This window comes from Miscanthus floridulus, chromosome 14 (assembly GCF_019320115.1).
Source record: "Miscanthus floridulus cultivar M001 chromosome 14, ASM1932011v1, whole genome shotgun sequence".
NCBI lineage: Eukaryota > Viridiplantae > Streptophyta > Magnoliopsida > Poales > Poaceae > Miscanthus > Miscanthus floridulus.
Window position 1 is genome coordinate 38499358 of NC_089593.1, and position 72089 is coordinate 38571446.

The 72089-nt window shown below is 51.5% G+C and overlaps 2 protein-coding genes across 2 annotated transcripts; one reads left to right on the plus strand and one right to left on the minus strand.

Annotated features, from left to right (window-relative positions):
• Positions 1-367: 367 nt before the first annotated feature.
• Positions 368-2271, minus strand: LOC136505208 (B-box zinc finger protein 21-like). Its single transcript, XM_066500350.1, has 2 exons — positions 1919-2271; positions 368-986 (listed from the first exon to the last, which is right to left on the minus strand). The coding sequence occupies exons 1-2, from the start codon at positions 2132-2134 to the stop codon at positions 537-539; spliced, it is 666 nt and encodes a 221-aa protein (XP_066356447.1). The 5' UTR covers positions 2135-2271; the 3' UTR covers positions 368-536.
• A 20404-nt stretch (positions 2272-22675) lies between these two features.
• Positions 22676-47319, plus strand: LOC136505041 (AP-2 complex subunit sigma). The gene is made up of 6 exons (XM_066500114.1): positions 22676-22829; positions 22915-23013; positions 23135-23185; positions 30386-30559; positions 46044-46103; positions 47050-47319. The coding sequence occupies exons 1-6, from the start codon at positions 22827-22829 to the stop codon at positions 47089-47091; spliced, it is 429 nt and encodes a 142-aa protein (XP_066356211.1). The 5' UTR covers positions 22676-22826; the 3' UTR covers positions 47092-47319.
• The last annotated feature ends 24770 nt before the right edge of the window (positions 47320-72089 follow it).

Consider the following 72089-nt stretch of genomic DNA (forward strand, 5'->3'; position numbering starts at 1 on the left):
TTAAGCTTAATTAATCCGTCATTAGCACATGTTTACTGTAGCAATACATTGTCAAATTATGGACTAATTAGGCTTAAAAATTCGCCTCGCAAATTAGTCTCAATCTGTGCATTTAATTTTATAACTAGTCTACATTTAATCCTCCATACATATGTCAAACATTCGATATGATAGGGCTAAACTTTTGTACGAGGGAAACAAACACAGCCACCAAAGGGAAGCCATACTTGCGTTGTTGCCTTGGCACAACGGCTGGCACCGCTAGCTAGTCGTACCTGTTGTCCCCGTGCCATGTAGTGTTGTACTATCCTTTTGACCATTTGTTAATTTTGACCTCAATTATATCCAAACTTGAAAACAACCAAAGTTGTGGAACCGGAGTACAATTTATATTCTTTTAATCCCGAAGAATTTATAACACTTGATGCATAGTTAAGAGAGGCTAAAACTCACCAAACACTTGATACTAGTACATTTGTTCTTTGATCAGCTGATTCCATAAATCATCTCAAATGATCCGATGAGATCTCAACGTGTCAGCATCTAGTAAGGCTGGACGAGCCAGGTTCAGATAGCTCAGCCTGGCAGCACTGCTCCATGGCAACGCCAACGCCAACGTCGTCGGCCAAGAACTCACTCCACAGCCACTGCTGCCCGCCCAACCCCTCTGCCGTCGTCGCTGCCGCCGCGCGGACCGACGACGATGACGGCCGCACATTGTCGGGCATGGTCGTCGTCATCGGGTTGCCGGAGCTGCAGCAGGGAACGCTGCTGCTCCCATTGCCGCTGCTGTTGCTTGGGCTGGGGCTGGCGCCGTCACTGCCGGGGACGTGGTGGCTCAGGCTCTCGACGTCGCCCACGCGGACGCCGGTGATGAGGAAGCGCCGGTGTGACGAGACGTGGACGCCCGCGGCGTGGACGGCGACGTCGCAGGGCCGGCACAGCAGGGCGCGGTCCTCCAGGCAGAAGAAGTAGCCCGTCTTCTCCTGGCAGCACCAACATCGGGCAGAAGAATTCGTGACGTTTTTTTTTACCGCGCGCAAATTTATCTACGGTGACTCGGTGTTTAATTATTCAGAATCATAATAATACTAGTAACATTGGTTGCGGGACCGCTAATATTGCGTATTTATAACATGTCAGTGGTAATAGGCCGTTGTGCATCACCAATTAAACGATCGTATCAAGTAGCGTGACAAGATCATGTGCAAAGATATCCCATCAGATACGGAGTACGTACGGGTTGTGATATCATCGCTGTATGTACTTCTCATGCGCTGCAGCTTTCAGGACACTGGAGCACATTGGATGAGAGAGGCAACAACAAACAACCAGGCAAACCTTTCTTTCATGTAACTAACAAGAAATTTTTATGAAGAAATGGGTATCCTCATCAGCTGAAAATCGGTTCGACTAACAAAAGAAAACTCCATACTTGTACTCTTTCTGTTCCAAAATAATGTTGGGTATGATGTTTTTTTTTAGTTTTATATCATACGTCAATCATCTTTAATTTTGAACAAATTCATAGAAGTGTTCATCAACACATCTACACCATTAAATTAGTTTAAGAAAATCTAGAATAAAATATATTTTGATGGTAAATTATGTGGCATTATAATTATATATGTTAACATAGTTTGTATAGTTTAATTAAATTAGGAAAAGTTTGACTAATTAGGACAAAACTTAAAAACCTTAATTTTTTAAGTAAAAATTACATTTTTTTTCTTTGATGAAGCAAATTTTACATGGGACTGCTCCATGCATGCTGCTATACAAGGCCACTGCAACCTGGCCTTTTGCTGCCGCTAATTGATCGCCTGAAACCTCATTCGGCCGAGCGCCTATACAAGCTACAACGCCGGCCGACGGCAGTTAGCTGGAATTAGGATACTACGTAACACGACGTATATACCTGGCAGATGTCACAGGCGGGGTGACCGCCGTCGACGATGGGACTGGGCGAGGGATGAGCGGTGGACGACGGGAGCAGCGCGATGCGGTGGTGCCTGCCGGCGAGCTTGTTGGCGGAGTGGACGGCGGCGTCGCAGCTGCGGCAGAGCGCGGCCTCGTCGGCGCAGCACAGCACCGCCGCCTCCGCGCGCTCACACGCGTCGCACCCGATCTTCATGCGAGAGACAGAGACAGAGAGAGATGGAGGAGGAAGTTGCTGGAGAAACAAAGGAGGGTACTGCTCGATCGCTTTGTGGTGGAAGTAATAAAAGCCCGTCTTAAAATATCTCGATGTGTGCCCGGCACTCTCTGGTACTCTCGCCGCTGCTCCCGTTTCTACGCGCGTGCATGTATGTAGGTCCACTTCTTAATTTTCGTGTTCACCACGGCACGAGTTGTCTCAAAACCATTTGTGTTTTTATCAATTTGATCTGATGATGCATAACTTCGATGATAAATTTTGATCTTGCTACATTGTAAAGGCTGAATACCTACTAGAGTCCTTCAAAGCACACATCATTAACACCCCCCCCCCCCCCCCCCCCCCCCCCCCCCCTCAAACCTCTCTTGTGATCCGTTCTTAACAATGAATCATCGAAAGAAGAAAAAATCATGGTTAACCTTCATAATATTGGACCAAAAGATGAGTCACATGATTTCTACTAAACTTAAATTAAAGATTTAGATGAAAGATATTTTTGCTAGCAATGATTAATTGCCAGAGCATCTCCAAGAACTATACCTTGTGCACTAGTGAGCCGTCCTCACTGTTAAATGCCCTTGTGCACACTCTAGAAACATATGCGGAATATATGATGTGTATTTAGAAATCCAATTAAAGAGGGTGCTGGGTATTTTTTATTAAAATGTATATTCCTATCAATTAAAAAGGATTTAAAAAGGCTCTTGGAGTTGCTCTTAAATGCCATCAGATGTGAGGAGTCTAAAAAGCCATTTACTCAATAAGGCAATGATCATGGTGCAAGATATATCTTTTTCTTATGTTCATCTGCTTGCCGGTACAATATAGACTCAAAATAATCCAGTTTTTTAGGAATCCCTTGGGTATGGAAAAAATAAATCATATACCAATCCATGTGCATATAATATAACTCCCATGTTAATTAATTTTCTGCATAAATCCAGTGTGCAGACCGGCTCTCAATATGAAGGCATGCACATGCATGGTCCTATATCAGATCTTTCTCTTAGATCTTCCCAAAGTGACAAATAAACGACCCGTCTAAAAATGAATAATGGCATTCAACGATCAACAATGGCCAAATATGATGAATAAATCTTCTGGAAATCAAGTACTCCCTCTGTCTTGTAATACGGTGTATTCAAGGAATTTTTAAGACAAATTAAGAGAGAACATAAAAGAGAATATTCTCATTTTATTTCCTAATCAGACACTATCATCAACGTGATTAATAATGATTGATTGATAAATAAAAAGTATTTAATGCAAAACTAGGTTTTGTCCCCTAAAATGCCTTATATTTGAGGATAAATTTTGAATGCTAAAATGCACTATGTTACAGAACGGAGGGTGTATATATAATCCTGACCGAATATATGACAAATAAATTGCCAAAGCTATCTAGATACGGAATTATATGGACCAATCCATGTGAACACCATCCAATCCAACGAACAACTTGCTCGGACAAGTAAACGATCGAGTGGTCACTAAGTTCCCAGCAGGTTCTCGATCACCTAGCTATCCACGAGAGTCCTCCTCCACTAGATATCCATATATATGTGCAGTACTTGTTTGTTGTTTTATTTGCTCTGGATACGTACTTACGCAGTTCTAGTAGTATTCGTGTTCACACGATGGAAAAGAACAAACGGGAATCGACATATATATTGATCCGGTCATATCTCGACTAGAAAATGACATATATCACTGCTACAGCAATTTTTACCAAGGTGGGCAAAAACGATTAATTGAGGCGGGCATCACAACCACCTCGGCACAAAGGTCACGGTAAATGGGGTATTTTTCGAGGCGGTTGGATGCCCGACTTGGTAAATCGATTAAAAAACAAAAAAAAATAAGGAAACCCCGTGGATAAGCCCGTCGAGCCCATCCACGGGCCACCGCAGCTGCTCGCCGGTGGCAGCATCCTCGCCTGACAGCCGGGATCCGGCCGCCCGACGCTGGATCCGGGAGGAGCCGCCACCGTGGAGCCCGCCGCCACCACGTTCCTCGCCGTGGAGCCCACCACCGGAGGGCTCCTAACTGCCAGATCCATGGATCCGCCGCCAGCGGGCTCCAACCCACCGGATCCGCCGTTGGAGGCCACCTCTCCGCTAGATCCGTGTCGTGGTGGCTCCATCCCACCAGATCCATGACGCCACTCACCGGTGGAGCCATGGAGGGAGGAGAGGAGGCCGGATCCGTGCCGCCACCCGCTGCTGCTGCTCCATCGGACAGGATCGGCGCCACCACTCGCCACGCGTTGTTGCTGCTGCTCTGCACCTCCAGGAGGGGCCAAGCCACCCTGCGCCACAGCCGGGAGGGGCCCGCGCCATGGCCGCCCTCACACGCCGCCCCGCGCGGCCGAGAGGGGTCGCGTCGTGGCCACTGAGGGAGAGGGAGAGCTAGAGAGAGAGGGAGAGGGAGAGAGATGTTCGGCGCTCGGGTGCTGAGTGGGGGAGAAGGAGGGTGGTGAAGGACCGCTCGGTGAGGGAGAGCGGCGCTCGATGGGTGATGAGTGAGGGGAAGTGACTGAGTGAAACCCTAGGTCACCGTATATATACTCAAGGGTGATATCGCGCTGGTTTGGGCTTTTTCTGATTGCTAGAGGGCTTGGCCACTATTAAGCGAGAGGGCCTTAGAAGAGGTCCGCCTCCAAAAATGGGGGTATTTTTGGAGGGCCCGCCTCGGTTAATAGATTTTAGGACCACCTCGGTTAATAAAAAATAACCGCCTCGGTTAATTCAAGCATTAATCGAGGCGGTTTAAAAGCCTGCCCGCCTCCAAGACCTATTTACAAGTGCTGCGTAAAAGATTTTGTGTAGTAGTGTATAGCTGAAGTCGTTTCAATAAATCAGTGTTAGGGGAGAAAAATCGTGGGGGGATACTATTTCGTCTCTCATCACTAGCACGAGGTGAATGGTGACTGAACTAGTTTCCTTACGACTATGCAGTTGTCGTTGTTTTTTACCTACAACTAGTAATTTGTGTATCATAGCAGTGGGTCAAACGGATAGCAAACGAGATATAGATTTATACTGGTTCAGGTATGAGGTGTCCTATCTCCATATCATCTTTTATTGCTTGAGCGTTGTGTGTTTGGGGTAAGTTGCAAGTAGGGGATCACAACGGTGTATCTATGGGTGGAGCATGCGCTAGAATGATCTTAAGATCTGAGTTGGGATGACCGATCAGGGTACTATCCCTATCTCCTCCTTACATAGCCTAGGGGTAGGATTATAAATAGAGTCCTAATTAGTTTACATGTTATTTAGTTTCTAATATATCTTGTTTTGCCTTGTCCACCAAGTAGATGAGGTAGCTAAACTAGTTTGGGCCTCTCGAGTAGTCGGATCAGCCAACCCTGTGTCTAGGTTGGTTGTTTTCCCATGTGACAAGGGTACCCAGGGCCCAATATACAGACAACAGTTATATATTAAGAACAAAAGTAGAGTTTAAATATAAGAAATTTCAAGAAACAAAGGAGAGAAAGAAAATAAGCGCCAAACAAAAAGTTACAAGAGATTTTGGATCTATAAGTTAAAAGTTGTTGAAATTGTGACTTGGCCCTAAAGGATAGTAGCGAGATTTCCTTAGTGAAATTCATCTTGTAGTCATGAAGATTCATTTGAACTCCTTTGAAAATTATGTCATTTCTAGTGGTCCAAATTGTCCAACATAGAAGAATGATTCCATTCATAAAGAAATGTGATTGAATCTTATCACTGAAGGAGGTAAAGGTTTTTGGGAAACTGACATGTGTAGGAATGTTAACATTCAAAAGGCTCTAGAAAGATCTTGCAAAATGGTAGCTTAGAAACGGTGCTCTAAGGTTTCCTCTACTACCAGGTGACAAAGGACACATTTATAAGATTCGAAGCATTTGTTTCTGTGGGGGTATTAACCCCTATAGCCTTACAGCTAGGCTTGGGCCGGCCCGGACCAGGGGGTTTGGCCCACTAGAAGACGACGCGTGGCCCAGCCAATCTGTTCGGAATCCCGCGCAAGGAATCAAGAAAGATTTGGAGATCAAGCAAGATCCTGGTCGGTTAGAATAGGATTCCTTATCCGGCCACCTATGGCAATTGTAACTGGTTAGGATTAGTTTTCAGATTTGTAACCCTGCCCCCCAGACTATATAAGGCGGGCAAGGGACCCCTCTAAAAACATCTCTCATTGACATACAGCAATACAATCAGACGCAGGACGTAGGTATTACGCCTTCACGGCGGCCGAACCTGGATAAAACCTCATGTTTGTCTTGCGTCACCATCTTGTTTGTAGCTTGCGCATCTGTTTGCCGATAATCTACTACCTTGGGCATACCCCTAGGTAGACTACCGACCATATTTCATCGACAGTGGCACGCTGCGTACTACTCTCTAGACGAACAAGATTGTCATCATCCCTGGTTCCATGGCTATGCCGAACGGCCTCACGCTCACCATCGGCCAGATCACCTGGACCACTGGCTCTGACGACTACATCGCCAAGACCACGGAGGAGGCGCGGATTCAATCTGCATTGACTACTGCTTCATCTGCATCGGCTACAGTTCCGACCATGGTGGATTTGGCTCCGGCCATGCCAGCATCATCTTCAGCCACGCCGACAACCCATCGTCCGCTTCCTCGCTACAAAGAGAGGCAGATTGACAACACCGACCTGCTTGACTCCATCGATCGGGTCAGCACCAAACTTACCGAAACCCTAGCTCTGGTAAGTTTGATTCAAAGTCAACCTAATGAGCAGGTAACCACTACCCATAACAGATCTACCCGACCAGCTCGGGCCAGTCGTCCTGCATGACTCGATACGGATCTCGTGGTCACATCTACTCCTGAAGGGCGCTCCGTTCGTCGCCAGCCAGCCCTCGCGACGGGTCTCCAGCTCTTCGAGTACGAAGCCTCAATGGAGAACTACCAGGCCTAGCCCTACGGCCTGCACAACTTCGTCAACATGGTCTGGATTGAGGATTGTCAAGAAGGATTGGTCCACACAGTTCAAGAGGGTGGCTCAAGCTCCTCGTCCGGCATCGCATCTAATGGCTCCGTCCACATCGAGCTCCAGCATCATGACAATGAAGGTGTTGAATACGATCTGGATATCCTAGACCACGCCCCGGGGTTCCCACGATTCCCATCCTTCCCACCAAGGCGAGGAGACTTGATCAATGTTGTTAGTAATGACGAACCACCGGCAGTTGGCGAAATAGAACAAGAAAGGCTAGCACGCGAAGTACGCGATATTGACCAGTTTAATCGCCGACAAATCGAAGCTGGGGCAGAAGAGGAGGCACGACGCATGAGGGTCTAGCCGCGCGACCTTAACAATGCCTTTGACAAGGTGGGGGACAAGCAGGTCTTCAGGACCCCAAGCGCCAACGTAGCTATTGCTATGGTGACAATGCAACGACTACCCAATACCCTGGAAACCCAGGCAGTTCGTGATGATATACAAGCTTACCTGATGGCTGCTATGGCTCAGACCGCAGAGATTGTAAATTAAGCCCAGGCTCCATCCATCTTAGTTGAATCAAGCCATAGCCGCTAGTACTCAAGTCGCTCACAGCCACCCAACCAACGTGGCTCGCGCAACAACGACCCATCAGACAACCGTCAAGGCAGAAACGGTGGCCATGATGGTGGTCGGGACGACAACCACCGTGACTACTGGGACGACAACCACCGCGACTACCGAGACAACAACCGCCGAGACAACCGCAATAATCGTCGTGATAACCGCGGTCACAGGGTTAACCAGGGTGGCAACCAGGATCGCCGTGATGGCAATAACGATCTCCACCATTACCTCGGAGAACGCGATCTGTGCGATCGCATTAACCAAAGAGCCAACGATCGGGCATCCCACGAAAGCTATCGCCATATGGAATATGATACTACCCACGGCCCTCTAGGTTTGAAGCAGTTTACTCCACACCTTCGCCAAGTCATATGGCCCAAGAACTTCAAGCTCAAAAAACATTAGAAGTACGATGGCAAGGAGAACCCCAAATTATGGGTCATGCTCTACGAAACCGCGTGCAGATCAGCCATGGCTGACGAGCATGTCATGTCTAATTACTTCCCAGTCACCGTCGGCCATGCAGGCCACCAATGGCTGGTCAGCTTGCTGGCGAACTACTTTGATTCTTGGCAAGAGCTCAAGCAAGCATTCATCGACAACTTCATTGCTACTTGCGAGCAACCCGACAACAAATATGATCTACAGCGGATTCGAGATCGCAAAGATGAGCCACTACGCGAGTACATCCGACACTTCTCGGAGATGCGCATCAAGGTCTCGTCAATCTTCGACAATGAGGCAATCGAGGCTTTCATCACTGGTCTCCGCTTCCACGATGCCCTAAGGGACAAGCTCCTCTGCACGAGACCTGAATCAGTCACAGCGCTCCTGGCCACTGCTAAAAAATATGCGGATGCCAATGATGCTAAAAAGATAATCATCGAAGAAGCAGCAAGGGTTCCACGCTCCAACCACCCCCCACACCACGACGACTACCGCAGCAACCGTGGTCGGAACAACAATTTTGATCGCCGCAACCAGCGCAACGATTCCTGCGACCACCACCACTAGCATAATCAGCGGCGTAATCGCCGTGACGATTATAGGGGCAAGCGTGCTCGGGAAGACGACGGCGAGGTCAACACCATTAAAAAAGGTGGCGAACGTCGCAACTACGAAGAAGACTACGCCAAAGCATTGAAAGGACCCTGCCAGCTCCATCCCAAGTAAAACCATACCATGGAGAATTACCGTATCCTCAAATCTATCTACACACGCCAACAGGCTCTGGATACATCCGACAAGCCTAACGACGCAGGGGAGCAGCGTAACGAAGACAACGACAATGAAGACGTAGATCCCCGTCACAAGTACATCAAGCCAACTGATCACGTCCACACCATCATTGGAGGCAAAGTGTCCATCGAGACCAAACGAGCACGCAAGTTGCTCGCCCGCGCTTGCTTGAACGTGGCCAACGCCGACAACCTCATCACCGATCCGCGGCTCCCTCCTTGGTCTCACCGCGAGATCTCCTTCAGCAAAAAGGACCAATAGGCTGCAATACCTGAGCTAGGACATTTTCCTCTGGTTCTCGATCCTTGTATCAACAAGGTTCAGTTCGACAGAGTACTGATTGACGGCGGCAGTTCCATCGATATACTGTTCAAGAACAGTTTGCCAGCCCTGAAGATAACCCAGGCTAATCTCAAGCCATATGAGGCATAGTTCTAGGGTGTTCTCCCCGGATAGAGCTTCACACCTCTCGGGCAGATCATGCTACCTGTGCAATTTGGTACCCCGGACCACTTCCACACCGACTACGTCAACTTCGTGGTCGCTGACTTCGACGACACCTACCATGCTATCCTTGGTCGACCAGCACTCACCAAATTCATGACCATACCTCACTACAGGTATTTGGTGCTCAAGATGCCTACCGAGAAAGGGGTTCTAACTCTCAGGGGCAACATATACATAGCTTATACCTGCGAGGACAACAGCTTCAAAATAGCAGAGGCTCACAACCTCTCTATTCACATGTCCGAGACTATGCTCGACACCAAGAAGACCCCAGTCGACCACTTGGACATCCCAGAGCTCGAGGCCCCACGCAAGAACATCAAGTCCAAAGAGCACAAAGCGATCCAGCTGGTCGATGGTGATCCTAGCAAAACGGCCCTTATCGGGGCCAACCTGGATCTTAAATAGGAAGACGCGCTCGTCAGGTTCTTGAGGAGCAACGTGAGTGTGTTCGCATGGAAACCTGCTGACATGCCTGGTGTACCTCGGAACTTGATCGAGCACTCCTTAAATGTCAACGGCAAGGCCAAACCTATCAAGCAGAAGCTACGACGGTTCACTCGTGACAAAAAGGAGGCTATCAGGGTAGAAGTTACACGACTTTTGATAGCCGGATTTATCAAAGAAGTGTATCATCCGGAGTGGTTAGCCAACCCAGTTCTTGTACGCAAAAAGAATAATGAATGGAGAATGTGCGTTGATTACACTGATCTCAACAAACACTGCCCTAAAGACCCCTTCGGCTTACCTCGCATAGATGAGGTCATAGATTCAACTGCTGGTTACGAGTTGCTTTCCTTTCTCGATTGCTACTCTGGTTATCACTAGATCGCTCTCAAAAAGGACAACCAGATCAAGACATCCTTCATCACACCCTTCGGCGCTTACTACTACACGACCATGTCGTTCAGGCTCAAGAACGCCGGGGCTACCTACCAACGCGCCATACAGGCCTGCCTCAAAGATGAGATAAAAGACGACCTCGTCGAGGCTTATGTTGATGATGTAGTTGTTAAAACCAAGGAAGCATACACCCTTGTTGACAACCTCGAACGTACCTTTGTAGCTCTTAACACATTCCAATGGAAATTAAACCCAAAGAAGTGTATCTTTGGTGTTCCATCTGGTATATTGCTCGGCAACGCCGTCAGTCATGACGGCATATGCCCTAATCCAGCGAAGGTAAAAGCTGTCTTGGACATGAAGCCGCCCAAAAAGGTGAAGGATGTTTAGAAGCTTACCGGATGCATGGCTGCCCTAAGTCATTTTATATCAAGATTAGGCGAAAAAGGACTACCATTTTTCAAGCTGCTCAAAGCATCCGAGAAGTTTGAGTGGTCGGAGGAAGCGGACGCTGCCTTCACACAGCTAAAACAATTCCTTACATCACCTCCGGTCCTCACTGCTCCCAAAGAAGACAAAACCCTCCTGCTTTACATTGCGGCAACTAATCGAGTGGTCTCCACTGCCATGGTGGTCGAGCACGATGAGCCTAGCCACGTCTACAAGGTACAGTGACTAATATATTTCGTCAGTGAGGTGCTCAATGAATCCAAGACTAGGTACCCACAGATTCAGAAACTGATCTACGCCATACTAATCACATACCGAAAGTTGAAACACTACTTCGACGGATATCGCGTGGTGGTCATGACTGAGTACCCTCTGAGAGACATCATTCGCAACAAGGATGCAAATGGGCGCATCATCAAATGGGCAATGGAGCTATGCCCTTTCTCCTTGGAATTTGCAAGCCATACTACGATCAAGTCTCAGGCACTTATCGATTTCATCGTCGAGTGGACAGATTTAAGCACACCTGCCTCTTAGGGGCCCAACGAGTATTGGAAGATGTACTTCGACGTCTCTCTCAACATCGACGGCGCTGGAGTAGGAGTCCTTTTCGTGTCACCATCCAAGGAGCAGCTCCGATACGTCCTCAGGATTTATTTCCTAGCGTCTAATAACGCTGCCGAGTACGAAGCATGCCTACATGGTCTGCGCATTGTGGTCGAGCTCGGTGTCAAACATCTCTATGTCTACGGAGACTCGGCTCTGGTCATCAACCAACTCAACAAGGACTGGGATACGACTAGCAAAAAGATGGATGCATACTGCAAATTGATCAAAAAGCTGGAAGGCAAGTTCTATGGCATCGAGTACACACATGTGGTCTGGGACAAAAATCAAGCGGCAGATGCGCTGTCAAAGTTAGGATCATCTCAAGCCAAATTCCCATATGGCATATTTGTTCAAGACCTGCTCACGCCTTCCATCGAAGAAGAAGATTCCACGGTCGACAAGCCTCTAGACCAGCCATTGGTGGCTACAGTTCCGGCGTCAAACACCACCGAACCACCTCCGACCACTAAGGAGCCTGACTAGAGAGTACCTTTCATCAAGTACCTGACAGATGGTAGCGGTTACATTGATTGGATAGAAAACGAACGCCTGATGCATCGCAGTAAGCAGTATCTGCTCGTCGATGGCAAATTGTGGCGCAAGAACGCGAAGGAGGAAATCTTGATGAAGTGTATAACCCAGGAGGATGGTGAACATCTCCTGGACCAAATCCACTCAAGCTCCTATGGCAACCACGTGGCCTCAAGAACCCTGGTTGGCAAGGCCTTCCGAGCAGGGTTTTATTGGCCATCAGTCGTAGCCGATGCAGAGAAGCTAGTCCGCCATTATGAAGGTTGCTAGTTCTTCATCAAGAGAATCCACGTACCAGCACATGAGATTCATACAATACCAGCCTCTTGGCCCTTCGCATGCTAGGGACTGGATATGATCGACCCTTTCAACTCGGCCCTTGAGAAATTTACATGCGTCTTTGTGCTGATCGACAAATTTTCCAAGTGGATAGAGTACATGCGCCTGGTCAAGGCATCTTCAGAAAAGGCTGTTGCGTTCATCGACCAGGTCATCCATCGCTTCGGCATACCCAACAACATCATCACTGATCTGGGTACTCAGTTCACCGGAAACGCTTAAAAATGACAGCGCTTCCAGCTAACTTGTTGATGGCGTTCCCTGTACAGGTGGTGTCGCGCCTCCACACAAGTTAATGTCGCCAATTATTTTTTGTTGACAAGTCTAGCTAGGTCATCCGTAGCTCCTCAGCCTTGTCTGGATCTACCTCCTTCGGGTATCTAGCCTCCAGGCGCTTGAGATTGATCAAGGGGTAGTGAGCACGTACCATGCTTAGCACATGTGTGCCTGTGTACTCACCCGCCTCCTTCACGAACTCCTAGAACCATCCACATGCCTTTCGGCATCTCTCGATCAATCCCAGCTGCGGCGTCCTTGGCACATCCTCTGCTAGCGCCGGATCAATGAGGTTAAGGACTGGCAAAATGCCCGTTGCCACCTCCTGGCACCGGTTTTTCCAGGTGTCACGATCCTTGGTGATCTCTTGGCACTGCGCCTTCCAGCCGTCACAGTCTTTTATCATGGCCTCCAGATGCTTCTTCACATTGATTTTTATAACTGCAAACCATACATGCTGTTAAGACGCTATATTACGCCAAACTATGGCAGGCAACAAAAATGGGCAAAGGGGTTTGGAAAACTTACCTTTCAGCTCCTCTGTCATCTTGGTCGTGTGGTCCTGGAGCTGCGACTGGTCTTGCACTAGTTTTCTATTATCCTCTTTCAGGCGATCACACTCCATGACCGCACGACTGTTCTCCTCTCGGAGACGGACCACTTCGGCTTCTAAGCCTGCAAAATAGCTGTTACTACCAACAATGCAATGGCACTTGTCAGTAGTAGTTGTGATAAAGTGGCTACTTACTTGTTTTTTCCCGCTCTTTATTACTAAGTTGGATGACCAGGTTCTGGTTCTAGGACTCTTGCACTATCTTTTCATGGTTGGCGGCTTCAAGTCGCTGGCGCAAGCATTCCACCTCCGCCGTCAGCTCCTTATTGCTTGCAGCGATCTCCTCGATCTGGTCGAAGCATTTCTTGCGGTACCTTGTGGTCTTCATTAAGTCTTGTGTGCAGATAGCTAAGTAAGACAGCTGTGACTAGACAGTGAGAGCAGGGGGTGAAGCGAAGCTTACCTGCACTTCCGTCACCAGCCGTTTCGCCGCCCATTAAACTTTCTTGGTTTCTTCGACCTTCGGGATCTCCTCATAGACAACCCATTGGTCATTTCACCAATGCGACACATACACATGTTTGTCGCTTGTCCTGCGAATGGCCCATGACTTCCTCCACTTTGTCCTCTTCGAGCTCTTCTTCAGGTCTCAGTGCTGGTCCAGCGTCAGCAGTTTCTACGATCACCAAAGCCTTCCCATGGGCTTCAGCATCGGTGAATGTGGGCTATGCTCTCACCTCTGGTTGTTGCTCCTCAGTCTGCTCCATCACCCTCGACGCTGAAGTGTTGCCCTCAGCAGGTCTAGTGCTCGGAGCACTCATGCCTAGCTTAGTTGGTCCCTTGACCACCTGCTCGGGGACTGTTGTTTGACTGCTCCCTTGCTGAGGCCCTGACGGATCTTCTGCTATGGCTTCCTCGGTGGCCGGCTGCTGGGCAGTCTGCTCTGAACTTATTGGTGGAGCCATGAAACTTCTGGCTAGCTAATCCAGACTTTCGGTGGATGCCGAGCTAGTACATCCGAGAAAAGTTCAGAAGGCAACCATATTCAATGCAAATTGCTAACCTATAATAAGGTTACAAATACTTACATGTTAGAAGCGTGGAATGATGTGGCAAATGCGTGTCTCTTCGGTCATACTTGCTCCATGTGCTATGCGGGTGACTCCTGGTCTCCCTCTACATCTAGCACTATCGCTGGGCCTTGGTGCTCCACCCCTCCGCCGCTTGTCCTTTGCGCTACAGTGGCCGGTGGCGTGCTCGGTCGAGTTGTCGCTCCCATCGTCGGTTGCGTTCCTTGCCCAGGTACTCCCGAGGTCGACCTGGCTGTATCCTTCACCGCCGTCGGCAATATGGGTCCCATAGGCACGGAGGAGACACCTTGCTCCATCAACTCTAGTTGTTTCCTCCTCTTTCGGGGGACAAGTCGAAAGGTGTCGGCATCCTCTCCCTCCTCTGCGTCATCGTTCGACTAGGCAAAAATTGTCTGTCGACGCTTGCTGGCCGGTTTCTCCTTCGGGCCCCCCTTAGGCTCATTGATACTTAGCGCCCTCCTGGTGAGTAGGGTGGTCGCTGATCTCTTCTTCGGCTGTTTGGGGGTAGCCGGTCGCTTACCAGCGGCTAGGGCTATTGTCTCCTCTCTAGCTCCGAGCACTACACAGTCAACGTCCTCGTCTTCGATCTCGACGCTGGTTTGGGTGGTGGGACTAGCTCCTTGTGGCCACTCCACTCCAGGGGGTGGCGACACAAACACTGTCGCTCTATCCCGATTATTAACCTAGGTAACAAAAATGGGTGAACACAGTAAGTTTCCACTTATCCTACGACAATATAAAACTACAGGGCAAGACAGTTACCTTTGGGGGAGGTTGGGCAAGCTTGAAAGCGTGCTCGATGTTGTTCAATCTGGCATAATTTGGATCAGCTAAGTTAAATAGCTCTCCAATTCTGGCTTTGACTTCGATTTTTTCAAGCGCCTCCTGCCTCGTCCTTGTCGGGTCCGCGCTACCTTGATATTCATAGCCAGGATGTACTCTCCTCTAGCAGGGCTGGATCTGTTGGCTGATGAAGTTCTCGACCACACTCGGACCATCTAGTTTTTTCCACGGGATTATTCCAAATATTTCTAGAATTTGTTCTAGGTGCTCGGGCTTCTCTAACCAGCTTGTCCTTTTCTCTAGAATGTACCCCACGTCGCATAGTGTAATCGTGTTTGGCTCTTCACGGATGTAGAACCATTTCTTGTACCAGTTGTCTAGCGACGTGTTCCATGGACAGTGTAGGTACTGGGCTTTCATGCCGTCACGGAGGTTGAGGTACACACCCCCAGCTATCTTCGAACCGCCGCTTCCTTTCTTCCACAGACAGAAAAGATGGTGGAAAAAATCAAAATGGGGCTTGAAGCCGCCATATGCTTCGCAAAGATGTATGAAAGTGGCGACAAGGAGGATCGAGTTGGGATGCAGATTGCAAATCCCAATCTCATAGTAAAGACAGAGCCCCTGAAGAAAAGGATGTACCGGAACCCCAAATCCCCGCTTAAAGAAGTCTTCAAACACCACGATCTCACCTGGTTGTGGATTGGGGTATCCCTCGCCCTCCGACACATGCTATCCTGCAAGCTCCTTGTTGTGGAGTACCCCCATGGTGACGAGGTCTTCAATGGTCTACTCGTTGCTTCTCGATTTCCACCACTCCTTCGCCATGACTCCTGCTTTCTTCTGCGCATCGCTTTTTGCCATGACTCTGGCCTTGCTGATGAATGAGGAAATGACAGAGGTATTGATTGGTGGTAATTTCGGAGGTATTAGGGTTGGCGAGAGGAAGAAGATGGCTGCGGCTGCGAATGGCAATGGGGTTCAGTAAAAAGTAACTTACCTATCTTATACTGTATTTAACCCAAGAGTTATGCTGTTTTGCCTGCTCGAGATTCTTGGGAGACGTGCGCACACGTCGCAGACGATTGTTTTCACAGCCTCGAGATCTATGCCAATATATGCACCTCTTCATTGCTAGTGTGGGAGGGCCCACGCTGATGCACCTACTTACAGGTGCCATGCAACTGTTTGCTTGAAAAGACAAAAAGGCAGTATGACGTGCTATACCCGTCTACTTCTTTGACCAGACGTGTCAGATTGGACTTGACAGAGCAAGTAAATAAATAAATATAAAAAATAATAGTACAAGTGGCATAGGGTTTTTCGCCACACTTCTCGTGCTCGGGGACTGTCCAGACCACCATCGTGCTCGGGGACTGTCCAGGCCACCATCGTGTTCGGGGACTGTCCAGACCACCATCGTGCTCGGGGACTGTCCAGACCACCATCGTGCTCGGGGACTACCCCGACCACTCTCCTAACATTTCTCAGAGACCGCTCTCCTCGGCTACATGTGATTTGTACTCACATATAGTTGAGAGGCATTTATTTAGACCTTGCTACAAGGCTGATACCTCGCCTTCCAGCAAGCTCGGGGACTATATCGGTACGATGCACCTGTCGGTGCATCTCGTATTGCTTGCACGACGATTGGATTCTCAACTTCAGTGGGAATTCTTTTTAGACCCTGGCACCACGTGCCTACGTCACCTACTACCAGGCTCGAGGACTAAGTGGGCACACTTCACCTTGCGGTGAATGTGCTTATTTTATCGACCCATATGCTCTAACTATTGGCCATAACTACTATTGTACAAGGGTCACTTACATTTCTTTTCAGAAATACAAGTGGGCACACTTCATCAGGAAAGAAATCTTTTTATTTTTTTCTTTAGAGCACCATGCATTCTTTGGACAACTAGAATCTTCGGTTATAATCGTGGTCTATTGCTTTCTGTTCTGACCAGAATACTGGCACATTCGCTTGGTCAATGTTTCAACCAGTTGAAGATGACATGAAGACAGATCGCATTAGCCGAAGGAGATCGAATGGCGTGTCGTAGCATAATAAATGGTGCTCGGGGACTAGCTGTGGGGGTATTAACCCCTATACCCTTACGACTAGGCTTGGGCCATCCCGGACCAGGGGGTTTGGCCCACTAGAAGACGACGCGTGGCCCGACCAATCTGTTCGGAGTCCCACGTAAGGAATCAAGGCAGATTTGGAGATCAAGCAAGATCCTAGTCGGTTAGAATATGAATCCTTATCCGGCCACCTATGGCAATTGTAACTGGTTAGGATTAGTTTCCAGATCTGTAACCCTGCCCCCCAGACTATATAAGGCGGGCAAGGGACCCCTCTAAAAAATATCTCTCATTGACATACAACAATACAATCAGACGTAGGACGTAGGTATTACGCCTTCACGGCGGCCGAACCTGGATAAAACCTCATGTTTGTCTTGCGTCACCATCTTATTTGTAGCTTGCGCATCTGTCTGCCGATAATCTACTACCTTGGGTATACCCCTAGGTAGACTGCCGACCATATTTCGTCGACAATTTATCCTTCTAAGTGTGTTCCTTGTGCTTAGCCTATCTTTGATTAGTAACCAAAAGAAAACCTTATGCTTTAGCTAACAAAAAGATTCCTAGAGCCACTTGTAAACACCGTGAACTTGAGGATGGCCTACTAGAACTTTGTGTGCTTCTAGAGAGATGAGGAGTTTGGTCCCCAATGTTTCTCCTTCTAGGAGTGTTTCTTGTGCTTAGCCTATGTTTGATCAGTAAGCAAAAGAAAACCTTATGTTTTGGCTGACAAAGGATTCCTAGAGCCACTTGCAAACACCATGAACTTGAGGATGGCCTACACTACGTAGAAAACGTTTTTTAGGGGCGGCTGGTAACCCTATGTAGGGGTGATTTTGCCAGCCGCCCCTACGAAGGGGTGGCTACAAATTACTGATTTGTAGGGGCGGCTGGTGTTATCAGCCGCCCCTACAAATCGATTTGTAGAGGCGGCTGGATATTGAGCCGTCCCTACAAATCAATTTCCAGAAATCACGAAAAAGAGGCAAAAAATAGCAAATTTTTTTTAATCCGAGGAGGTCCCCACCGGCAGCCACACACACCCTCACTCTACGGTTGCAGCATTTTTTCATTATTTTTGCACACTTTACATCGGTTGGGTTTCGAACCTGCGACCTCTCGCTCGCGTGTAAACTCCTCTACCACTGCACCTCACGATCACTTGTGTATATATTCTATTTTGGTTCCCCACATATTATACAAAACTGAGTATAAATTGATTATTTGAGGCCCTAAACTAATTCAAATGAAAAAGTTGTCAACTATAAAGTTTTATAACTTTTCGAGATCTACAACTTTTATTTTAGTAGTTTCTCCATCCGAGGTCACTTATAAAATTTGAATTTCAAATTTAAGAAATTCGAACGTAGTTTTTCATGACAAGATTTCAAATGAGAAAGTTATCAACTATAAAGTTTCATAACTTTTCAAGATCTATAACTTTCATTTTTACTGTTTGTCCATCCGAGGTCATTTAAAAAATTCAAATTTCAAATTTTTGGAAATTCAAACGTAGTTTTCCTTAACAAGATGATTTCAAATCAAAAAGTTGTCAACTACAAAGTTTCATAACTTTTTGAGATCTACAACTTTTATTTTGGTTATTTCTCCATCTGAGGTCGTTTACAAATTTTGAATTTTAGTGCTTAATTTTTAATACTCGGCGCTGACACTTCAATATTGAGCCGCCCCTATAAATCCGATTTGTAGGGGCAGGCTGGATATAGAGTCGCCCCTACAAATCGGGCCATTTGTAGGGGCGGCTGATAACACCGGCTGTCCCTACAAATCCATTTGTAAGGATGGCTCATTTGGCAACTATTTATAGGGGCGGCTCAATATAGAGCCACCCCTACAAAGAAAGGAAGACGTTGCTACAAATCATTTTTGTAGTAGTGCTACTAGAACTATGTATGCTTCTGAAGATGAGAAGGAGTTTGATCCCCAAACATATTACTAGATTATCACCATTGTCAGTCAATTGTGTCTCTTCCATTGGAGAAATACCGAGTTGTAGTTGGCTAAAAGCAGTCTCTGAAAGGGGTAAGTGAAATATATAACTGAGTGGAAAGCTCTTGTGAGAAAGCTCGGGATGAAATGTACTTGTTCTTTGCAAAAGATTGTGGGTTCTAGAAATTTGTCTACCACGACCTCAACACTCTTTGTCTATATAGAATAAGCAATTCTCCATTTCTTAGTTGCACCAATGATATCTCTTTGAAGGTATCCAAGTTCTTTAAATTTTCTCTCCACCAAAAAGAACATTTCTTTATGTGGCTTGGCAGGTTTTCCATTTGAATATAACTTTTCCTAAATCAGACTTACCCAAGGAATGCCTTCTTATTGAAGAACTTGTGAAAGTTTTTAGCATTAGAGCTTTGTAGTGTTTTTTTGAGATCAATAACTCACAATCCACCTTACTCATTTGGCAAACAAACCATTTTACATGCTGCTTTTAGAGGTTTTCTTGCATTTATATCTAAACCCCTCTAAAGACAATGTTTTCTGTATTTATCTATTTTCTTGACAATAGAAGCTAGTAGAGTGAAGGTACTCATGTAAAAAGTTGGTAGAGATGAGAAAGCTACATTTGTAAGCTCTAGCCGACCAACTTGGGAGAGGAAGGTGGTGACATTTGCTAATCTTCTTTCACATTTATTTATACAAGGGAAGTAATTCTTCTAGCTTTGGTTGTGAATCCAAGAGGTAGCCCTAAGTATGTGAAAGATAAAGAGCCTTTTGCATAGCCAAAAGTTCTTGCCAGATAATTTAGCTTTTTCTCATAGACAGTTTATTGGAACCATCATTGATTTTTGAAGTTAAACTTTAGAATAGTAGATTCCAAGAAGGTGTTTAGTACTAATTTAAAAAGAAAAGTTGTCTAGCATCACATTTCATGATGATTAAGGTGTCATCAGCATGTTGCATGATAGGGAAGTAAGAGGTAGTTTGCAACAGGATTAGCAAATTGAGTATGCATTGTCTTTGGCTTTGTTGACTGGTGATTGAAAAAAGCCTGCAATGAAAAGTTTTCCCTAGCACTCCATTTAACAGAACAACTGATGTGTCCGAAGAAAGAATTGATTTGATCCAACCAATCGAAGTTTGCCCAAAACCTTTAGCCTCCGTCAAAGTAAGTACTACTTCATGTTTTATTTTGTCAAAGGTTTTTTCAAAGAAAATAAAGATATCATGATTGCTCTTTTCTATGGTCTGTTAAATCGAATTTTGTCAAGGACCTAATCTTTTAGAGCCTCCTTGGAATGCATAATTTTAGAAATGCAGAAATAGGAAAAACTTAGGAATAGAATGTCCTAACATCTCATATGGATTGGAGAAACACAAAAAACTGTAAGGTTGATGAACGTTTCTATGTAGCACAGGAAAAACACAAGAATTTGATGAGAGAGAATGACACAAAGGAAACATTCCATCAGGGTCAACCTCTTGGTAAAAATCTTCCATAATTCCTATGAAACAAGCCACTTAGGAATTTATATGATTTGTAGGAACCCAATCCTTTATTCCAAAGGGGTTCATAGTAATTTTTTCTATAGAATTCAATCCGGGGGCCTTAGGAATCATGATTAATGTTTATGGACCATAGACAACCATCATGTATCCATAAAGCTTGCACAAATACATCTAGTGAATATAGATATTGGGTTCTCTTTATTTCTTCAAGACTTCTTTGGAACACATAGTTTTTTAAACAGAAAAATCCTATAATTATACATCTATGGTTCAATGACGATCAGGTCATGTGGGATGATGTACCTCTCTTTGTAGAGGGTCGAGTGGCCAGCGATTCTGCTGTGGCCAATGAGTAATAAAGTTTGCTCTTCAAAAAAAAAAGAAATTATAGGATTTAATCCTTTGTTCTAAAGGGTTATATAGGAATATAGGAATGTTATCCTCCAAAATGATGTGCTTTTACTTTGTTCCAAAGGGAGCTTAGAATGGCACGTTATGGACAATGTTTCTCCATCCCTGTTGTACGGTTATTTTATATTCTCTCAGTTGTATTGTAAGATGTTTTACTTTTTCTAGGACACACTAATTATACTATGTATTTAGACATAATGTATATCTAAATATATAATAAAATTTATATGTATCAAGAAAAATTAAAATATTTTATAATTTAGAATAAAAGGGAGTATATCTTAGCGCACGATCTGCTTTGTAATGGACAGTTCAATTTTTTTCAAAAAAAAACATAGGATTAAGAAAAATTATCAGGGAGGCTAAATGCGGCTTAGGGCACCCGCAACGGTATAAGTCAGTTACAGGATCTAAGTCAACCTCTCTAATAATGCCAGCTTTTAGCAATGACTCATATTGTCCTTATGTCCACTGTGGCACTTTCACATGATTTTAAAATATATGCATGAGGCTATCTCTGGATTAAGAACTAGTTTTCTCTCTCTTTTCTAATAAAATATAAAAAAAATACTTAGAGCTAGCTTACGAGTCGCCCGTTGCTACGCCTTTAATGTATAAATTTAGACCTGTAGACAGTTCAAACTGATAAATCTATACTGGAACAAATATGCCAACAATCTAAAAAAAAGGGTTAATTGGATCTATGCCATTATAATTTTTTCGTTTCTGAAGACGCCATTACTATTCGCCTATTTGAAAATATGCCATTACAATTCTTCGTTTTCCATAAAAATACCACTAAATACGTATGGACACAGCCTGGGCCCAGCTGCAGACGTATACGAAGACGTATACTTCATCTCCCTGTCACTGACACGCAGGCCCCACATGTCATCTTCTTCCCCCTCTCATCTCTCTCCATCCCGACGCGGCCACGGCCACGGCGAGCAGCAGCACGCATAGCAGAGGTGGTCGGCGGCCGTCGGGTGCTCGTCGAACTTGGTGTTCCGGTCACCGAGGAAGGCCGGCGAGTGGCGGAGGAGGAGGAGCGGTCCACGGCGAACTCGCTGGTGGGGCCCATGACGCCGGGAAGGGTACTGGTCGCGGCTGTTGCTGCGCAGAGCGGAACTTGGCGACGGCGGCGAGATTCGGTGAGGATGGAAGGAGGTGCTCTAGGCGCGGATTGATGCCAAAGAGCTGCTGCTTGGATGCGTCGTCTCCTTGAGATGCCAACGGAGGAAGCGGCGAAGTGAACGGTGGTGTCTCGGGGCTGATCGAAGAGCTCGACCCCGGTGCGGCCATGGCGGCGGCGGCGCTTGGGAGAGCGCGGCAATGGCGCTGTGGGCACGGATCGACGACAAGAAGCAGCGGGGCGGTCTCGTGGTGTCGCTGCGGTGCCAACGGTGGAGCGTATGGAACCAGAGGTGGTCTGTGGTGGGAGGTCGGGAAGCTCGGGCTAGGCCCGGCAATGGTGACGCGGTGGCCTGGCGCTCGAGATGGAGAGAGAAGAGGAGGAAGAAGATGACATGTAGGGCCCGCGTGTCAGTGACGGGGGAGATGAAGTATACGTCTGCTGCTGGGCCTAAACGGTGTCCATACGTATTCAGTGGCATTTTTGTGGGAAACGAAAAATTGTAATGGCATGTTTCCAAATAGACAAATAGTAATGACGTTCTTCAGAAACGAACAAATTATAATGACATAGATCCAATTAAAAAAAAACATGCCAACCCTTTACATTGGACAGCCTGAGACTTTTCAGCAAGCATACAGCAAAACCGCGATCCGGAAGAACAGAGAAACGAAAACTCTCGTACTCATTTCTCCCCTCGCTCCCAAATCACGCCCCTGCCCTTCTCAATTCACAGGCATCCCGTCGTCCGCCGCCATGGTAACCAACCCGCATCCGATTGCCCCATTCTTTCTTCGATTCTTTCCTGTTCCTCACCTTGGTTCGATCTGCCTCGCCGGTGCAGATCCGGTTCATCCTGCTGCAGAACCGGCAGGGGAAGACGCGGCTGGCCAAGTACTACGTCCCGCTCGAGGACTCCGAGAAGCACAAGGTCGAGTACGAGGTGAGCCTGCTGGTGGAGAAGAAACATTTTGGTTTTGGTGCCGGATTCTGGCTCCGGCTTTGATTTGGGCGTTCCTGACCCCGTGGTGGTGTTTCTTGATTCTTGGTTGTTGTGAATCCAGGTGCACCGGCTCGTGGTGAACCGGGACCCCAAGTTCACCAACTTCGTCGAGGTGGGTGGTTCTAGCTCTTGATTGTGATCCCAGACTGTGATTAGGGATTTAGGGTATTTTCTCGTTAGATTGGGGATATTGTTTGGAATAAAAGGATAATTCATAATTGTTATTCTGAGCTACAGAATCAGCTCGGAACTCTAATAAGTTCCTAACTTTTGTGCGGTGGCTGTGTAACACATGATACACATATATCACTGATTGAGATGGTCAGATGGATTATTAAAATGAGCGCATTTGCTTTTAACACTTATCATCGAGACTTGCTAAGTAATTGAAGTTTTGCTGAAGAATCTCACCGTATTAGGCTGTTAACCAGGAACATCACAGTGGGTATGCACATGCATGTCTAAACTCTTAAAGTTTTATACAATAGGTTAACTCTTTTGTAGACTACAAACAGATCCAAAGAATCCAAAGAACCCATGCTTGGATAGAAGATTGTGAATATCTAATGGAAATTCGAATTTATAATGTGTTTCCCTACCTTTGAAACACTTGATTACATCATCACTTACCTTTGAAAAAAATTCTAGTCAGGGTTTCTATTGCATGCCTATCTTGTCTTTTTTTAGTGAGCCCAATTTAACTCTCATGCAGTATGCATAGCTTTTAACTCGGCATAGTACAACGAAATCGAGATGTTGTGTCAATTTTGCCAATCTTCACTCTGATGGATAAGTCTCATGTGTGGCTGGTCTTTGTGGGGCTATGATGCTCACATGGTCATGGTCCTTGTGGCTGTTTTTCTGTTTTTAGGACAGCATCTTAGACTAGAGAACAGCATCTTAGAGGACAGCATCTTAGACTAGAGGACAGCATCTTAGCTAGGACAGCATATTAGCATCTTAGACTAGCATCTTGGCATATGCTTGGCTGGCTAGCAGCCTATAAATATGTAACCCCAACCCCTCAGGTTGGTATGGCATTTGTGTGAGCTTGTGTGAAAAATAGACAAGAAAATTGCCCCAACTCCTAGTGTCATCCTCTCTCGATGAGAGTAAGAATTCTCCTACTACCAAGAGTGAGAATTCAGCGACTAACAACCATTTGTGTGAGCTTGTGTGAGAAATAGACAAGAAAATTGCCCCAACTCCTAGTGTCATCCTCTCTCGATGAGAGTAAGAATTCTCCTACTACTAAGAGTGAGAATTCAGCGACTAACAACTGGTATCAGAGCCGTATTATCCTGTAGCCTAAGCATCTCTTGCTCATCTTCTCTCCCAGCCCCACAACAGCCCCAGCTATTGGCAGCAGCAGCTCCTCCGGCCGCTCCTGTTCACTCCTCTCCTAGCTCGTCTGAAGCAGCCCTCTCCCCACGCAGCAGCCCCCCGGTAGCGCGTCATGTCCGCAGGGCAGTCTCAGCGCTCGGTCGCCTCGAGCACGCGGCGTCGGCAGGAGGCCGAACTTGCCGCGGCAGAGGAACGCGAGCGAGCGGCGGCAGAGACCGCTGCGGCGGCGGCAAGGGCGTCGAGGCTGGCAGCGGCGGAGCTGGCAGCAGCCAGAGCGGAGGCGGAGGCAGCGGCGACGGTGACGGCGAATGCAGCGCGTGCGGCGGCAGCGGAGGTCGAGGCTCTGCGCGGCAGCATCGGCAGCTCCATTTCCGCTGACGACACCGCCGACGCGGACCTCGAGCTGCTAGGGAGGGAGGCAGCGCGAGCGCGGGCGGCGCAGTGGGCAGCCGCGCACGTCCACGAGCGTGGTGGTAGCCCAGACAGGCGCGGACGCGCCGACGGCGCTCCTGGAGGAGGCGCGCACGGCGGTGGCGCTCCTGGGGCAGCCGTGCATGCCCACGAGCGCGGCGGCAGCCCAGACAGGCGCGGATACGCCGGTGGCGCTCCTGGAGGAGGCGCGCACGGCGGCGGCGCTCCTGGAGGAGGCGCACACGGCAACGGTGGCGGACGGGTCGATGGAGAGCGCGGCCTTCACAGGCAGCGTGGCTCTCTCTCCCCGGATCGGTACCGACGGGTCGATGGAGAGCGCGGCCTTCACAGGCAGCGTGGCTCTCTCTCCCCGGATCGGTACCGTGGTTACCACGGGCTCCAGGCTGTTGCCAGGGACGTCGGTCCCGGCGGTGGGTGGCCTACCCTCACCAAGATCAACTACGTCGAGTGGGCTGCGGTGATGAGGGTAAAGCTCCAGGTGCGGCACATGTGGGAGGCAGTCCGGTATGGCGACGTCGACTACGACCTAGATCGACGGGCGCTGGATGCTCTCATCGCTGCAGTCCCGCCCGAGATGCAGTTCTCGCTTACCAGCAAGCGGACTGCCAAGGAGGCTTGGGACGCCATCGCTGCGGCACGCATCGGCAGCGACCGCGCCCGCAAGTCCACGTTGCAGGCACTTCGCAAGGAGTGGGAGAACCTGGCCTTCAAGCCAGGTGAGGACGTTGATGACTTTGCTCTCCGTCTCAACACTCTGTTGCAGAAGATGGTGCAGTTCGGCGACGACACCTACGGCGAGGAGAGAGCTGTCGAAAAGCTCTTCCGCTGCGTCCCCGAGAAGTACAAGCAGATGGCTCGCTCGATCGAGTCGCTGCTGGATCTCTCCACGATGTCGATCGAGGAGGCGATAGGTCGCCTCAAGGTCGTCGACAGTGATGAGCCACAGTCCCTCTCGGGGCCCATCACCACTGGCGGGAAGCTCCTTCTCACTCGGGAGCAGTGGCTTGCCAGCCAGGGTGACCGGAGGAAGGGGGAGCCTTCTTCCGCGACAGGCGGCCGCAAGCGTGGCAAGCCGCGCAAGGCGCGCAGAGACGCCCAGGCCGGGGCGCGAGGACGTGCCGAGGGTGATGCCCGCGGAGGCGCCCAGGGCGGCGCCGCCGGCAGGCACAAGCCGACACGAGACGACACCTGCCGCAACTGCGGCCAGCTTGGCCATTGGGCCAAGGACTGTCGACAGCCACGACGCGGCCAGGCCCACGTCGCACAGGCGGAGGAGGAGGAGCCGGCTCTGTTCATGGCACATGCCAGCATCGAGCTACCTCCAGCGGCACCGGCCGCCTCGGCTCTCCTCCACCTCGACGAGCCAAAAGCACACGCCCTCCTCGGCGACAGCCCCGGCAACGACAAGACTGACGGGTGGTGCCTCGACACCGGCGCCACCCATCACATGACCGGTCGACGGGAGTTCTTCACCGAGCTTGACTCTAGCGTTCAAGGCTCCGTCAAGTTTGGGGATGCCTCCGGCGTGGAGATCAAGGGCGTCGGCTCCGTCATCTTCACCACCGTGTCTGGTGAGCACAGGCTGCTCACCGGAGTCTACTACATCCCCGCGTTAAGGAACTCCATCATCAGCTTGGGACAGCTGGATGAGAACGGTTCGCGCGTGGTGGTTGAGGACGGAGTCATGAGGATTTGGGATCGTCGTCGTCGCCTTCTTGCCAAGGTATCCAGAAGCGCAAATCGACTCTACGTTCTTAACGTGCAGGTGGCACAACCCCTCTGTCTCGCTGCTCGTCGGGACGACGAGGCGTGGCAGTGGCACGAGCGTTTCGGGCACCTTCACTTTGAGGCCCTGAAGCGGCTCAGTGCCACGGAGATGGTGCGAGGCCTGCCGTGCCTCGACCATGTGGAGCAGCTCTGCGACGTCTGCGTGTTGACGAAGCAGAGGCGACTCCCCTTTCCCCAGCGGGCGAGCTTTCGAGCCAAGGAGAGGCTCGAGCTTGTGCACGGGGACTTGTGTGGCCCGGTGACACCGGCCACACCGGGAGGACGACGCTACTTCCTGCTGCTCGTCGACGACCTCTCCCGCTACATGTGGGTGATGGTCCTCGGCAGCAAGAGAGAGGCTGCGGACGCCATCAGGCGCGCGCAGGCTGCTGCGGAGGCGGAGTGCGGCCGCAAGCTGCGCGTGCTGCGCACCGACAACGGCGGCGAATTCACGGCGGCTGAATTCGCATCGTACTGCGCTGACGAGGGCATTCAGCGCCACTACTCCGCGCCGTACAGCCCGCAGCAGAACGGCGTCGTCGAGCGGCGCAACCAGACGGTTGTGGGGATGGCTCGGGCCCTCCTCAAGCAGAGGGGGATGCCGGCTTTCTTCTGGGGAGAGGCGGTGGTGACGGCCGTCTACATCCTTAACCGCTCGCCTACCAAGGCGCTCGACGGCAGGACGCCGTACGAGGCTTGGCATGGGCGCAAGCCGGCGGTCTCCCACTTGCGGGTCTTCGGCTGCCTCGCGTTCGCCAAGGAGCTTGGCCACATCAGCAAGCTCGACGACAGGAGCACTCCGGGAGTGTTCATCGGCTACGCGGAGGGCTCGAAGGCCTACCGCATCCTCGACCCGAAGACACAGCGTGTGCGCACGGCGCGCGACGTTGTGTTCGACGAAGGGCGAGGATGGGCGTGGGACAAGGCAATGGACGACGGCTCGGCTCCGACGTACGACGACTTCACTGTCGAGTACGTCCACTTAGAGGGAGCTGGGGGAGTAGGCAGTTCTTCTTCGGCGAGCGCGTCTACCCCAGTCTCCGAGCCTCCACCGACCCCGGCACCTGCTACTCCGACAGCACCATGCTCTCCAGCCAGGACCTCGGCTGCGATGAGCTCTTCGCCGGCTCCACCACAGCCGGCAACGCCACGCACTCCAGCACCGACAGGCACCACTCCGGGCACGTCTACTCCACCACCAGCTCGTGTCGAGCACGGCCCGGTTGAGCTCGCTACTCCGCTCTCTCACGACGAGGAGCGCGTCGACGCGTACCACGACGGCGAGCCGTTGCGGTACCGTACGGTGGAGAACCTTCTCGGCGACCAGCCGGTGCCGGGACCCGTGCCTCACGACCTAGAGGCGCAGTTGCACCTTGCGTGTGACGACAGCGAGCCTCGGTCGTTTGCAGAGGCCGAGAGACACGCGGCATGGCGCGCCGCGATGCAGTTGGAGATGGATGCGGTTGAGAAGAACCGCACCTGGGAGCTTGCTGACCTTCCTCGTGGTCACCGCGCGATCACCCTTAAGTGGGTGTACAAGTTGAAGAGGGATGAAGCCGGCGCCATCGTCAAGCACAAGGCTCGCTTGGTGGCACGAGGTTTCGTGCAGCAGGAGGGGGTCGACTTCGACGACGCCTTTGCTCCCGTGGCACGGATGGAGTCCGTGCGACTCCTCCTTGCGCTAGCTGCCCAGGAGGGCTAGCGTGTTCATCACATGGACGTCAAGTCGGCGTTCCATAACGGCGACTTGAAGGAGGAGGTCTACGTGCACCAGCCGCCGAGATTTGCGATCCCCGGCAAGGAGGGCAAGGTGCTCCGCCTGCGCAAGGCCCTCTATGGCTTGCGGCAGGCACCGAGGGCGTGGAATGCCAAGCTGGATTCCACGCTAAAGGGGATGGGCTTCGAGCAAAGCCCGCACGAGGCGGCCATCTACCGACGGGGCAATGGAGGTAATGCCCTGCTAATGGGTGTCTACGTCGACGACTTGTGATCACCGGCACCAAGGATGCGGAGGTAGCGGCATTCAAGGAAGAGATGAAGGCCACCTTCCAGATGAGTGATCTGGGGCCTCTCTCCTTTTACCTGGGAATCGAGGTACACCAGGATGACTCTGGGATCACGCTTCGACAGACCGCCTACGCCAAGCGCGTCGTTGAGCTAGCTGGGCTCACCGACTGCAACCCAGCTCTCACTCCGATGGAGGAGAGGCTGAAGCTGAGCCGCGACAGCACGACGGAGGAGGTGGACGCTACGCAGTACCGGCGTCTTGTGGGGAGCCTTCGCTACCTCGCCCACACACGGCCGGACTTGGCATTCTCCGTCGGCTACGTTAGTCGGTTCATGCAGCGACCGACGACGAAGCACCAGCAGGCTGTGAAGAGGATCATCCGCTACGTTGCGGGGACTCTCGACCACGGCCTCTACTACCCGAGGTGCCCTGGGACGGCACACTTCGTCGGGTACAGCGACAGCGACCACGCCGGCGACATCGACACCAGCAAGAGCACGAGCGGGATTCTCTTCTTCCTCGGCAAGTGCCTCGTTAGCTGGCAGTCGGTCAAGCAGCAGGTGGTGGCCCTGTCCAGTTGCGAGGCCGAGTACATAGCGGCCTCCACCGCTTCGACTCAGGCGCTCTGGCTCGCTCGACTGCTTGGTGATCTCCTCGGCAGAGACACTAGAGCGGTGGAGCTCAGGGTGGACAGCAAGTCCGCTCTGGCCCTGGCAAAGAACCCCGTGTTCCACGAACGCAGCAAGCACATCCGGGTGAGGTACCACTTCATCCGAGGCTGTTTGGAGGAAGGGAGCATCAAGGCGAGCTACATCAACACCAAGGACCAGCTTGCGGACCTGCTCACCAAGCCCCTTGGGATGATCAAGTTCCTTGAGCTCTGCTCCAGGACCGGGATGGTTCAACTCTCCCACAAGACGACGCACAAGACTTAGGGGGAGAATGATGGATAAGTCTCATGTGTGGCTGGTCTTTGTGGGGCTATGATGCTCACATGGTCATGGTCCTTGTGGCTGTTTTTCTGTTTTTAGGACAGCATCTTAGACTAGAGGACAACATCTTAGACTAGAGGACAGCATCTTAGCTAGGACAGCATATTAGCATCTTAGACTAGCATCTTGGCATATGCTTGGCTGGCTAGCAGCCTATAAATATGTAACCCCAACCCCTCAGGTTGGTATGGCATTTGTGTGAGCTTGTGTGAGAAATAGACAAGAAAATTTCCCCAACTCCTAGTGTCATCCTCTCTCGATGAGAGTAAGAATTCTCCTACTACCAAGAGTGAGAATTCAGCGACTAACAACCATTTGTGTGAGCTTGTGTGAGAAATAGACAAGAAAATTGCCCCAACTCCTAGTGTCATCCTCTCTCGATGAGAGTAAGAATTCTCCTACTACCAAGAGTGAGAATTCAGCGACTAACACACTCAGAATCATAAAGTTCATGTTCTTGAACTTGTCAAAAGGCAAGATCAAATCTTGCTCACTGTTGATTTAGAAGACGTGAGTTAGGCTGGATCGCTGGAGATGTTAGTGTGTGAATATGTGGCAAATGACAATGTTTACTATCCATGAGGACAATAGGACATTACCTCTTGCTGCTCCGTTTTCATTCATACAGGTCCCCGTATGACAGTAAAAACCCTATCAGTAATGAACTTCCAGAAACTGATGATTAGATATTTAATATGACCATAAAAAAAGTCTTCAATTTCACTGTGTGTTCTAACTCTTGTAACCTGATGTGGGATTTCTCTTGCAGTTCCGCACACACAAAGTTATCTACAGGAGATATGCAGGACTTTTTTTCTCTATGTGCGTGGACATCACTGACAATGAATTGGCATACTTGGAATGTATCCATTTGTTTGTCGAGATATTGGACCATTTCTTCAGCAATGTGTGTGAACTTGATTTAGTATTTAACTTCCACAAGGTAACTTCAATGTCTCACTAGGCTAATCTAGCATTCTGCAATACTTTTGATCTTTTCACGTCTCGTATTTAAACTTTAAAGAGTAATTTCCATCTAAATATTCTCTTTATCAACATGTTCATTGGTGACCAAATTTGCATATATTGAGCTAGTGCTACTGTATTCTGGCTAAGAATTTTTTTTTAAAAAAACTGCTGGGATTTATCGTGTTAACGTAATCTGTTATGCAGTTTAAGATAACTGTACTGAAAAGTTCCATTTGTCAACTGAAAGCTATTTAATATGTTAGGATTAAACATTCTTTGAGCCCAAAATCATGCATATGTGCTAGCGCCACTGCATTCTGCTAAGATGTTTACTTGTTTGGTGTTACTTGTGTTTGTCATCTGGCACTCGTTAAGATGTTAGATACTTGTGCGCAGATGATAAAAGGGGCCATTGGAAAACTGCTAGCATTATAACTGTAAGAGCCCTGTTGGGAGGGGGGCCCTAGGGGTGCAGAGGCTAGGGTTAGGGGCAGCGGCTATGGTGGAGGCGGCTAGAGTTTAGGGGAGGAAGAGGGGGCGGCGCTGGGGGAGAAGAGGAGGAGGCGCAACACACAGAGAGAGGGAGAGAGGAGAGGGATAGGGAAGCCCTAAGGCTGTTCTTTCTTGATCCCAATGATTACATAGCCCCTCTACTTATAGTCCTAGGTAGACTTGTATCCTAAGTAATCTAATGAGGGAAGTCCTTATAGATATGGACTCCTCCCGATCTATCTAATATAAACCGATCCTATTCCTATTCTCGGATATGGGCACCGGCGGCGTGGCGGAGGACTGCTGTCCCCACCCCTGGGCGCACCCCCGCACCCCCAGGTGGCGCGGTTGTGGCCGGCTTGGGCCCCTCCTGGGCCTGTAGTCTGTCCTCCTGGACCCTCCATTAGGTGTATGACAATAACTTTATAAGATGTTACTCCTGCATACTTGACATTGCTGAGCTATTTGAACTACTAATAACCTTTTAGTTATTTTCCCCTGCTTTCTGGTTGTCGGGTATCATAAAACGGGATACCCTGAGCGTATACCGAAAATATCGCCTAGACCCCGTTTAAGACAAACCCAAAAGGCAAACCGTTGGTTAACCCCTGGCCTTGTCCGAGCCCACCGGCTCTCCGCCTCGCTCGAGGCCTCGCACGGAAGGCCTCGATGGCCTGCCAAATCTCCGCCTCGCTCGAAGCCTCGCATGGGAGGCCTCGGACGGGGAACCAATTCTCCGTCTCGCTCGAGGCCCCGCGCGTAAAGCCTCAGATGAGATGCCGATTCTCCGTATCGCTCGAGGCCGGCTCGGCAACAACCCGTCGCGTCTGCCTCGACCAGTCTCCTCGACCGAGCGTCACGTCTCGTTAATGCGCCAACCACTCCCGTGATATCAGCCGGACGACGGCTCGACACTGCGGAGCGGCCGACGAGACGGGAGGTCACATCAACGCCATACCGTCCAGGACCGGACGGGGTAGGGGTTACCGGCCACTGTGCTCTGGTGTTGTGCTCACGATCAGCGCCCGCATGTATCACCCATGTCCCCCCCTTCAACTATAAAAGGGAGGGACCAGGGCCGTTTCTGGGGGGGGGGGGCGGGGGCGAAGGTTTACGATTAGGCCCACGCCCACGCGACGAACTCACGCATAAACACACGGACGAACACACGAGCTTCCCCGCTACTTGAGATCAACGTCTCAAGCAACCCATGCCGCTCCCCGCAGAGACCTGGGACTAGCTCCCTCTCTCGCCCCGCTTGTAACCCCCTACTACGAGCATTTCGGTGCAAGGAATACAAGATCGAACTCTCAGACTGGACGTAGGGCACCCATTGCCCGAACGAGTATAAACCTTGTGTCTCTCTGCATCACCATCCGGGATTGGGCACACACAGTACAAATTTACTAGTTGGTTGAGGGCCCGCCGGTCCATAACACCGATAGTTGGCGCGCCAGGTAGGGGGACTCTGCGTGTCAGCTTCGTCGTCCCAACAAATTCCAGATGGCAGACCCCGTACGACCGCTACGTCTCGGCATGGTGATATGGTTCGGGAGCCTAGAGTTCATGTCCCTAGGATCTGAGTACGACATGGTACTCCTCACACCTCGAGCCCCGCCGACCGACGACGACATCACACATCGGCAGCCTAGGCGCAGGCGGCGCCAGGGCCCCCGCTCTCGTCACGCCCACCAAGCGCGACGCGGGCGGGATCACCCCGACACTGCGCAAACCCAGGGCGACACGCCACACTCCGCCGGTATCCCATGCCCAGCTGTTGGCACAAGGTCCCTGGTTGGGGACCTGTTTAGCCTGAGCCTGGACAAGGGAAAGACGCCGGTGGCATGCGGCGACGCCCCGTCATCAAGCTCTGCCTCGCCATCTCCTGAGGAGCCAGCTCCGGCGGAGCAGAACCCGGCGATGGCACCATCCCCGTACCCCTTCGGGTTGAGAAATGCCGCCGCCTCCTACGCTTATGCCTACGCTTCTGCTCACGCGGAGCCCTCAGGACGCCGCCAGCGCTTCACCCTCGACTTCGACATCACAGCTTCGACCCACATACACGCTGACTCGGAGGAGGAGGATGAGGCATGGGCCGGAGCGGATTTCTCCGGACTCCACGACCCTAAAGCCATGCGCCGCTTCTTGGCCGCAAGCGACTACTGCTTCGGCTACTCCGACTCCGATGACGAAGGCACTTATGACCCCACTCGCGAGTGCTTCCACATCGGACTCGGGATGCCGAGAGCGGGCGAGGAGGACGAGGGGGCAGGCAACCGTTCCCCGCTTCGCCAGGGAGCAGGCGCCGTCACACCTCCGCGCGTTGTCCCACCAGCAGCGCGGAACGGGAACCTTGCCCCGCACAACCTCAACACCCAGACCTGGAACAGCTCCGCGAGCTTCAGGCTAAGGTCGAACAAGACCGACTCCTTCTGCAGCAGCTTCGAGACACTCGAGCAGGAGTAGCGAGGTTGCGGCGATGGCGGAGGAGCCCGATAGAGGGCCCGCAATGTCCACCACCGCATCAACGACGACGAAGGGAGTGAGCAACCCCCAATCTTCAATCGCGCCAGCCAGAACGTCGCGGCTGCAGCGATGTTGGTCCGCACGATGCCCGAGCCCTCTACCACGGAGGGGCGACGGGTCCGCGGCGAGCTCCGGGATATCCTCGAGACCGCCGCGGTGCAGCAGGCCGAGAGTTTCGCCTCCCGACGGCGCGGAAACGCCTCGGACCTTCCCACGGCACCGCATCGGCAGGATAGGGAGGCCTCGGTTCGTCCCGAGCCCGCTCGGGCGTCGACAATCAACAGGGTCCCCTTGCTGCGTGACTGCCTCGACAACCGACGCGAGGCACGGGACAACCACGAGGTGGTCAGCAGGCGACGACGCCACGACAATGAGGGGCCCGCCCGCGGCTACCATCCACACCGAGGCGGCCGCTACGACAGTGGGGAGGACCGCAGCCCTTCTCCTGAACCGCCTGGCCCCTAAGTCTTTAGCAGGGCCATCCGCGGCGCTCAGTTCCCGGCCCGGTTTCGTCCACCGGCCAACCTCACGAAATACAGCGGCGAAACCAACCCTGAGCTTTGGCTGGCCGATTACCGCCTGGCTTGTCAGCTAGGCGGCGCGGACGATGACCTGCTCATCATCCACAACCTCCCCTTGCTCTTGTCAGACTCGGCGCGAGCCTGGCTCGAACATCTTCCTCCCTCACAGATCCACGACTGGCGCGACTTGGTTAGGGTCTTCGTCGGGAATTTCCAGGGCACACACGTGCGCCCCGGAAACTCCTGGGACCTTAAAAGCTGTCGCCAGAAACTGGACGAGTCTCTCCGAGACTTCATCCGGCGCTTCTCTAAACAGTGCACCGAGTTGCCCAGCGTCGGCGACTCGGAAATCGTCCAGGCTTTCCTCTCCGGCACCACCTACCGAGACTTAGTCCGAGAGTTAGGCCGGAACGTGCCGAGCTCGGCTGCCGCGCTCCTCGACATCGCCACCAACTTCGCCTCGGGCGAAGAGGCTGTTGGGGCCATCTTCCCCGACAACGACGCCAAGGGGAAGCGGAGGGACGAGGCCCCCGAGGCCTCGGCTCCCCACCTCCCCAAGAAAAAGAAAAAGAGTCGCCAGGGGAAGCAGGAGGTCCTCGAGGCCGATCTAGTCGCAGCTGCAGAGCGCAAGAATCCCCGAGGCCCCAGGGGCACCGGGCTCTTTGACGACATGCTGAAGAAGCCCTGCCCTTACCACCAGGGCCCGGTGAGGCATGCCCTCGAGGATTGCACCATGCTCCGGCGTTACTACGCCAAGCTCGGGCTCCCCGACGACGATGCCAAGAAGAGGGGCGCTGGCGACTGGGACGACGACAAGGACGACGGGTTCCCCGAGGTGCACAACGCCTTCATGATCTTTGGCGGACCCTCGGCATGCCTCACGGCGCGCCAGCGAAAGAGGGAACGCCGGGAGGTCTTCTCGGTTAAGGTGGCCACTCCCCGATACCTCGACTGGTCTCGGGAGGCGATCACCTTTGACCGGGATGACCATCCCTACCATGTTTCGAATCCCGGGCAGTACCCACTCGTTGTCGACCCGATCATCGGCAACACCCGACTCACCAAGGTGTTGATGGACGGAGGCAGCGGTCTCAACATCCTCCACGCCAACACCCTGGAGCTCGACCGGTCGCAGCTCCGGGGTGACGCCGCGCCTTTCCACGACATCGTGCCGGGGAAACACACGCGACCCCTCGGGCGCATCGACCTGATCGTTTGCTTCGGCACCCCCTCCAACTACCGCAAGGAGGTCCTTACCTTCGAGGTGGTTGGATTTAGGGGAACCTACCACGCCATCCTGGGGCGGCCGTGCTACGCCAAGTTCATGGCGGTCTCCAACTACACCTACCTCAAACTCAAGATGCCGGGTCCCAACGGCGTCATCACGATTGAATGCACGTACGAGCATGCATACGACTGCGATGTCGAGTGCATCGAGTACGACGAGGCTCTCGTGGAGGCCGAGACCCTCATCGCCAACCTCGACCGGCTCGGTAGCGAGGCCCTGACTCCAAGCGTCACGCCGGGACGTTCGAGCCCACGGAGGCCGTCAAGCTCGTCCCAGTCGACCCCGCCTGCCCCGACGACCGGGCGCTGAGGATCAGCGTCACCCTCGACATCAAATAGGAAGCCGTGCTCGTCGACTTTCTCCGCGCGAATGCCGATATGTTCGCATGGTGTCCCTCGGACATGCCGGGCATACCGAGGGAGGTCGCCGAGCACGCCTTGGACATCCGGGCCGGCTCCCGACCGGTGAAGCAGCGTCTGCGCCGATTCGACGAGGAAAAGCGCAGGACCATCGGCGAGGAGGTGCAGAAACTTTTGGCGGCCGGATTTATCAAGGAGGTATCCCATCCAGAGTGGCTAGCTAACCCTGTGTTAGTCAAGAAGAAAAATGGGAAGTGGAGGTTGTGTGTAGATTACACCGGTTTGAATAAAGCCTGTCCGAAAGTCCCCTTCCCATTACCTCGAATCGATAAAATCGTTGACTCCACTGCGGGATGTGAGACCCTGTCTTTCCTCTATGCGTATTCCGGTTACCATCAAATCAAGATGAAAGAGTCCGACCAGCTCGCGACTTCTTTTATCACACCATTCGGCATGTAGTGCTATGTGACTATGCCTTTCGGCCTCAGAAACGCAGGGGCCACATACCAGCGGTGCATGACCCAGGTCTTTGGCGAGCACATCGGGCGAACCGTCGAGGCCTATGGGGACGACATCGTGGTCAAGTCCAGAAAGGCCGGGGATCTCGTCGACGACCTGGAGATAGCCTTCAAATGCCTTAGAGAGAAGGGCATCAAGCTCAACCCCGAGAAGTGTGTGTTCAGGGTCCCCCGAGGCATGCTCTTGGGATTCATAGTCTCGGAACGCGGCATCGAGGCCAACCCGGAGAAGGTCTCGGTCGTGACCAGCATGGGACCAATCCGAGACCTCAAGGGAGTGCAGAGGGTCATGGGATGCCTTGCGGCCCTGGGCTGCTTCATCTCACGCCTTGGCGAAAAAGGCTTGCCTCTGTACCGCCTCTTGAGAAAATCCGAACACTTTTCTTGGACCCCCGAGGCCGAAGAAGCCCTCGCCAAGCTCAAGGCACTGCTCACCAATCCTCCCGTCCTGGTACCGCCAGCCAGGGACGAGCCCCTCTTACTCTACGTCGCCGCAACGACCCAAGTGGTCAGCGCGGTCGTGGTAGTGGAGAGGCAGGAAGAGGGGCACGCTCTACCCATCCAACGACCTGTTTACTTCATCAGCGAAGTGCTCTCCGAGACCAAAACGCGCTACCCCCACATCCAGAAGCTGATCTACGCCGGAGTCTTGGCTCGGCGCAAGCTGCGTCACTACTTCGAGTCCCACCCAGTAACTGTGGTGTCGTCTTTCCCCTTAGGAGAGATAATCCATAACCAGGAGGCCTCAGGTAGGATAGCCAAGTGGGCCGTCGAACTCATGGGGGAAGCCTTGACTTTTGCGCCTCGGAAAGCGATTAAATCTCAGGTCTTGGCCCATTTTGTGGCTGAGTGGACCGACACCCAACTGCCACCTGCTCAAATTCAGACGGATTGCTGGACCATGTACTTCGACGGGTCCCTGATGAAGACCGGGGCAGGCATAGGTCTGCTCTTCATCTCGCCCCTCGGAGTACACATGCGCTACATGGTTCGGCTCCACTTTGCCGCCTCCAACAACGCAGCCGAGTACGAAGCTCTCGTCAACGGCTTGCAGATCGCCATCGAACTTGGAGTACGGCGTCTCGACGTCCGGGCCGACTCACAACTCGTCGTCAAATTGCCTCGACCCCAAAATGGAGGCATACTGCAAGTTGGTACGTCGCCTAGAAGACAAGTTCGACGGTCTCGAACTCAACCACATCGCGCGGAAATACAACGAGGCCGCGGACGAACTGGCAAAGATGGCGTCGGCACGGGCTCCGGTCCCCCCGAACGTCTTTGCCAGAGACCTCCACAAGCCTTCCATCAACCACGTCTCGGCAGCAGGAGAGGGCCCACCGGTCGAGCTCACCGCAGGGCTCGAGGCCCCCCCGTCGCCGAGACCCCTTCGTCCGAGCCCGAGGTTATGGAAGTAGACGCAGAGCCTCCCGAGGCCAACCAGGGCACGGAATGGCGGGTCCCGTTCCTTGATTGCCTCGTCCGAGGAGAGCTCCCTGCAGACAAGACCAAAGCCAGACGGTTTGCGCGACGAGTCAAGACTTACGTCCTCTGCAACGGCGAGTTGTACAGGCGAAGTCCATCTGGCGTCCTCCAACGATGCATCACCACCGAGGCAGGCCAGGCCCTACTTTGGGACTTGCACGCGGGGGCCTGCGGGCACCCTGCGGCGCCTCGGACGCTCGTTGGAAACGCCTTCCGCCAAGGGTTCTACTGGCCGACGGCGGTTGCTGACGCCACCAGGTTAGAACGCTCCTGCGAGGGATGCCAGTACTACGCGCGGCAGACGCACCTCCCGGCCCAGGCCCTCCAAACCATCCCCATCACATGGCCGTTTGCCGTGTGGGGGCTCGACATGGTCGGGCCTCTGCAGAAGGCCCCCGGGGGCTACACCCATCTGCTGGTAGCAATCGATAAGTTCTCCAAATGGATCGAGGCTCGCCCGATCAATCAAATCAAATCCGAGCAAGCGGTGCTATTCTTCACGGACATCATCCACAGGTTCGGGGTTCCGAACACCATCATCACCGACAACGGGACAGTTCACCGGCCAAAAATTCCTGACATTCTGCGACGACCACCACATTCGTGTGGCCTGGTCGGCCGTAGGACACCCAAGGACAAACGGCAAGTAGAACGTGCTAACGGCATGATCCTACAAGGCCTCAAGTCAAGAATTTACAACCGGTTGAAGAAGTTTGGTAAGAAATGGCTCACCAAACTTCCGTCGGTCATCTGGAGCCTAAGGAACACTCCAAGCTGAGCCACGGGATTCACACCTTTCTTCCTGGTCTATAGAGCCGAGGCTATCCTCCCCACTGACTTGGAATATGATTCCTCGAGGCTACAGGCCTACAACAAGCAAAGCAACCGCACCACCCGCGAGGACGCCCTCGACCAACTGGAGGAAGCCCGAGACGTTGCGCTGCTACATTCGGCCAAATACCAGCAAGCCCTACGACGCTATCAAGCCCGGCGCATTCGAAGCCGAGACCTGAAGGTAGGCGACCTGGTGTTGAGGCTGAGGCAGAGCAACAAGGGCCGCCACAAGCTGACCCCGCCGTGGGAAGGACCATACATCGTCGCCCAAGTGCTGAAGCCCGGGACCTACAAGCTAGCCAACGAGAAGGGCGAAATCCTCAACAACGCTTGGAACATAGAACAGCTACGTCGCTTTTACCCTTAAATTTTCAAGCATTGTATACATTGTTTCTCGAAATATAATTAAGAAGCGTTCTTTAGTTGTTCTAATTTTTCGAGAAACCCCCCGAGCCCATCGCGGGCCTCGGCATTACGATAACACCACAAGGGAGACACGGCTCTGCTTCTGCAGAACCGAGCCTCCCTCGGGGGCTAGATGGGGAACTCCCCCCTAAGTCCCACGTACCATTCTTTAGTCGTTCTTCGAAAAAATTCCTACGCCAAACTCTCTAGCACGCTCTGACAAATCGGTTGTGAAAAACCCAAGGACCGAAAGTTCGTCTCAGGGCTAGAAGGTCGGTAGAGTCGTGAGACGGCCTACGCCTTCGGGCTACGGCACTCCCTCACCACCTTTCGCCCAAGGGCGGCTTAGGCTCCAAGGAGGTCTTTTGCAAAGAAATCTGATCAGAGACAACAGAGGGCAGAGGCTCGGAAATACAAGGAAAACGATTAAGAAGCATGAGTACTTTAAAAAAGGGCCTAGACGGCCACAAGCGTTACGATACAAAGTTGATCCCTATTCTATTTACATGGTCTCTTGGGCCCAGGTCATGGCTCAGGGCCTCCAGCATCGGCGGACGGCGTGGGAGGGACCACCTCCTCTTCGAAAAGCTTGGCCAGCGCCGTGCCGGGGCCCTCTGCCGCCTCCATCAGCTTCGCCACCTCCTCGTCGGCCTCCCCGTCATCATCAGGCAGGACGTAGCCATCACTGATGGCCTTGTGGTCAACGCCGATGTAGTGCGAGGCGATGACGGCCAGGGCGCGCTTAACGCCCGTGTGCAGCGCCCCTCGAAGTCGCTCGCGCGCTTGGGCTCGGGTCGTACCCGCACGAGGGTCGAGCTTCCCTCGCCCGGGGTCAGAGCCGGCTGTTCCACGGTGCCGGCCACCTCGGCGTCGACCACCTCCCGCGCTCGGGAAGTATCGTCGGAGATCGGACTCTCCCGCAACAGCGGCAGGCCTTGGACCAGGGGCGTCACCGAGGCCTCCGCCGCCTTCATCTCCACTTCCTGGACCGACGGCTTCGCCGCGATCACGTCGGCCTCGGTGGTCCCGGGGGCTCCGGCCTCCGCCATCGTGGCCTCGGTGGTCCCGGGAGCTCCGGCCTCCGCTGCTGCGGCCTCGGCGATCCTGGGCGCCCCGGCCTCCGTCGCCTTGGCCTCGGAGGCCCGGGGGGCCTCGACCTCGGAGGCCTCGGCAACTGTAGGCGCCTCGGCCCCATCTGACTCGCGAGCCTCGGCCTCGCGGTGCGGAGGCGCTCCCTCCCCCGTCTGTGTCGGGGTCGCCTCGGCAGCCCCTCTTTGGGCGACCGGCTCCTTTGGGTCGGCCCTCGCCGACACCGCGCCACGTTGTATGGCGGCTTGCGCCTCCGCCACCCAGTGGGCGGTGGAGCTAGGGCTCACCTTGAGCGCCTTAAGGGGCGCCAAGGTGGGCACCTCCGCAGGTCGCTTCCGGCTAAAGACAAAATACTTACGGGGTCAGCATGAGACCGAAGAACGAATGGAAAATTCTGCAACTCTGCCGAACATACACTTACCTCGAGCGGGGCTGCATCCGCTTCGGCACGGCGACCCTCCTCTGCGAAGGCGGAGGCGGCGGTAGAGGCGCGGCCTCTGTATCCGTCGGCGCCGGCCGGTCCTCGACGGACCCCGGCGCCCCCTCGGTCCTCTGCGGGGGCAATTGCGTCGCCCCCACCGCCACCTGCTCCACCGTTGCCGTCGAGCCCACCGGGCTGACGGCGCGCTTTCCCAACGCCCGCGCCTCGGGCGTGTCGGCCTCGGCCCCGGGGCGGGCGATCGTCGGCCCCGAGGCGTCTCCTCCTCCTGGGAGCGCCGGACTGCTTGCCGACGCCCCGAGCACCGTCTCCTCCTGGGAGCCCATCTCGCTCTCGTCATCTCCGCCCGCAGAGTCCGCTGACAGCGACGACGACGGAGACGACTCCACCGGGAGACCGTCCTGCCTCTGCTGCCGGCGGCGCTTCTCCAGTTCCTCACGCGCAAGGATCTTCCTCGTGCGCTTCGCCACCTCGGCGTCCTTCCGCCTCTTTTGTGCCTCGGCGTGCGCCCGGTTGGCCGCCCGCCGCCGTGCGTCCTCAGGAACGGGCGGCGGGGAGTCTCGCACGTCCCTCATCCCCTGCAGGAACGACGAACACGGATAAGAGAACAAGAAACGGTGAGAAACGAGGAGGCCTCGGGGGCTGCAGCGGCGCGTGACTTACCAGCGAGAGGAACCCCTGCGACGGGCGCATCGCGAAGGGGGTCTGGCCACCGCTCCTCAGCTTCGCCTCCACCGTCTCCCTCACCCGGCGAAGAATTTCCTCGTCGGAGAGGGCGGAGGCAGACATTCGGATGCCCTCGATCGGCTCATCCGACCTCATCTCGAACAGGCGCCGTCGTTGAGCCATCAGCGGCAGCACCCTCCGGCGGTGGAAGGCGGCCGCGACCACAGCCGCAGTAAGGCCGCAGCCCCGTAGCCTTTCCAGCCCCTCCAGGAGAGGCTGCAGCTTGGGCTGATCTTCCCTCGGGACGCCATACTTCCACTTCTCCGGACAGCTCTTCACGATTCGCCCGGTGTAGGAGGGGAGTCCGCCGTCGTCGTTGCGAAGGTAGAACCAACTGGTGTACCAGCGGCGATTGGTTGACGCGAGCTGGGCCGGGATGTAAAGGTGCTGACGGTCCTGGCGCACTTGGAGAGTGCAGCCGCCGGCCCTCACCGCCTTCCTCGTGCCCGACGTACCCGTCGGCTCGGTGGTATGCCCCGCCCGGAAGAGGTGGAGCCACAGCTCCCAATGGGGAGCAATCCCCAGATACCCCTCGCAGATGGCGACGAAGATGGCCACCTGCGCGATGGAATTGGGGTTGAAGTTGTGGAGCTCCACGCCGTAGTAGTGCGGGAGCGCCCGTATGAACCGGTCCGCCGGAAGGCCGAGGCCGCGCTCGTGAAAAGACACGAAGCTCACGACGTAGCCGTCGCGGGGCCTCGGCTCCGGCTCGCCCGACGGAGCAATCCACTCCGGCCTGTTGGAGTCGGTAACCGGACGGAGAAGACCGTCGTCGACGAGCGACTAGAGCGTCTCCACGGATACGTCGGACGGGCCCCAAGGGTCCGCCTCGATGACAACAACGTTGCCGGCCATGAGTGCGGTGGAGAATTCGCTTGCGGCGGTCTCTCTCTCCCTCTCTCTGCCTCGCCCGTCTCCCTTCTTCCCGGTGCTCTCCGCTCTGGCGACGGCTCAAGGGCGGCAAAGGCTAATGCAGGCAAGGTAAAGAGGGGAGGGGCGAGGCTCGTCACGTATTTATGCAGGGAGAAGGTGAAACGGACGGGCGACGAAATCGGGGAAGTTTCCCTCAGATCCGGCACAGTTAATCCAGATCCGATTTTACCGCCCACGTGCCCACCTTTTCCTCATTAATCGCGTGAACAGTTATGTTCCACCCGTTGACACGACGTCACGTCCAGCCGCTGCAGCGGCAGGCGCCGTTCCGCCTCCCCGAGAAAATCGCCTCAAAAGGTGCGCCTGCCGTTGTCAAGCCAATGGGGGAGATATCCCCCCACCCTATTCCTTTCAGACGAAGGAACTGGGCGTCGAGCCCGTTACGGTCCAGGGATTCGAAGGCTGGGTCCCCGAGGGTTTCGACAGCCGTCCCAGGGCAACAGAGTCAGGGGCGACTACGGGCGAGCCTGTACGGGGCCGAGACCCAAGCAAGCGAAACGCTTGGGACGTCCTAAGTCGTGTCCGAGACCGGCAGGGAGGTCTCCGAATGGGATCCCACCGTAGGGAGGCACCGAGCCACCGGGGCCCAGCGAATGGCCCCGGCACCCATTAGAGAAACCCTCTGGTACTCTTGGAGTGCGTCTCTGGACCGCTAGCCGACCCCTAGCGAACGGGGCACGGGCCTCCACTCGGACTTACCCGATAACAGCTCACCGGAAGTGCCACCGCTCGCGCCCATCGAGGGTAGCAGGGCATATTCCACCCCTCCTTCCGAACAAAAAGGAAGCGCGAGGGTTGTATAAAAAGCCAGGGGAACCCCTGACGGCCCTCTCGCTCCGTACAGAGGCTAAGGGGCTCTTCCTGCAACCTTGCCGGGGCTCGGCAAACAACTCCTTCCGAACGAAAAGGTTGTGCGAGGGTCGTACAAAAAGCCAGGGGAACCCCTGACGGCCCTCTCGCTCCGCGCAGAGGCTAGGGGGCTCTTCCTGCAGATATGCCGAGACCCCGCGACCCAGGCTCGCACCCGAGAGGGGCTCGGCAAACAAACCCTCACGCGCGAGGGGCGTACAAAAAGCCAGGGGAACTCCTGATCGCCTCCTCGCTCCGCGCAGAGGCTCGGGGGCTCTTCCTGCAACTTTGCCGAGACCCAGCGACCCAGGTTCGCACTCAAGGGGGCTCGGCAAACAACCCCTCCGTCCGAATGAAAAGGATACGCGAGGGTCGAACGAAAAGCCAGGGGGACCCCTGACCGCTCTCTCGCTCCGTGCAGAGGCTCGGGGGCTCCTCCTGCACCCAAGACGAAGACAAACGACCCAAGCCCGCACTTGAAAATTCGGAAAAACGCGATAAAAGGGCATCGAGCCTGTTACGGTCCAGGGGTTCGAAGGCTGGGCCTCCGAGGGTTTCGACAGCCGCCCCAGGGCAACAGAGTCAGGGACGACTACGGGCGAGCCCATACGGGGCCGAGACCCAAGCAAGCGAAACGCTTGACGCCTTAAATCGTGTCCGAGACTGGCAGGGAGGTCTCCGAATGGGATCCCATCGTAGGGAGGCACCGGGCCACCGGGGCCCAGCGAACGGCCCCGGCACCCACTAGAGAAACCCTCTGGTACTCTTGGAGTGCGTCTCTGGACCGCTAGCCGACCCCTAGCGAACGGGGCACGGGTCTCCACTCGGACTTACCCGATAACAGCTCACCGGAAGTGCCACCGCTCGCGCCCATCGGGGGTAGCCTGGCATATTCCACCCCTGTTTCCGAGCGAAAAGGAAGCGCGAGGGTCACATAAAAAGTCAGGGGAACCCCCGATCGCCCTCTCGCTCCGTGCAGAGGCTCGAGGGCTCCTCCTGCGATCTTGCCGAGACCCCGCGACCCGAACTCGCACTCGTGGGCTCGGCGAATACGATAAAATCCCTCGACTCAATGTGGAAAAAAGACCCTGGATGAATAAATCCACTCCCCCAGGGCCTCGGGGGCTACACCCGGCGGGTGCGCTCGCGCACACCCACCAAGGCCTCGAAGTACGAAACACTATCCCGTCAGGAGCTACCGTAGGTCAAGCCTCGTCAAAACCTCAAGAAGAGCGCTCACGCTCTCCCTGAGGCTCGGGGGCTACTGTCGGGTATCATAAAACGGGATACCCTAAGCGTATACCGAAAATATCGCCTAGACCCCGTTTAAGACAAAGCCAAAAGGCAAACCGTTGGTTAACCCCTGGCCTTGTCCGAGCCCACCGGCTCTCCGCCTCGCTCGAGGCCTCGCACGGAAGGCCTCGACGGCCTGTCAAATCTCCGCCTCGCTTGAAGCCTCGCACGGGAGGCCTCGGACGGGGAAACAATTCTCCGTCTCGCCCGAGGCCCCGCGCGTAAAGCCTCAGACGAGATGCCGGTTCTTCGTATCGCTCGAGGTCGGCTCGACAACAACCCGTCGCGTCTGCCTCGACCAGTCTCCTCGACCGAGCATCACGTCTCGTTAATGCGCCAACCACTCCCGCGATATCAGCCGGACGACGGCTTGACACTGCGGAGCGGCCGACGAGACGGGAGGTCGCATCAACGCCATACCGTCCAGGACAGGACGGGGTAGGGGTTACCGGCCACTGTGCTCTGGTGCTGTGCTCACGATCAGCGCCCGCACTACACTGCACCACCTAACTCCTGCCCTAGGAACAACGCGGAGTGGGGAGTCAAGTCCGGGTTACCATAGCCTCGAAATCAGCGCACGGGACCAACTGCTCCCCCCGAGCCTCGGCAATATACTTCAGGGTCTCGGCAACCTCGGGATTCGCACCCGTCGAGCCTTCCACGATGGCTCGGCCTCGGCACCAACTGAGTCTCGGCTTCTCATGCAGTCAACACACGGTGACCGGCGCGTCGACCGCCACGCCCCGCTTCAAGCTAACACTGGAGCTCCCACGACGTACAGGGTTGGATGTGACCGGCGCGTCGTCCCAATACTTCAAGGACGGGACCACTCCATCGACCACGCCGCCACAGTAACAGGCTACAGGGCTCGGACATGCCGCCTTCATTCGCACGACTCCGAATAGCTAGCGCATGTATCACCCATGTCCCCCCCTTCAACTATAAAAGGGAGGGACCAGGGCGTTTCTGGGGGGGCGAAGGTTTACGATTAGGCCCACGCCCACGCGACGAAGTCACGCATAAACACATGGACGAACACACGAGCTTCCCCGCTACTTGAGATCAATGTCTCAAGCAACCTATGCCGCTCCCCGCAGAGACCTGGGACTAGCTCCCTCTCTCGCCCCGCTTGTAACCCCTACTACGAGCATTTCGGTGCGAGGAATACAAGATCGAACTCTCAGACTGGACATAGGGCACCCATTGCCCGAACCAGTATAAATCTTGTGTCTCTTTGCATCACCATCCGGGATTGGGCACACGCAGTACAAATTTACTAGTTGGTTGAGGGCCCGCCGGTCCGAAACACCGACACTGGTACTCTGATTTTGTCATGATTCTTTGAATATGTCAATATATAGTACCTTCTGGTTAAATATGTATTTTCACTGTGCTTTGGAGTTCTAGTGTCTTCAATAAACAATTATCTATGCATTGGGAGGTTGCATGTATGATCACCAAAAGCCATTCTCTATATTGTCAACACTCAAATTGTATTTGCATTAGACACTAGGAAAGAAATTTTCACAGCAGTCTTTTTTAGAACTGAGTATTTATAAATAAACATTAAAGTTCATTGTTTTGCTACAATCAAGAAAAAATGTGACTGCTTTTGCTCTCTAGTTTTAGTCTTTCATAAACCATACTAAAGTATCTATCTATCATTTGTTAATTGCTTCTTGAACTTTTGCCTATGTGCTGTAGGTCTACTTGATATTGGATGAGTTCATTCTTGCCGGAGAGCTTCAAGAAACAAGCAAAAGGGTATTGCTTTTCCCATCATAATACAAATTCACTGTCATCCATATGTTTAGGTATTTGTATAAAAAATACTGGTGGAAGCATCCATTGTTTTCCCAGTATATGATGTAACTGAATATACTTAGAAAATCAATTAATAATTTCTTTTAGCGAAAAGCCAGGTGCATTATAGGTGCTACTATGTTAGATAGTGTCACTATAATTTTTTCTTGACCGTAAGAGTTCTAGAATGGTAAAATTATTTCTTTTGTGCAACTATTCTACCTTAAATGAGATTAACTGAATACATAAGTATGTCAATCTGCATGGAGTCAAAACTAAATATGGTCTACGAAATGGTGTGCTGGCATGGCTTGGTATTCACACTACAAAGCATTTCTCTGCTTTCCTAAATGTAGCTTCCCTTATTCTTTCCGTATTAATTAAAAAATAACATAGTACCTGTTATTCTACAGAATACTGAAATGTTTTTCATCATTTTATGCGGTCTTCGAGAAGTGTTCTTTTATTGAAGTTGTGCCTGGACTATTGCAGGATGATTGATGTTAATAGTGACTTGAACTAAATAGTGAAACTATGGCACGACACAAGTATCAGTGGGTTTTCTAAATTTGTTACTCCCAGATAATTCTGGGCTAAATGCACTGTTGTTTGCAGTTTTACTATGAATTGACACTAGGGATGCAGGTTTTGTTTCTTATGGCCTTCTGGGTCATTGGGTCAAACCTGGAACTTACTCATTTTAGAGTACTTTATGGATGGACCCATGCATGTAGGGAAGCAAATAAACTAAATTAGTAACCTAGAACTACCCACTGGTGTCACCACTTGTACCTGAGATCTTTACGGCAACTTACAGACTTTATACTGGAAAACTTAACATGTTTTTTTTTTTTGCTTTATTACTTTAAAGTTGCATATTCATTCTCATGACTTGTGTCTTGTTCAGGCAATTATAGAGAGGATGGGCGAGCTTGAGAAGCTGGAATGAAAAGAAACAATGGTGTGTTGTACATTAGCATAGGTCCGGAGCTAGTTCTGCCCAATCGACAAAGTTACCTCCATATTTTTTACTATTCTTTGTACCTGTTGTGCATCACCTTTCCCAAACTGTGAATCGGTTCATGTGTCTTTACGTTTCCTGAGGTTACCGACGGATTTTTAACTGTATGTGAGGATTTCAATTTCATGGCAAAGCAAAAGATCCACTGTTCCAAGTGATCTGATAAGTGGCGACTTTGGACTCCACTGAATACTGATCATTGTTTACTAACCTGATGTGTATGCTGATTGATGTGTTTGCGACAATTAGTGGATGAATCTCGCTCTCTGATGATGCTGATACGTGGGAAAATTCTTTTTTTTTATGGAATACATGGGAAAATTCTTGTTGTGTCGGCTTCTTCACTGTTCTGGAAGGTGGGTGATAAATGGGCTGGACCCTTGAGTGCCGAAGGTCCTTTGGGCTTTAACGCACTAGTAGTAGTAGGCCCAGCTGACTGCGTAACCATATTTCTTGTTTCTTCTGTGCCTCTTAATGCGTTTTATTTTTGTTTGCAACAAAAACTATCAAATTCAGAACTCGTGCTAAACAATTGTCAAAGTTAACGAAACTCGCGGTGGTTTGTTTATGAACAGATTCTTGGAAGATAATTCATGCGATTACGAAACTCGCGGTTGTATTGTGACATCGGTTTCATTTTCCAAAAAAAAAAAAAAACCAAGAATTTAAAACTTGTCACTGGGAGTACACAGCCATGCGTATCTTCTTTTTTGGGAGTATATAGCCAAGCGTATCTGTGCTGTCCGATGCGATGTTTGTTTTCATAATTTAAGTAGTACAACTCTTGAGGATTTGTGTTATGCACTTGTATCCACTTGATTCCACGTGGATTTAAGTGGATTGAGATAAAAATTAATCTAAGTTCTAACTCAATCTACTCCAATACATATAGATTAGTGTGTGTAGATTAGTGTGTGTGTGTATATATATATATATATATATATATATATATATATATATATATATATATATATATATATGGAGAGGCTATTCAGTAGCCAGCTACAGAATAAGTTATTCTGTAGCCACCTCCATTTACCATAATTTTATATACTAATTTACGATAATGTCAATATATATTTACTATAGTTGGGTTACTATAACACATAGGGATATTTACCATAACGTTATAGTAAACCACTTAGTAAGGAGTTACTATAATCTCATAAATTAAACTTTAAAATGGTTCCTAAAACATATAACGTAATTTATTTTATGACCAACATGTAACATAGTTGAATTCCTTGAAATGTTGACACTAGATTTGGAACCTTTTTAAAAAAGGCAAAATTAGCTTTAGGACACTGAAAGTGACCGCACTGTGCTACTGGACATCTAAAATGGAGCGATTTGTTGGAGGACAGACCGGTTCTTTACAAATTTACTGGTGCACACTCCGTCTAATAAAATATTAATTTTTAGCTTTTGAGGAGAGAGAAGGGCGGTAAAATGTCCTTTTTGTCCCTGCTCCTTTCTTCAACCTCGGTCCGGTCGTTTCTTTTCTTTCTCGTCGGCGGCGGTGCCTTCTTCCTCCCTGGTCCAGCCGTATCTTGGCGCGCATGACAGGTCAACCTCCACTCGGCAGGCGCCACTGCCCCAACAGGTGAGCAGGTGGTAGATCAAGTTGGAGCAGGCGCCGCTGCCTTGCTCCCGCTCGGCTCCGGTTGGAGCAGGCACCGCCGCCCTGCTCTCCTCACGCACCGGCAGCCCTCCCCCACCCTGAGCTCCCCACCCCTGGATCCATGGAGGGCCCCATCCCCCACCCCGAGCTCTCCACCCCTGAATCCATAGAGGCAGCCAATCCCCCACCTCGAGCTCCCCACCCCTTCCCCAACCTGGCAGGGAGGCGTGAGAGCACCACGACCTGCCCGCTCGACCAGGCATAGCGGGGACCACCTGCCCTGCACGGCACATGGCCCAACATGGCCACGACGAACGACGGGGACTGACGTGGCCCTGCGCAATCGCACACGCATAGGTCGCCTCGGCTCGAGCTTCTCCAATCAGGAGCGCGGCAGCCACAAGAGGGAGACCAAGGTAGAAGAAAGGGACGGGTAACAAGGATATTTTACCACCCTTCTCGCTTCTTAAAAGTTAGAAATTAATATTTTTATTGGAGAGAGTGTTCACCAGTAAATTTATAAAGAACCAAAGTGTCCTCCAACAAATTGCTCCATTTTAGATATCTAGTAGCAAATAAAGCGTGGTCACTTTTTCAGTGACTAGGAGCCAATTTTGCCTTTTAAAAATGGGAGAACGATGTTTAAAAATGGGAGAACGATGCAAGACAAATATAGAAATATGTTCTAACAATTCAATCCCAACATGTACTTGAAGAACCCAAAAAAAAAGAAACTTGATTTTTATTAAAAATGAAGAAAACAACGATTGCTGTACCATTTTACAGTTATTTATTTAAGGCTTGTTTGCTTGGTGGAATTAGTGCGGGATTGAAAGGGATCGAGTTAATTTAAATCTCTCATGCGTTGAAGTCTCCTTTTATCCCTTCCAAGAGCTTTGAGAGACTAAGCAAGCAAGGCCTTAGCGGTAAACAGTTTAGGTTGTAAGGGTTGGTATATCGGAAGGGCTAGCGTCCGGATGCACTCGCGCGCCCCCGCCTGCATCCCATCCCACACCCCGCGTCCGCATCCCGCCCAGTGCCAGCGCCCGCGTCCCCGCACCCATCCCACACACGTCCGCACGAAGAAACCCACGTGGTTCCCAGTCACCTGCCCCGCTTGCGGATGCGCGCCGCGGAGGTATCTACCAGCCTCGGGCACCCATACGGTGACCCACGACGGCACCCTGCAGCAGCAGTAGGCGACTGTGGCAGACCGTTGTCCGCCAGCCACCAGCGCCGTGCAACACCCGATATACTTTTAAAACATCCAGATAAAACATTTACAGCATACGGTTGAAACATTGACAACACTTGAAACATGCATTTGAAACATATACATGTATAGACATAGCAACATATGCAACATTCAGATCTAGTTTTGCAGGTAGAGCCATAGCAACATATGTAACATCAAGATGAAACACTTGAAATATACGTCTGAAACATTCAGATAAAACACTTGAAACACAGCGTCTGAAACACGAACACTTGAAAGACAGTGTCGCCGGCAGCCATGGCCTACCTGGTGGGGACCAGCGGTAACGAGTAAGCTCGGGTCAGGGGAACGTCGATAGAAACGGTCCAGCGTACACCAGGCGCAGGCCTACACTTCCTGCCGGCAGTGTCTTCGGTCAGCCGCGGTGCATGTCGTGGCCACGACGGGCGAGGTGGATAGCAGTAGGATGCGGGATGGGTTCGGGTGCGGCACCGCTACGCTGCAGAAGGCCGCGACGAGTGGGTGCCCATGGCGAGCTGACCCCATGATGGAGGCGCCCGTAGTGGTCGCTTGCGTGCAGTGTGATGGAGGCGGTCACATGCGTGCGGACGGTGCGGTGATGGGAAAGGAAATGTCGTTATTTTTTTTTCTTTTTGGAGAAACAGTGAAGGACCGGGAGCGGATGAGGCTTGTTGGGCCCGATCGTTGCGCAGGCTCGGGAACCGCCTGGACGAACACCCTCACCAGAGCATTATTGTAAAAATATAGAAGAAAAACTTATGGTTGTCGTATTGCTGCCGGACGGATGTGGATTATGGATTGTGGAGTAAAGAAAACGGAACGGAGCACTGGCAACTAAACAGGGCCACGCACCTACGTACATACATATTAACATATATAAACTTTGGCACACATATATATGGCAACACTTTGAAGGCAAAGTACACTTATATTTGTTAATTGTTCCAACTAACTAAATCTAGCATCCTCCCTCTGTGAAACCAAAGCACACAAATTAAAAGAAGCTCCAAACACTAATCCCAGTTGCATTGGAAGAAGGTGTTAAGGTATATTTATTTATTTATTAGATTAGAGGATGTACGGTGTTAATGTGTCTTAACGCCAAGGAAATGATCACACACAACACAAAGGTTTCCAGTTAGTTACCTCCCTTGCAAGTAACACACCACGTAACTCAACTAACCATAGCCACATGTATTATGTATATATACAAAACGATGGTCGAAAATGGCAGTTCTCGTAGTCTAATAAACATTTGATGTGCTTAAACTAAGAAAATTAGGCCGCATTATATTTATCCTATCAAATAGTTGAAATCGGTGATCTGATATCACAAATTAATGAAAGTGGCACCGCCATGATATTAAGAAAAGCTTTAGAAACAAAAAGGGAAAAAAGAAAGAAAGAGAAAACCATGCTGCGGGCCGGGAAAAGAAACAAGGATTGTGACATAACAACAAATTGGGATGATGCACATAACCCCTTTGTGTTTTATGAGATCCTCTGTACAGCGATTTGCAATTGGTCCCAGCAAGTTAGCCATACACGGCCGGTCCCAAGAATCCGATGCATGCCGACCACATTAATCCGGTGATTACCAGTGTTTTTGACATGTCCTTGTCATGTCGTTGCAATCAAAAGATATTGAGGGGTTAAGAAGGGATAAGCGTTTGGGATTATCAGGATCAACTGTGTTGTACAGCCACTCATTCGACACCTTTTGGATGATGAGATTAGGAAAAATGAAATTTCAGTTTTCCATGAAAATATATAATTGGTTGAACATTAGGTAAATATGCTTCAAATAGTATATTCTTTTATTTCTTGGTGCTTTTTTTGAAATTCTTCAAAACATGGCCACCGGCCGGTAACACACATATGTGTCCCCATCCATTTAACCTTAGAAAAACTATATTTTCTCTAACATTTTTCATCTTGGGAGTAAATCCTACCATATGCTCTCTCTGACTCCCTGGGATTTTCCATGAATATGTATTCAGCTGTAGAACATGACTTTTTCTAATAAAGAAAAGAAAAATAAAGAGTAAAGAAGGGCAAGACATCTATATCGATGTTTATTAGACTACGAGGAAAAGTAAAGAAAGACAGTGCGCAGGAGGCCAGGAGCACAAGTCCAGTCGGTCCAATGGAATTAAACATGTTTTCAATAGAGATAGCTGGGCAATTATTTAGTGTAGTCACATCAAAGCTTGCCAGGGGTTAAAGGTTTTAGATGGCAAAGAACACTAGTACACGAAACATTTCTTCTGGCGATAACTGACAACATTTTTTAGATTTCTATTAGCTGTTTTATGAACAGCCAGTATAAAAGGTCAATAACAATCATGATATTTTACCAATGTTATCTGAGAACTGCATGTGTAAAAATATTTATTTACATTGGCATTTGGCTTAAGGTTGCCACCAGTGTAAATCGATGTACACTGGTGGCATGCTTACAAAAACCATCAGTGTAAATCGTTTTTCAGAATTTTCAAATCAAGAAAAAATTTTAATCCAAAAGAGACTCACTAGCCTACCCTCATAGGTAGGAATGAACACGGATCGGATACGGACGGATATCACTGATATTACGTTTGTTTTCATATTTCTGCCTGGATTCGGATTCGAATACGGATATAGTCAACCATGCCGGATAGGATACGATTGGATATCAACATCATAAATATGCGATTTAAGTATTCGGATACGGATACGGTATCAGATGTTGAATATCCGAACTCGAATACGGACAGATTTAAACCTCTTTAAACGGATTCGGTCTCGAATACGGTCGGAAAATATCCGTACCATTTTCATCCCTACTCATAGGTCACATGGTTTCTTTCACAAATCATACAACTTTTCACACGAAATACGCGTGCATGTGGCCATGGGATTGAACTCACAACTCCAAGCCTCACGTGTTGCTTTCTTACCACATCGATCGTCTTCGAGTTACTTAAGACTAAGTGGATGATACATTCCTTTCTTATTCACTCTAGTGACTATTAATGCATATTTGACCGTAAACAAATTCGAATAAAGTCTGAATCTTCGAGTACTCCAACTTTGCTTTAGGTCATTTGAAAAATTCAAAAAAGAGATAATTTCAAAATCATTAATCTTAACATAAAATCACCGAGCCTTAAATGATTTGAAATGAAAAAGTAGTGGACTACAAAGTTGTAGATCTTTTTTACTTCTAAAAGTTGAGTTCAAATCATTTCTATTGGCGGTACATTCAGGAATGAAAGTAAGGAATTTACTGTTTGTTGTTACCGGCGGAACATGAGGAAATGTAGAAAACAACAGGGAGTAGCCAAAATTGTTTTTGCTTTAGCTTCCATATTCTTCTCACCATTTTTATTTTCATGTTTGCTTACCATGTTCATTTCCATTTTACCCTGGAAAAGATATAATATAAAAACTAAGAAACAAACCTTTTTATTCTCATTTTCTTCCCCAGGTCAATGCATGCATGGCAAGTTGGCAACAGAGGTCCCTGTGGCCGCAGAGCAAAACACGCAACATGTAGGGCACACACATGCATGATTGGCGTTGGCGATGCCGGAGGAAGAAGCTCCTCTTTTGAGGCTCGGGGCGACAACACGACTCGGATCTCCAAGCTTAGAATTAGGGATTACAGCAGAATTTAGAACCAAATGGTGCGTGCGTGCGTGCATGCATGCATGCACTCTTGCTGCATGTAGCTCTGACCTCTCTCTCTCAAGCGGGGCACACCTGATCAGGTGGTCCAGCAGCGGGACCAGAGCCGTCCATGCATCCAAAGGCGCAGGGGTTTTGTCCGCGATGGTCTGGCCGGAGTTATGTTCAAACATCCTTTTATTTTGAACTGTCCTCGTTTTTTTAAACGATGTTCGAAATGTAATTTGGTAAAAAAAAAGTTACTTCAGTTAAAGCATTTCTAGGCAAAAACAAAATCCAACAGTGTAACTTTCATATAGCTAGCCAATAATTCTTACTTTTAATAAGATTATTAATTGTAATAAAACTTTTAATAAACTTTGGGAACAATGGCCGTAGCAACTTTTCTTCTAACATATCATTTGAAAAATGAAAAAATATAATATGCATGGAAATTGAGTGTTTGATAAAAAAAATAATATGGGCTCTTGCGTTTGTATCCTTGTTTTGTATCGAAATTGTGATTTTGCTTCTATTTTTTTGACTTTGTGAATTTACCTCTATGATTTCAAAACAAAGCATCAGTTTGCCCCTGCTCCGTCATCCACCCCTAACAGGTGTTAAACTTTGTACAAAAGGATATGAATGCCATGCGATTTTGCTCCTGTTTGTTATGCCTAATTGTGATTTTATCCTGATTTGGAATTATACTTTTTTATTGTATGCTGACAATTGATTAAATTTGGTCACACATATTTGGCACAACTTGCAATTATTTGAACTCAGATTTAATATTGATAAATATTCAAAATTTTGGGACCAAAAGGGTCATAATGATGACTGATGTAACGCCATAAGAAATATTTCGTATAATCTTTTGTGTAGGACCAAAAATCTTCAATGTATAAGAATGCATGTAGAACATTGGTTAACAAACTGTATAAGTAGATGCATACACTGATAACCTTAGTACCTTACCACATAGGAATGTCATACAGTACATGTTTTTTCAGCAAAAGTAACCGCCATACAAGTTGGTTCATGTAACACTACAAGCACTAAAACACTCCAAGGGCAAGCTGTCAGAGCAAGACAGGAAGTCGTCGGCCATTCCCGACGAGCCATGAAGCCAGGCGCCAGCGTGGCCATCCTTGCGGTGCTGCGGGGAAGAGCAAGCGTACGCGAGTGCCAGTCTGGCGCCTGCGCGCGCGCTCGGGTCCAGCAGCTTGGCCGCGGCCGCGTGCACGAGCCGGCAGGTCGGCCCCGTGGTGGCTCCTCGCCGTCGGCGCGTGCGTGGGCGTGGGAGGGCGACGTCTCTGGGTCGTAGGCAGCACCAACACGACCGCCGAGTCGGCGGCGCCGTCCAAACGCGACGCCTCGACCTTCCTCTGCTTCTGCGGTCTGGGCGGCGCGGCAGTGGCGGTGGCGGTGGCGGGCCAGGACTCCAGGTCCATGAGGCGCGCGACCACGCCCGGGGCGGCCCCATCGGTGGCCGGGTGCGGCGCCGTCAGCGGGGCAGCAGGAGGCGGGCACGGGAGCCTGCATGGGGAGGAGGAGCGAAGGAAGGAGGGGAGGAGGCGGCGCGGAGACCCGCTGCCAGGCGCCACCGGGAGCCATGGCCAGGTGCCGCTGGGAGCCACGTCGAGGCACCGGAGCTGCTCGCTCCGCCCACCCTGCAGCTATCCCAGAGGTGCCTGACTGGAGCAGCAGATGTTGCGGCCGCGACCCTGTGGGGCGGGGGATAGGGCGGCGGCCGAGGCCCCCAGCCGCGCCGCAGTGGGCGTGAGCCGGGGGGAGGGGTCGGGGCGAAGCCCACCGCAGGCCACGCGGCGCCCCAGCCACTATGGGCGCGAGCCTGCGGAGGAGCGGGGCGGAGTGAGGATGAGCTGCACCGCCGCCAGTAGTCACGCCGCCGCCGGTACTCCCCAAACCCTAACACGCGAGCTGCGCGCGCTGGAGTGTGGCGGAGGGAGGAGGAGACGCGCCGGGGGGGAGCGAGAAGGAGGGAGGATGAGCCACGCCGGGGGGGAGTGGGAGCAGGGAGGAGGAGCTGCGCCGCTGCCAGGCCGCGAAACCTTCTGCGAGCCGCGACTTCTCGTCGGGAACGGGTCGAGTGAACGGGTGAGAAAGGAGAAAGGGACTAAGAGGTATCATTGTCTTTTCATGTAGGTGTCGTTTCTTTTTCTTTTCTTTTACCATTTAATCCAAGCATTTTAGACGGTGTTACAAAGCAAGGGTAGACGGGAGCTTCGTTTGAAAAAAGCGAGGGTAAAATTACAAAGTTAAAAAAAGAAGGGCAAAATCACAATTGGAATACTGAACAAAGGCAAGAACGCAATTTTCCCAAAATAATAATGCAGGGAAATTGTTTCTGTGAGCACTATTCTTTATCATACATGACCTCCTTCATGTACCCTTTTTCCCCTAATCATTTAGTATCTGTGTCAAATATTCTTGGTCATCAGGAGACCAGCATCAACTACAATTCAAAGAAATTATAAAAAAAAAGCTAAAATTCAAAGGCTAAGAAAAGAATTAGCACAGGACCAAAAAGGATGGCACCAAAAGGTCACTGGAATTATATTTTAGCCTAAGAATAAAGCAAACCGGCTGCAAGGTATTCAAGAATAAAGTGATGTGGATATGCAAAGGATCAGATAGATGAGGAGAAACAAAAACCGAAAGCAAGAATAACGCAAAATGATTGCAAGCCAAATTCGTGTTGGATTATAAAAAGGAGCGCTCGGATCATCCATGCATCTTTTTTATATCCTTGAGAGAGATAGATTGCAGGACGATCGATCCATCCAGCCTTCTAACATCAAGACCCACCGAACATTCTAGCCGATCCAGAGGACATTCAGCTGATAGAAAGATAAAGGAGGGTACTAATGTACCTTAAAGATCATTCCTTGTGCACTTTGCATGTCGATCGAGCAACTTTATATATTCATCGGAATCACAAGCGATTAGGACTCCCTTTTTTTCTTCTATTCTCCCTCAAAGAGAATCTAATTCTAACAATGATAGGTTCAACATTATTTCCAATTTGGCATCTTACATGCATGAGCATTTGGATGCACTTGCAAAGCTAGAAGAAAGTGGCAGTAGTTTTCATCTTAGAAATTCACATAATCCCAGCTCTATCTTTGTTATAGATTTGGTAATTACGAAATAAAGGCAAACAAAAATACACATCTTCCATATATTCCTTTGGTTGTGATTATAGTTGTCCATGCAGCCCGAAGCACGACGGCACGGCACGAAGCCCGCTTTTTTAGCCCGACACGAGCACGGCACGACCCGGTGACATGCGGGCCCGGGCTGGCCCGGCCCGAGGCAGCAGGCTGTGCCTGGGCCGCTGCTCAGGCCCGTGGGCTGGCACGGCACGGCCCGACTTGAGTCAGCCGGCCCGGCCACCCCCCTCCCCCTCCTCACTCCTCCCCTCCCCGTGGCCCAGTTGGCCTCCCCCCTCCTCATATATAAGCCGCACCTGCACGCCGCACGCGGCAGCTCTCCCCCGCGCAGCGCCGCAGCCCCATCCGGCCATCCCACCCCCGAACCCTAACTCCCTCCACTCCTCCCCGAGCCTCCCAGGCACCCAGCGCTCTCATCCAGCGACGGCGGCGCGGGAGCCATGCCGGCTACTCCGGTGACCCTACTGCGTCGTCTGTGGCCCAGCTGCTTGCGCTTCCTCCCCTTCCGCCTTCCCCCTCTCTCTGGTTGCTCGTGCCACAGTAGCCGCGCAACCTCGTGTTCGCGCGTCGCTGCCGACTCCTCGAGCTCCTGCTTCCCCGCGGCTCGCCGAATCCCCTCCATCCCCTTCTCTTCTCGTGGGATCCAACGTAGAGCGCCACCATCGCCTCCCGCAGTCCCGCCTCGGCCGCCGCGGGAACGAGCGCGCTGGCCCCAAGCTCCGCCCCGACACCAGATCCGGCCACGAGCTCCGCCCCGACGCCAGATCCGGCCATGAGCTCCGCCCCGACGCCACGATCTCCGGCTGCTCGCTCACGCTTCCTCCCCTTCCCCCGCTCTCTGGCTGCTCGCAATTCGTCGTGGGCCCCGGGCTGGCCCGGCACGCTGAATGGGCTATGCTTCTCGGGCCGGTCCGGCACGAAAAACAGCCCACAGGCCTGTGCTTGGGCTGATGGCAAGGCACGAGGCCCGCAGCGCCACGGCACGGGAGGCACGGCGTGCCGTGCCGGCCCGACATTGTAACACCCCGGTGTTATGCCTACATTTAGGCACTGCAAATCACGCATATCATGCATCATCAAGCATCCAAATCATACATGCTTAATCATGTGAATAACAAGTGAAACACTGCTTCGAAACATCTGAAACATGTTGTGAAACCTGAATGTTGCATGCCTTTGTTAGAATTGTTTTGCCCTGATTTTGTTTGCTAGGTTAGTAGAACTTGTTTGGTTATGATTGTAAATCATCTAGAATTGTTTATCACAATTTTTGGAGCAAGGTTTGTATTTGAATTATTGTCAAATTTTGCTTTAAAAATAATTCTCCAAACATTAGGGTTTAAGTCAAAATTTACTTTAATTTTATAATTCAAAATCTATAATGAATTGGACGTTGGTATTTGTAGAGGATAAAATTTTGAGCAACTTTTATTTTTGGCCCAAAGTTTGAAACTGCTTTGATTTAGTCCAAAAATTCGTTTGAATGAAAAAGGAATTCAAATTAATTTGAAAAATCTTGTTTTTACCTTCGTGGGCCTTGCGCCTCGTTTTCGGCCTAGCCGCACCAGTGGCCCGGCCTGCCTTCGCGCCGCGCCTGTCGCTCGCCCGCACTCACGCGCCCATCGCTGCGCCACGCCGCGACCGCGGCAGAGAAATTCCGTCGCGTGGCGACCACACGCCGGCGTCGCCCGCCGCGCGGCAGCCGCGGCCTGACACCGCGCCCACGCGCCCGCCTTCACCTGCTGGTGCCCGCGCGCTCGCTCACTCCCGCCCGCGTTTCCTCTCCTCCCCTCCAGAGCCGAGAGCTCGAGCTCTGCCGCTCGCCGCCCCCGCAGCTCCGCCGGCGTCGAGCTCCCGCACCACCGCGCCATTCCCCGATTGCTCGCGCCCACAACTCCGCCTCGCCTTCCCTCGACTCACGCTCGCGCTTGCGCCGCCTTCCGAGCCCAGGGTGAGCTTCCCCGCGCCTCGCCACCGACGGCCATGGCGCCGCCGTGCTCGGCCGCCGTGGGACTCCCCCTTCCTCCCCTTCTCCACCCTGCTTAGCTGCCTGCTCGCATTCGCCAATGCCTCGCGAACCTCCTGCGCTCGCTTGCTTGCGCTGCCGTGGCCGGAGATGGCCGCCGGCCACTGGCCGAGCCGCGCCGCCGTGCCAGCGCGCGCGCCGGCGGGGCACTCTGCCTCAGCTGGCCAGGCCGAGCCAGGCCATGGGCTGACGCCCTGTTGGGCCGTCTCCCCCTCCCTCGCGCTCGGGCCGCGTAGGCCGGTTGTGGCCGTGGGCCAGTTCGTTTCCACGGGCTGGCCCAGTAACGTTTAAGTGATTTGATTTCCCTTTATTCTTTATTATTTGAAATCTAAAATGGTTTGAAAAATGTTTGGGTGATCAAACTTGCTCCAAATTTGTTGAAACAAACTTTTCTAGGTTCCTTATCATCAGATCTACTGGGAAAAAATTGTGCATGTCATTTTTGAAATACTCTTCTGTAGGGTTTTATTTAATCATGGATATTGCTGATAACTTGAAAAATGTGTAGAAAAATCTATAGTCTTCAGAAAAATATGATTCCAAGTTTGTTAATCTTATTATGTCATGTACTTCCTAGGAAAAATATGTTTCATGCATGTGCTGTGGGAAAATTTTGAGGTGTAGTTCAAGTACTTTTAATGGCTGAGTTTTGTTATTTTTGCTAGAGAACAAATTTTGTATAAAACATGCATGTGATAATTTTTGTACAGTCATTGTATGCTATAAAGAACCTAGGAAAAATATTAATTCTGTTGTTCGACACTTTCACAGTTCAATGTATTTTTATGTACAAAATCATGTCATAGTTTGTGATTTTTGTGTAGGCTAATTCACTCATTCAAACACCATGAAAATCTGATGGTAGTCTAATTAGAATAGTACCATGCTACTGTAATTTTCTCATATTTTTATAAGCACCAGAAATATAGATTGCTGTTGTAGCCCTAATTTAAAAGGAATTAAAAATAATCATCTTTAATACAAGATTAGTTAATAATAATATCTTTGGTGTATCTTTGAGGCATTTCATAAAATATGTTGACTTAACATATTAGTAGTAGAAGAGAATGCAGTAGATGACATGTGCTTGTAGTATAATTTCTTGGATGATGTTGACTACCTTGCATTTAAACATATCCATTGCATTCATCTCCTTCGATGCACCATTTGCATAATCACTTACGCGCATTGCATCATACAGGATCACAAACCGAGAACCCAGTCGTCATACCCGAGGAGCCCGAGGAGCAGCTCGAGGTGCAGCAGCAGGAAGTGCCAGAAGCCGACGAGGAGGACGTTGAGGAACTTCCGGAGTGCCCCGATCACCGCCCGAGCTCCTTCGAGAGAGGCAAGCCCCGGAGCATTTTTCTCCCGGTTTGCAATTATTTAATTAAATGCTTTACTTTAATTGATGCATTACGTTCAGGAGTTGTTTGCAACCGTTGCTGTATTATACCTTGCTTACCTTTGTTATACTATATCATTGTTACCCTGGTATCCGCAGTTGAGTCAATGCTTAGCTGGCTTAGACCGGTAGAAGTCAGGTGATTTCCTGTCACCTGCGAGCTATAGGTGGTTACCTGGATCTGCTTGGATGACTATGAAGTCATGGTATAACTAAGTGTTAAATGAAGTTGAGACCGGACGGAGACTTGCAGAGTTTTGGACTGTAGTATTTTCCGTCTGTGTCGATTAAGGACCGACCGTTGTTGGGCCTCAAGTTATGTTGAACGCATGCCTTACATTTAGCTGGCCGGATAAAGTACCTTCCGACCGCGAAGCTGGGAGATTTTTCAGGCCGAGTAGATTGCTCGCAACGCACTATGCCGGAGCAGGTGTGGTAGGACACGGGGGCGGGATGATAAGACCAAAGTGCAGTCGGTCGGCCCCCGGGTACATGTGGTTCCTGGCAAACTCGAGATTCCTGGAAAGTTGACTCGGTGATCAATATCTCACTTTAGCGGGTGAGTGAGGTTTGTGTAAGGAATAAATCACCAGCTGGTTAGGAATCGATTCGAATCGCCATCGCTCCTGGATAGTGAGCACTTGACTTGAGTTACTTCATCGTAGTAAATGTTTATGGAACACTTGGACAGTTTTAATGGATATGACAGTATGGAAGTTATTTAATGATCGTTGGTTATCATTATCTGCTTAATCACATGTTCACTCTAGTATAGGTGCAAATCTAGTCGACAGGTTAATAATAATTAACTTGGCAAAAATGCTTTTCTAAAGGTTCTCGAAATGCTAAAAATGCTTCTTTTTGCAAATGAGTCAGCTACCCTACTATAAAGCCCTTCATAATCCTTGGTGTCATTTGTTTTTGGTTATGTCGGGTAAGTCTAGCTGAGTACCTTCTCGTACTCAGGGTTTTATTCCCACTTGTTGCAGATGGGCAGATGTATTACGGCTACTGTATCAACTGCCTTTATCCTGCGATGGGTGATGCTTAGGACCATGGGCATGGTCATTCCTTACGTCTCATCTGATGCTTTTGTTGGAGATGATCATTCGCTGGCACTATATTTAAACTCCGCGTGAGTGTGTGTGGTTTGAACAAATGACTTCCGCTACTTTTATTCGAACTGGTTTGTAATAACTATGTTTAAACTCTGATGTACCTGTGATGCGAACTTTTATGTAAGTTGTGATGGTGACCGCTAAACTTATTACGATCATGGCTGGGACACGAGTTGGTTTGAAATCCTTCGTGATTTCACGGACTACCGGGTTATACGGGCTTAAGTTTGTTCAATCGTCTGCTCTGGTGGATGATTTTCTTACTTAATTTCGTATAATTGGTCGGTTCTGTCACAGCTGGTATCAGAGCATGGTTTAGCGTGTTACTGTTCACAAGTGTATTTAAAACAAAAAGGCATTTGGAAAACGTGATTTTTAAACTATAAAGTGTGCCAGTGATCATATCCTTTACGCCCAGTTAAGGACTTTAGGTGGCTTAATTAAGTACTGACCTGGGGTTCTTGCATCATATTTCTCTTTCGTCGCTCATACGGTGTGCTATTGTATGAGTGCCACTTGTTTGAGTGGTACTGTATGGATCATTTGCCTCTACGCCTCGGTAAGTGTGAGTTGTGAGAGCATGATCGGATACACCGCCGATCTAGGGTGAATGCTTATATGATGCTGGAGTAGTTACATGTTCTATGCATGTTTTACAAAGATATCTCATGAATGGGTCTTCTGTCTGTTGAGGCGATGCCATCAGTAGGACGATGGTTCAGGTAGTTACTACCGTTGTACACGTATCTGGAGATTTGTGTAGAGCGTGTAGATAAAACTTTACTGCTTTTATGCATTCATTGGAAATTTGGGCTGAAATGAATCTTCTGCAGGTACATAACAATGCTATCGTGTAGAACGTATTAGCTACGTATTGAGAGATCGTTGTATGCCACCGAATTCGTCGTTAGAAATTATTTATTTCCTAAGTTTGTGAGAACGTACGACACGTACATACATCATGTTACTTGTGCATCTCATTCATCTCATGCATTCCTCCCCTTATAAATTGATTATCTCATTTTGATAAAAGTTGTATCACCAAAAATATGTTTCCCCGAGGTAATAAAAGAACTTTTGCTACAGATGGCCCGCACGAAGCAGACCGCTCGTAAGTCCACCGGAGGAAGAGCACCTCGACGTCCGTTGGCCCTGAGGGAGCACCGCACCACGGACACCTTCTTGAGCGAGTTTGGCATGCCAACTTTGCTTTGGAGAGTGCTCCATGATGTGGGGTACCCAGAGGGTCAAGAGCCGGTGTACTCTTGGAACGAGAGCCAGTTAGCAGAGGATGGACTCGCGATGGTGGAGATCACGGTTCCCGCTCTCGGTGATGCTCCAGATTGGGATGGTTGGCATTTGGAGTTTGAGGGTTGCACTCTAGCTGAGGGTGCAGAGGGAGCAGCCTTCCGTGTCATCAGGGACATTATGAGCCAATTTCCTAGTGAGCTTGCAGTAGCTCTGGCTGGTACTTTTCCTAGGGATGATCCTCGTGATGCCATTTGGGTTCAGCCTCAAGGAAGTGCGTTAGTCAGAGGTCCAGCTGAGGGGCAGGCTAGCGACAACCAGGCAATGAGTGCTATGTTCGCCGCCATTAGAGCGTATGAGGGTCTCGAGAGTACCTACTGGACTTTGACTGGCTTGCATAGTGAGGATAAGCTCAAAGGGAGGAAGCAGAAGAAGAGACAGGCACGTGCTATAGCTAGCTTACAGGAGTAGTTGGCTGATATGAACTTACAGCGAGATCAGGCAGTTGAGAGAGGTGATAGAGCTATGCAGCGGGTGCATACGTTGACTCAAGCCAACAACAATGCAGACCGCATAATTGGACAGCTAGTTCAGGAAAGGAATGAAGCCTGGAACGCAAGAAACCTTCTGCTGCAGAGGGTCGATGAGCTAGAGGAATACAACGGCTACTTGCACGAGGAGTTTCACGCGCTCTACAATGGGGTTGGCCCATATGCTCCACCGAATGCCGTTGGCATGGACATCGACGACGACAACCAGGATGAGCCTGCAGTTTCACCTGGAGGCGATGGTGACGTCTCCGATCCTGATGATGGCCCCGAGGAGTAGGCTAGTTGCCTTGCGCTAGTATCTAGGTCTCGTCGCGATGGCATTTCTTTTGTTGGCACGTAATCTATCGTATGTTGCTTCGAACGTATGAGACTTGGCATGTGGTTGGAACTTGATTTTCGAATGCGATATCTGAACGCATAAAAAGTCTAGTGTATGTATGCTGGCAATGTGATTGTATGGACGCAATGTTTGCCGTTGAAGCAATTCGATTAAGTGCTGTTGTTTTAATTGGGATGCGATGGTTGTGCCTTTGTTTTATTGTATGAGTTTATTCTCTCCAGTAAATTCAGTACGGCATAAATTTTTCCTTCACTCGTAATTATTACAGCTTCACTTAATCGTTACTTGTTGCTGAAATATGCAGATGACAAACACTCGCCGAACCACGTATGAGGCCGCTGAGCCCGGTGCCAACGGTGCGGGGACCGGTGGTGGTGGTGGTGGTGGTGGAAACCACGGCAACAACAATGAACCTCCCCATGAACCGCATTTGCCACCTCCTCCCCCGTTTACCCCCGAGATGTTCCTCGCACAGCTGCTCAGGAGTCAGCGCAACGCGGAACAATCCCAGAAGAACATGGAGGATCTTCTTCGAACCATCGCCAACAACGTTCAACATGGTAACAATCAAGGTGGTGGCATGGGAGTGAACCAATATAGCAGCTTCAAAGATTTCATGGACACCAGGCCGCCAGTATTCAAGGAAGCAATAGAGCCACTCGATGCTGAGGAATGGATCAACATGATGGAAGATAAATTCCGTGTGTTGAGGATGACTGAGGTTCTAAAAACGGAGTATGCTGCACTTCAATTGCAAGGACCGGCGGGAATGTGGTGGAAGCACCATCGTACTACCTTCCCTCCAAATGCTCAGATTTCTTGGAGATAGTTTGCTGAGGCCTTCTATGGAGCCTATATTCCACCAGGGCTGACCGAGATGAAGTTGGGAGAGTTTCTGGCGTTGAAGCAGGGCACCAAAACCATGACGCAATACCTGCATGCCTTCAACAACTTGTGTCGCTATGCTCCCGACATGGTTGACACAGATGCTAAAAGGATAGCTAGTTTTAAGAGGGGTCTCAATCCAAAAATGATGAAGCATGTTGGTACCAACAACCGCGTCAGATTCAATGACTTCATCAGCGACTGTCTGAAGCAGGAGAAGAATAACAACGCCAGCACCGCAGCCAAGACACGCAAGAGAGCCTTTGAAGGTGGGCCGTCTCAAGCTAGAGCCCCTATGGGAGGTCATCCCCCATATCGCCCATCGGCACCTGGCGCTAGGTTTCGGCCACCTCAGCCAAGAAGTCAGAATTTCCGTGGACCTCAAAAGCCATACAAGATGGCAGTACAACCCAACAAAGCAGCCGCAACCGCGGTACAAGGCAGCTCCAAGGGAGCTGTGGGATCTGCTGGGACAGTAAGAGGACCCTGCTATAACTGTGATCAACCTGGTCATTTCTCAAGGTTTTGTCCATACCCGCCCAAGAAGAAGCAGCAGACTTATAATGCTAGAGTGCATAGTACGACAGTGGATGAAATTCCAGAAGGAGAGCCCGTCACTGCTGGTAAGTTTCCTGTCAACAAAAACCCTGCAGTTGTTCTATTTGATTCTGGATCATCGCATTCTTTTATGAGTCAAGCATTTGCACAGAAACATGAACAACTATGCACAGAATGTGTTCATCGGCTACGCGGAGGGCTCGAAGGCCTACCGCATCCTCGACCCGAAGACACAGCGTGTGCGCACGGCGCGCGACGTTGTGTTCGACGAAGGGCGAGGATGGGCGTGGGACAAGGCGGTGGACGACGGCTCGGCTCCGACGTACGACGACTTCACTGTCGAGTACGTCCACTTCGAGGGAGCGGGGGGGGAGTAGGCAGTTCTTCTTCGGCGAGCGCGTCTACCCCAGTCCCGAGCCTCCACCGACCCCGGCACCTGCTACTCCGACAGCACCACGCTCTCCAGCCAGGACCTCGGCTGCGATGAGTTCTTCGCCGGCTCCACCACAGCCGGCAACGCCACGCACTCCAGCACCGACAGGCACCTCCGGGCACGTCTACTCCACCACCAGCTCGTGTCGAGCACGGCCCGGTTGAGCTCGCTACTCCGCTCTCTCACGACGAGGAGCGCGTCGACGCGTACCACGACGGCGAGCCGTTGCGGTACCGTACGTGGAGAACCTTCTCGGCGACCAGGTGCCGGGACGGTGCCTCACGACCTGGAGGCGCAGTTGCACCTTGCGTGTGACGACGGCGAGCCTCGGTCGTTCGCAGAGGCCGAGAGACACGCGGCATGGCGCGCCGCGATGCAGTTGGAGATGGATGCGGTTGAGAAGAACCGCACCTGGGAGCTTGCTGACCTTCCTCGTGGTCATCGCGCGATCACCCTTAAGTGGGTGTACAAGCTGAAGAGGGATGAAGCCGGTGCCATCGTCAAGCACAAGGCTCGCTTGGTGGCACGAGGTTTCGTGCAGCAGGAGGGGGTCGACTTCGACGACGCCTTTGCTCCCGTGGCACGGATGGAGTCCGTGCGACTCCTCCTTGCGCTAGCTGCCCAGGAGGGCTGGCGTGTTCATCACATGGACGTCAAGTCGGCGTTCCTTAACGGCGACTTGAAGGAGGAGGTCTACGTGCACCAGCCGCCGGGATTTGCGATCCCCGGCAAGGAGGGCAAGGTGCTCCGCCTGCGCAAGGCCCTCTATGGCTTGCGGCAGGCACCGAGGGCGTGGAATGCCAAGCTGGATTCCACGCTAAAGGGGATGGGCTTCGAGCAAAGCCCGCACGAGGCGGCCATCTACCGACGGGGCAATGGAGGTAATGCCCTGCTGGTGGGTGTCTACGTCGACGACTTGGTGATCACCGGCACCAAGGATGCGGAGGTGGCGGCATTCAAGGAAGAGATGAAGGCCACCTTCCAGATGAGTGACCTGGGGCCTCTCTCCTTCTACCTGGGAATCGAGGTACACCAGGATGACTCTGGGATCACGCTTCGACAGACCGCCTACGCCAAGCGCGTCGTTGAGCTAGCTGGGCTCACCGACTGCAACCCAGCTCTCACTCCGATGGAGGAGAGGCTGAAGCTGAGCCGCGACAGCACGACGGAGGAGGTGGAAGATCGCAGTACCGGCGTCTTGTGGGGAGCCTTCGCTACCCCCCGCCCACCCACCCACACACGCCGGACTTGGCATTCTCCGTCGGCTACGTTAGTCGTTCATGCAGCGACCGACGACGGAGCACCAGCAGGCTGTGAAGAGGATCATCCGCTACGTTGCGGGGACTCTCGACCACGGCCTCTACTACCCGAGGTGCCCTGGGGCGGCACACTTCGTCGGGTACAGCGACAGCGACCACGCCGGCGACATCGACACCAGCAAGAGCACGAGCGGGATCCTCTCTTCCTCGGCAAGTGCCTCGTTAGCTGGCAGTCGGTCAAGCAGCAGGTGGTGGCCCTGTCCAGCTGCGAGGCCGAGTACATAGCGGCCTCCACCGCTTCGACTCAGGCGCTCTGGCTCGCTCGACTGCTTGGTGATCTCCTCGGCAGAGACACTAGAGCGGTGGAGCTCAGGGTGGACAGCAAGTCCGCTCTGGCCCTGGCAAAGAACCCCGTTTCCACGAACGCAGCAAGCACATCCGGGTGAGGTACCACTTCATCCGAGCTGTTTGGAGGAAGGGAGCATCAAGGCGAGCTACATCAACACCAAGGACCAGCTTGCGGACCTGCTCACCAAGCCCCTTGGGAGGATCAAGTTCCTTGAGCTCTGCTCCAGGACCGGATGGTTCAACTCTCCCACAAGACGACGCACAAGACTTAGGGGAGAATGATGGATAAGTCTCATGTGTGGCTGGTCTTTGTGGGGCTATGATGCTCACATGGTCATGGTCCTTGTGGCTGTTTTTCTGTTTTTAGGACAGCATCTTAGACTAGAGGACAGCATCTTAGACTAGAGGACAGCATCTTAGCTAGGACAGCATATTAGCATCTTAGACTAGCATCTTGGCATATGCTTGGCTGGCTAGCAGCCTATAAATATGTAACCCCAACCCCTCAGGTTGGTATGGCATTTGTGTGAGCTTGTGTGAGAAATAGACAAGAAAATTGCCCCAACTCCTAGTGTCATCCTCTCTCGATGAGAGTAAGAATTCTCCTACTACCAAGAGTGAGAATTCAGCGACTAACAACCATTTGTGTGAGCTTGTGTGAGAAATAGACAAGAAAATTGCCCCAACTCCTAGTGTCATCCTCTCTCGATGAGAGTAAGAATTCTCCTACTACCAAGAGTGAGAATTCAGCGACTAACACACTCAGAATCATAAAGTTCATGTTCTTGAACTTGTCAAAAGGCAAGATCAAATCTTGCTCACTGTTGATTTAGAAGACGTGAGTTAGGCTGGATCGCTGGAGATGTTAGTGTGTGAATATGTGGCAAATGACAATGTTTACTATCCATGAGGACAATAGGACATTACCTCTTGCTGCTCCGTTTTCATTCATACAGGTCCCCGTATGACAGTAAAAACCCTATCAGTAATGAACTTCCAGAAACTGATGATTAGATATTTAATATGACCATAAAAAAGTCTTCAATTTCACTGTGTGTTCTAACTCTTGTAACCTGATGTGGGATTTCTCTTGCAGTTCCGCACACACAAAGTTATCTACAGGAGATATGCAGGACTTTTTTTCTCTATGTGCGTGGACATCACTGACAATGAATTGGCATACTTGGAATGTATCCATTTGTTTGTCGAGATATTGGACCATTTCTTCAGCAATGTGTGTGAACTTGATTTAGTATTTAACTTCCACAAGTAACTTCAATGTCTCACTAGGCTAATCTAGCATTCTGCAATACTTTTGATCTTTTCACGTCTCGTATTTAAACTTTAAAGAGTAATTTCCATCTAAATATTCTCTTTATCAACATGTTCATTGGTGACCAAATTTGCATATATTGAGCTAGTGCTACTGTATTCTGGCTAAGAATTTTTTTTTAAAAAAACTGCTGGGATTTATCGTGTTAACGTAATCTGTTATGCAGTTTAAGATAACTGTACTGAAAAGTTCCATTTGTCAACTGAAAGCTATTTAATATGTTAGGATTAAACATTCTTTGAGCCCAAAATCATGCATATGTGCTAGCGCCACTGCATTCTGCTAAGATGTTTACTTGTTTGGTGTTACTTGTGTTTGTCATCTGGCACTCGTTAAGATGTTAGATACTTGTGCGCAGATGATAAAAAGGGGCCATTGGGAAACTGCTAGCATTATAACTGTAAGAGCCCTGTTGGGAGGGGGGCCCTAGGGTGCAGAGGCTAGGGTTAGGGGCAGCGGCTATGGTGAGAGGCGGCTAGAGTTTAGGGAGGAAGAGGGGGGCGGCGCTGGGGGAGAAGAGGAGGAGGCGCAACACAACAGAGAGAGGGAGAGAGGAGAGGGATAGGGAAGCCCCTAAGGCTGTTCTTTCTTGATCCCAATGATTACACATAGCCCCTCTACTTATAGTCCTAGGTAGACTTGTATCCTAAGTAATCTAATGAGGGAAGTCCTTATAGATATGGACTCCTCCCGATCTATCTAATATAAACCGATCCTATTCCTATTCCGGATATGGGCACCGGCGGCGTGGCGGAGGACTGCTGTCCCCACCCCTGGGCGCACCCCCGCACCCCCAGGTGGCGCGGTTGTGGCCGGCTTGGGCCCCTCCTGGGCCTGTAGTCTGTCCTCCTGGACCCTCCATTAGGTGTATGACAATAACTTTATAAGATGTTACTACTCCTGCATACTTGACATTGCTGAGCTATTTGAACTACTAATAACCTTTTAGTTATTTTCCCCCTGCTTTCTGGTTGTCGGGTATCATAAAACGGGATCCCTGAGCGTATACCGAAAATATCGCCTAGACCCCCGTTTAAGACAAACCCAAAAGGCAAACCGTTGGTTAACCCCTGGCCTTGTCCGAGCCCACCGGCTCTCCGCCCTCGCTCGAGGCCTCGCACGGAAGGCCTCGATGGCCTGCCAAATCTCCGCCTCGCTCGAAGCCTCGCATGGGAGGGCCTCGGACGGGGAACCAATTCTCCGTCTCGCTCGAGGCCCCCGCGCGTAAGCCTCAGATTGAGATGCCGATTCTCCGTATCGCTCGAGGCCGGCTCGGCAACAACCCGTCGCGTCTGCCTCGACCAGTCTCCTCGACCGAGCGTCACGTCTCGTTAATGCGCCAACCACTCCCGTGATATCAAGCCGGACGACGGCTCGACACTGCGGAGCGGCCGACGAGACGGGAGGTCACATCAACGCCATACCGTCCAGGACCGGACGGGGTAGGGGTTACCGGCCACTGTGCTCTGGTGTTGTGCTCACGATCAGCGCCCGCATGTATCACCCATGTCCCCCCCCCCTTCAACTATAAAAGGGAGGGACCAGGCCGTTTTCTGGGGGGGGGGGGCGGGGGCGAAGGTTTACGATTAGGCCCACGCCCACGCGACGAACTCACGCATAAACACAACACGGACGAACACAACGAGCTTTCCCCGCTACTTGAGATCAACGTCTCAAGCAACCCATGCCGCTCCCCGCAGAGACCTGGGACTAGCTCCCTCTCTCGCCCCGCTGTAACCCCCTACTACGAGCATTTCGGTGCAAGGAATACAAGATCGAACTCTCAGACTGGACGTAGGGCACCCATTGCCCGAACGAGTATAAACCTTGTATCTCTTTGCATCACCTATCCAGGATTGGGCACCACATAGTACAAATTTACTAGTTGGTTGAGGGCCCACCGGTTCGATAAACACCGACAGTTGGCGCGCCAGGTAGGGGCCTCTGCGTGTTAGCTTCGTCGTCCCAACAAATTCTAGATGGCAGACCCCGCACGACCGCTACGTCTCGGCATGGTGATATGGTTCGGGAGCCTAGAGTTCATGTCTCTAGGATCTGAGTACGACATGGTACTCCTCACACCCTGAGCCCCACCGACCGACGATGACATCACACACCGGCAGCCTAGGCGCAGGCGGCGCCAGGGCCGCCCGCCCTCGTCACGCCCACCAAGCGCAACGCGGGCGAGATCACCCCGACACTGCGCAAACCCAGGGCGACACTGCCATGCTCCGTCGGTATCCTATGCCTAGCTGTTGGCACAAGGTCCCTGGTTGGGGACCTGTCTAGCCTGAGCCTGGATAAGGGAAAGACACCGGTGGCGTGCGGCGACGGCCCCCCGTCATCAAGCTCTGCCCCGCCACATCCTGAGGAGCCAGCTCCACGGAGCAGAACCCAGCGATGACACCATCCCCATACCCCTTTGGGTTGAGAATGCCGCCGCCTCCTACGCTTACGCCTACGCTTCCGCTCACATGAGCCCCTCAGGACGCCGCCAGTGCTTCACCCTCGACTTCGACATCATGGCTTTGACCCACATCCATGCTGACTCCTCGGAGGAGGATGAGGCGTGGGCCGGAGTGGATTTCTCCGGACTCCACGACCGTGAAGCCATGCACCACTTCTTGGCCACAAGCGACTACTGCTTTAGCTACTCCGACTCCGACGACAAGGCACTTATAACCCCACTCGCGAGTGCTTCCAAATCGGACTCGAGATGCCGAGAGTGGGCGAGGAGGACGAGGGGGTAGGCAACCGTTCCCCGCTTCGCCAGGGAGCAGGCGCCGCCACACCTCCACGCGTTGTCCCACTAGCAGCGCAGAACGGGAACCTTAACCCCACAAACCTCAACGCCTAGACCTAGAACAGCTCCGCGAGCTTCAGGCCAAGGTCGAACAAGACTGACTCCTTCTACAGCAGCTTCGAGACACTCTCGAGCCGGAGCAGCGAGGTTGCGGCGATGGCGGAGGAGCCTGACGGAGGGCCCACGATGTCCACCACCGCATCAACGACGATGAAGGGAGTGAGCAACCCCCAATCTTCAATCGCGCTAGCTAGAACATCGGGCTATAGTGATGCTAGTCTGCACGATGCCGAGCCCTCTACCACGGAGGGGCGATGGGTCCGCGGCGAGCTCCGGGATCTCCTCGAGACCGCCACGGTGCAGCAAGGCCGAGGAGTTTCGCCCTCCCGCTGGCGCGGAGCGCCTCGGACCTTCCCACGGCACCGCATCGGCTAGGATAGGGAGGCCTCGGTTCGTCCCGAGCCCTGCTCGGGCGCCGACAATCAATAGGGTCCCCTTGCTGCTGACCGCCTCGACAACCGACGCGAGGCACGAGGACAACCACGAGGTGGTCAGCAGGCGACGACGCCACGACAATGAGGGGCCCGCCCGCGGCTACCATCCACACCGAGGCGGCCGCTACGACAGTGGGGAGGACCGCAGCCCTTCTCCTGAACCGCCTGGCCCCAAGTCTTTAGCAGGGCCATCCGCGGCTGCTCAGTTCCCGGCCCGGTTTCGTCCAACCGGCCAACCTCACGAAATACAGCGGCGAAACCAACCCTGAGCTTTGGCTGGCCGATTACCGCCTGGCTTGTCAGCTAGGCGGCGCAGGACGATGACCTGCTCATCATCCGCAACCTCCCCTTGCTCTTGTCAGACTCGGCGCGAGCCTGGCTCGAACATCTTCCTCCCTCACAGATCCACGACTGGCGCGACT

Coding starts and splice junctions, on each gene's coding strand:
- LOC136505208 (XM_066500350.1), bottom strand. CDS start 2,134: ATGAAGATCGGGTGCGACGCGTGTGAGCGCGCGGAGGCGGCGGTGCTG. Junction 987..1,918: donor CCGCCTGTGACATCTGCCAG/GTATATACGTCG, acceptor TGGTGCTGCCAG/GAGAAGACGGGCTACTTCTT.
- LOC136505041 (XM_066500114.1), top strand. Junction 23,014..23,134: donor AGCACAAGGTCGAGTACGAG/GTGAGCCTGCTG, acceptor TTGTGAATCCAG/GTGCACCGGCTCGTGGTGAA. Junction 46,104..47,049: donor TTCAAGAAACAAGCAAAAGG/GTATTGCTTTTC, acceptor TGTCTTGTTCAG/GCAATTATAGAGAGGATGGG.